We start from the raw sequence: 69,410 nt of genomic DNA, 5'->3' as shown, positions 1-69,410 counted from the left end.
GCTTTTAGGTACATATATCATTGCCAAAGATCCACACTTCGACCCTTTCTGCGTATGGGGCAATGAGATATACATGAACCAGCATCAAATGAGGAAACTGATAAAGATTGTTATTAAAATGGGTCAAAAGATGTCAATCAAACTATTTGTTTACACTTTATGCAAGAAAATAGTGAACTATTTTCGGTTGAACCATGTAGCCTTCTTTTTACTGCCCATAATGTGTTGGGGAACGTAGTAATTTCAAAAAATTTCCTACGCACACGCAAGATCATGGTGATGCATAGCAACGAGAGGGGAGAGTGTTGTCCACGTACCCTCGTAGACCGACAGCGGAAGCGTTATCACAACGCGGTTGATGTAGTCGTACGTCTTCACGATCCGACCGATCAAGTACCGAACGTACGGCACCTCCGAGTTCTACACACGTTCAGCTCGATGACGTCCCTCGAACTCCGATCCAGCCGAGTGTTGAGGGAGAGTTTCGTCAGCACGATGGCGTGGTGACGATGATGATGTTCCACCGACGCAGGGCTTCGCCTAAGCTCCGCAACGGTATTATCGAGGTGTAATTTGGTGGAGGGGGGCACCGCACACGGCTAAGAGATCTCAAGGATCAATTGTTGTGTCTCTCGGGTGCCCCCCTGCCCCCGTATATAAAGGAGCAAGGGAGGAGGAGGCCGGCCCTAGGAGGGGGCGCACCAAGTGTGGAGTCCTACTAGGACTCCCTAGTCCTAGTAGGATTCCACCTCCCATATGGAATAGGAAAAGAGGAAGGGAAAAAGAGAAGGAAGGAAGGGGGCGCCCCCCTTTCCCTAGTCCAATTCGCACCAGACCAAGGGGAGGGGTGCGGCCACCCTTGAAGCCCTTTCCTTCTTTCCCGTGTGGCCCAATAAGGCCCAATACGTATTCCCTTAACTCTCCGCTACTCCGAAAAATACCCAAATCACTCGGAACCTTTCCGAAGTCCGAATATAGTCGTCCAATATATCGATCTTTACGTGTCGACCATTTCGAGACTCCTCGTCATGTCCCCGATCTCATCCGGGACTCCGAACTCCTTCGGTACATCAACATACATAAACTCATAATAAAATTGTCATCGTAACTTTAAGCGTGCGGACCCTACGGGTTCGAGAACTATGTAGACATGACCGAGACACGTCTCCGGTCAATAACCAATAGCGGGACCTGGATGCCCATATTGGCTCCCACATATTCTACGAAGATCTTTATCGGTCAGACCGCATAACAACATACGTTGTTCCCTTTGTCATTGGTATGTTACTTGCCCGAGATTCGATCGTCGGTATCTCGATACCTAGTTCAATCTCGTTACCGGCAAGTCCCTTTACTCGTTCTGTAATACATCATCCCGCAACTAACTTATTAGTCACAATGCTTGTAAGGCTTATAGTGATGTGCATTACCGAGTGGGCCCAGAGATACCTCTCCGACAATCGGAGTGACAAATCCTAATCTCGAAATACGCCAACCCAGCAAGTACCTTTGGAGACACCTGTAGAGCACCTTTATAATCACCCAGTTATGTTGTGACGTTTGGTAGCACACAAAGTGTTCCTCCGGTAAACGGGAGTTGCATAATCTCATAGTCATAGGAACATGTATAAGTCATGAAGAAAGCAATAGCAACATACTAAACGATCGGGTGCTAAGCTAACGGAATGGGTCAAGTCAATCACGTCATTCTCCTAATGAGGTGATCTCGTTAATCAAATGACAACTCATGTCTATGGCTAGGAAACATAACCATCTTTGATTAACGAGCTAGTCAAGTAGAGGCATACTAGTGACTGTTTGTCTATGTATTCACACATGTATTATGTTTCCGGTTAATACAATTCTAGCATGAATAATAAACATTTATCATGATATAAGGAAATATATAATACTTTATTATTGCCTCTAGGGCATATTTCTTTCAGTCTCCCACTTGCACTAGAGTCAATAATCTAGTTCACATCGCCATGTGATTGAAAATCAATAATTCACATCACCATGTGATTAACACCCATAGTTCACATCTCTATGTGACCAACTCTCAATGGGTTTACTAGAGTCAATAATCTAGTTCACATCGCTATGTGATTAACACCCACAGAGTACTAAGGTGTGATCATGTTTTGATTGTGAGATAATTTTAGTCAACGGGTCTGTCACATTCAGATCCGTAAGTATTTTGCAAATATCTATGTCTACAATGCTCTTCACGGAGCTACTCTAGCTAATTGCTCCCACTTTCAATATGTATCTAGACCGAGACTTAGAGTCATCTAGATTTAGTGTCAAAACTTGCATCGACGTAACCCTTTACGATGAACCTTTTGTCACTTCCATAATCGAGAAACATTTCCTTATTCCACTAAGGATAATTTTGACCGTTGTCCAGTGATCTACTCCTAGATCACTATTGTACTCCCTTTCCAAAATCAGTGTAGGGTATACAATAGATCTGGTACACAGCATGGCATACTTTATAGAACCTATGGCCAAGGCATAGGGAATGACTTTCATTCTCTTTCTATCTTCTGCCGTGGTCGGGCTTTGAGTCTTACTCAATTTCACACCTTGTAACACAGGCAAGAACTCTTTCTTTGACTGTTCTATTTTGAACTACTTCAAAATCTTGTTAAGGTATGTACTCATTGAAAAAACTTATCAAGCGTCTTGATCTATCTCTATAGATCTTGATGCTCAATATGTAAGCAGCTTTACCGAGGTCTATCTTTGAAAAACTTCTTTCAAACACTCCTTTATGCTTTGCAGAATAATTCTACATTATTTCCGATCAACAATATGTCATTCACATATACTTATCAGAAATGTTGTAGTGCTCCCACCGCAAGTCTGTATAACACTATATTCTTTGATCAACTTATCAAAGTGTATATTCCAACTCCGAGATGCTTGCACCAGTCCATAGATGGATCGCTGGAGCTTGCATATTTTGTTAGCACCTTTAGGATTGACAAAACCTTCTGGTTGCATCATATACAACTCTTATTTAATAAATCCATTAAGGAATGCAGTTTTGTTTATCCATTTGCCATATTTCATAAAATGCGGCAATTGCTAACATGATTCGGACAGACTTAAGCATAGATACGAGTGAGAAACTCTCATCGTAGTCAACACTTTGAACTTGTCGAAAACCTTTTTCCGACAATTCTAGCTTTGTACATAGTAACACTACTATCAGCGTCCGTCTTCCTCTTGAAGATCCATTTATTCTCAATTGCTTGCCGATCATAGGGCAAGTCAACCAAAGTCCACACTTTGTTCTCATACATGGATCTCATCTCAGATTTCATGGCCTCAAGCCATTTCCCGGAATCTGGGCTCATCATCGCTTCCTCATAGTTCTTAGGTTCGTCATGGTAAAATAACATGACCTCCAGAACAGGATTACCGTACCACTCTGGTGTGGATCTCACTCTGGTTTACCTACGAGGTTTGGTAGTAACTTGATCTGAAGTTACATGATCATCATCATTAACTTCCTCACTAATTAGTGTAGGAGTCACAGGAACAAATTTCTGTGATGAACTACTTTCCAATAAGGGAGCAGGTACAGTTACCTCATCAAGTTCTACTTTCCTCCCACTCACTTCTTTCGAGAGAAACTCCTTCTCTAGAAAGGATCCATTCTTAGCAACGAATGTCTTGCCTTCAGATCTGTGATAGAAGGTGTACCAACTGTCTCCTTTGGGTATCCTATGAAGACACATTTCTCCGATTTGGGTTTGAGCTTATCAGGACGAAACATTTTCACATAAGCATCGCAACCCCAAACTTTTAAGAAACGACAACTTTGGTTTCTTGCTAAACCTCAGTTCATAAGGCGTCGTCTCAATGGATTTTGATGGTGCCCTATTTAATGTGAATGTAGCTGTCTCTAATGCATAACCCCAAAACGATAGTGGTAAATTGGTAAGAGACATCATAGATTGCACTATATCCAATAAAGTACGGTTATGACGTTCGGACACACCATTACACTGTGGTGTTCCAGGTGGCGTGAGTAGTGAAACTATTTCACATTGTTTTAACTGAAGGCCAAACTCGTAACTCAAATACTCTTCTCTACGATCAGATCATAGAAACTTTATTTTCTTGTCACAATGATTTTCCACTTCACTCTGAAATTCTTTGAACTTTTCAAATGTTTCAGACTTATGTTTCATCAAGCAGATATACCCATATCTGCTCAAATCATCTGTGAAGGTCAGAAAATAATGATACCTGCTATGAGCCTTAATATTCATCGGACCACATACATCTGTATGTATGATTTCCAACAAATCTGTTGCTCTCTCCATAGTTCCGGAGAACGGCGTTTTAGTCATCTTGCCCATGAGGCACAGTTCGCAAGCATCAAGTGATTCATAATCAAGTGATTCCAAAATCCCATCAGTATGGAGTTTCTTCATGCGCTTTACACCAATATGACCTAAACGGCAGTGCCACAAATAAGTTGCACTATCATTATTAACTTTGCATCTTTTGGCTTCATTATTATGAATATGTGTATCACTACGATCGAGATCCAACAAACCATTTTCGTTGGTGTGTATGACCATAAAAGGTTTTTATTCATGTAAACAGAACAACAATTGTTCTCTAACTTAAATGAATAACCGTATTGCAATAAACATGATTAGATCATATTCATGCTCAACGCAAACACCAAATAACACTTATTTAGTTTCAACACTAATCCCGAAAGTATAGGGAGTGTGCGATGATGATCATATCAATCTTGGAACTACTTCCAACACACATCGTCACCTCGCCTTTTACTAGTATCTGTTTATTCTGCAACTCCCGTTTTCGAGTTACTACTCTTTAGCAACTGAACCAGTATCAAATACTGAGGGGTTGCTATAAACACTAGTAAGTACACATCAATAACATGTATATCCAATATACTTTTGTTTACTTTGCCATCCTTCTTATCCACCAAATAGTTGGGGTAGTTCCGCTTCCAGTGACCAGTCCCTTTGCAGTAGAAGCACTTAGTCTCAGGCTTAGGACCAGACTTAGACTTCTTCACTTGAGCAGCAACTTGCTTGCTGTTCTTCTTGAAGTTCCCCTTCTATCCCTTTGCCCTTTTCTTGAAACTAGTGGTCTTGTTAACCATCAACACTTGATGCTCTTACTTGATTTCTACCTTCGTCGATTTCAGCATCGCGAAGAGCTCGGGAATTACTTTCGCCATCCCTTACATACTATAGTTCATCATGAAGTTCTACTAACTTAGTGATAAAGTAAAACTATTACATGGCGATTGCATCTCATACAATAAAGCGACAACCATATGGCTCCTGCCAGTTGCCGATAACTCGGTTACAAAACATGATCATCTCATACAACACATTATATCACATCATGTCTTGACCATATCACATCACAACATGCCCTGCAAAAACAAGTTAGACGTCCTCTACTTTGTTGTTTGCAAGTTTTACGTGGCTGCTACAGGCTTAGCAAGAACCGTTCTTACCTACGCATCAAAACCACAACGATAGTTTGTCAAGTTGGTGATGTTTTAACCTTCGCAAGGACCGGGCGTAGCCACACTCGGTTCAACTAAAGTGAGAGAGACAGACACCCGCCAGTCACCTTTAAGCAACGAGTGCTCTGAACGGTGAAACCAGTCTCGCGTAAGCGTACGCGTAATGTCGGTCCGGGCCGCTTCATCTCACAATACCGCTGAACCAAAGTATGACATGCTGGTAAGCAGTATGACTTATATCGCCCACAACTCACTTGTGTTCTACTCGTGCATATCATCAACGCATAAAACCAGGCTCGGGTGCCACTGTTGGGGAACGTAGTAATTTCAAAAAATTTCCTACGCACACGCAAGATCATGGTGATGCATAGCAACGAGAGGGGAGAGTGTTGTCCACGTACCCTCGTAGACCGACAGCGGAAGCGTTATCACAACGCGGTTGATGTAGTCGTACGTCTTCACGATCCGACCGATCAAGTACCGAACGTACGGCACCTCCGAGTTCTACACACGTTCAGCTCGATGACGTCCCTCGAACTCCGATCCAGCCGAGTGTTGAGGGAGAGTTTCGTCAGCACGACGGCGTGGTGACGATGATGATGTTCCACCGACGCAGTGCTTCGCCTAAGCTCCGCAACAGTATTATCGAGGTGTAATTTGGTGGAGGGGGGCACCGCACACGGCTAAGAGATCTCAAGGATCAATTGTTGTGTCTCTCGGGTGCCCCCCTGCCCCCGTATATAAAGGAGCAAGGGAGGAGGAGGCCGGCCCTAGGATAGGATTCCACCTCCCATATGGAATAGGAAAAGAGGAAGGGAAAAAGAGAAGGAAGGAAGGGGGCGCCCCCCTTTCCCTAGTCCAATTCGCACCAGACCAAGGGGAGGGGTGCGGCCACCCTTGAGGCCCTTTCCTTCTTTCCCGTGTGGCCCAATAAGGCCCAATACGTATTCCCTTAACTCTCCGCTACTCCGAAAAATACCCGAATCACTCGGAACCTTTCCGAAGTCCGAATATAGTCGTCCAATATATCGATCTTTACGTGTCGACCATTTCGAGACTCCTCGTCATGTCCCCGATCTCATCCGGGACTCCGAACTCCTTCGGTACATCAACATACATAAACTCATAATAAAACTGTCATCGTAACTTTAAGCGTGCGGACCCTACGGGTTCAAGAACTATGTAGACATGACCGAGACACGTCTCCGGTCAATAACCAATAGCGGGACCTGGATGCCCATATTGGCTCCCACATATTCTACGAAGATCTTTATCGGTCAGACCGCATAACAACATACGTTGTTCCCTTTGTCATTGGTATGTTACTTGCCCGAGATTCGATCGTCGGTATCTCGATACCTAGTTCAATCTCATTACCGGCAAGTCCCTTTACTCGTTCTGTAATACATCATCCCGCAACTAACTTATTAGTCACAATGCTTGCAAGGCTTATAGTGATGTGCATTACCGAGTGGGCCCAGAGATACCTCTCCGACAATCGGAGTGACAAATCCTAATCTCGAAATACGCCAACCCAGCAAGTACCTTTGGAGACACCTGTAGAGCACCTTTATAATCACCCAGTTATGTTGTGACATTTGGTAGCACACAAAGTGTTCCTCCGGTAAACAGGAGTTGCATAATCTCATAGTCATAGGAACATGTATAAGTCATGAAGAAAGCAATAGCAACATACTAAACGATCGGGTGCTAAGCTAACGGAATGGGTCAAGTCAATCATGTCATTCTCCTAATGAGGTGATCTCGTTAATCAAATGACAACTCATGTCTATGGCAAGGAAACATAACCATCTTTGATTAACGAGCTAGTCAAGTAGAGGCATACTAGTGACACTCTGTTTGTCTATGTATTCACACATGTATTATGTTTCCGGTTAATACAATTCTAGCATGAATAATAAACATTTATCATGATATAAGGAAATATATAATACTTTATTATTGCCTCTGGGGCATATTTCCTTCATAATGAGTTGTGTTAGATGACAATGTCTGAATCTTTTTTTTGTAGTGGATCCTGAAGCAGTTTACTCAAGATTACCTCTCAAACTACATGATTGGCGTCCGGCCATCACAAGGGGTTGGACTACAGTCCTGCATGCCTTCTGCATCCAGGAGAGCACAATAGGGCCATTCCGCTTCACCTTGTTCAGCAACCAGAATGTCTGTCGCCTCTTTCTTTACCATCTGTAATAGTACAAATATAGAACCCTGGTTCATCATTCTTTATTAGGTGCTTATGTAATTCTTAAACATATATATCTGTGAATCGAATAATGCATTGGTTGTCTGAACCTGATGGATATGAATAAAGCTATAGCCTACTTTCAAGTTTAAATTAGGTACAATTTTAAATAGCATCAATTAAATTAGGGCGAAATTGCGGTGCGCAGGTCATTACGGCACACACGGTTGGTAAAACACAAACGTTTGCGATATACACCATAATTCGAGATGGTTCACAGAGAGGAAACTTGTGCAAGCATGCACACAGTTGCCGTTTACAAAGCGTGTGTGATGTCAGACACTATCACATACGGCGCGGGAAAACTAAATGTGTGTGATTGTCTACCTACCGTACACGGTTTATAATCATGACTGTTTGTGATGTGCCAGGCATCGTAAAACTCCCGTGCCTAGAATCTACCTGGAAAGCTCCCGGGCCTGGAATCTGCCTGGTTTTAGGTAAAACCACAAAACTCCGACTATGATGGCAATGCGAGCACAAACGAGTAGCAAGTATGAAGCGTTTGGGATATTTGAGATATCGGAAACGGTTATGTAGGGACAACTATATGCATCAAGGCTCCCTATCCCCGACGGTTTCTGGGTCGTGCGGGAAGGACCCCCCTATCGCCCATATTCACTTGGCGACGGTTCCAAATGCCGTTGCGGAAAGGGGTTAAAAACCGTTTGTATAGCACCGACGCGTACCAGTGATCCTTCTTCAATATCATGACGCACGTCCTAGTTCATCTAGTCGACGAGATTGCCATTCCGGGCCATGTATTTCTACATAATATGTTCCCCCTTGAGAGGTTCATGGGAGTCTTAAAGAAATATGTATGTAACCGTCCTAGGCCAGAAGGAAGCATCTCCACGGGCCATCAAACAGAGGAGGTCATTGGGTTTTGTGTTGACTTCATTCCTGACCTTAAGCGGATTGGTCTCCCTTTGCGGTATGAGGGAAGACTGACTGGAAAGGCACGCTAGGAGCGGACTCAATAATTGTAGGGACGGGCATTCTTGGTCTCAAGCACACTACACAGTTCTATAGAATTCTACCTTGGTGACCACGTATGTCAATGAACACAAAAATATTCTGCGCTCCAAACACCCGGAGCAGTGTGATGACTGGATTACATGTGAACACATCAGGACTTTCGGCAGTTGGTTGCAAACACATCTCATGGGTAACACCACTGTTGCAGATGAGTTGTACTCGTTGGCCAAGGGACCATCTTCGACTATATTGACTTACAAAGGGTACGAGATAAATGGGAATACATTTTACACGATCGCCCAAGATCAAAAGAGCACCAACCAAAACAGTGGTGTCCGCTTTGATGCAACAACCAAGAGGGGAAAGGACACATATTATGGTTACATAGTGGACATATGGGAACTTGACTATGGACATGATTTTAAGGTCCCTTTGTTTAGGTGCAAATGGGTCAATTTGTCAGGAGGCGGGGTACATGTAGACCCGCAATACGAAATGACAACAGTGGATCTGAACAATCTTGGGTACACAGACGAACCATTCGTCGTAGCCAATGATGTGGCGCATATTTTCTATGTGAAGGACATGTCTACCAAACCGAGAAAAAAAAGATAAGGAAGCGAATACATCATACGATGAGCCAAAGCGCCACATAGTTCTTTCAGGGAAAAGAGACATCGTGGGAGTGGAGGGCAAGACAGACATGTCTGAAGATTATGAAAAGTTTCATGAAATTCCTCCCTTCAAAGTGAAGGCTGACCCAAGCACCCTATTAAACGATGAAGATTATCCATGGTTACGGCGCAATAAGCAAGGGACACAAGCGAAGAAAAAGTGAAGGAGGATACGATGATGGCTCTGATTACGCGAAGAAAAAACAAAATCCCTTTTGTAACAGATGAGTTTTCGTCCGAATCCGTGATACTTCGAAAGAGATTGTCCATTTTGTACACGAAGTGCATCCATCTTTTGTCGTAACCCTCTCAAATTTTTAGCACAAGCTATGGGTGAAATGATGATGCCATGCCAACTTTCAACCTTTTCAGAGTTCATTTGTAGTGATTTTCAATTTCAGGGTCATTTAGCTTAAAAATCAGTAAATGTATGAAAAATACCAAATGAAGTAAAAAAGGGTTCAAAACTGATGATATGGCTTTGAATGGTGCATGTTGAACGCACAAAAAGTTCGGAGTTGAAATAAGTTCAAAAAAATGAAATCTCTTGTAATAGACGAGTTTTCGTCCGAAACCGTGATACTTCGAAAGAAATTGTCCATTTTGTACACGAAGTGCATCCAGCTTTTGCTGTAACCCTCTCAACTTTTTAGCACATGCTATGTGGGTGAAATGATGATACCATGCCAACTTTTAACCTTTTTAGAGTTCATTTGTAGTGCTTTTTAATTTCAGGGTCATTTAGCTAAAAAAATCAATAAATGCATGAAAAATACCAAATGAAGTCAGAAAGGGTTCAAAAATACCAAATGAAGTAAAAATGGGTTGAAAATGCATGAAAATATTTTGTTATGATCAACTAAAACAAAACTATAATATTCTTCAGTAGCAAAAAAATCAACAAAAAAGCTTTTATAAACCTCTAGTTATTATCAAAATAATATTAACTTAAAATTATATAAAGTTTATGCAACTAAAATTATCAAAGTATTTTTTAAAAAAAACTTTAATAGCAAAAAGAATTTTCATAAAATATTTTATGTTCAAAACTTTAATAGCAAACTATAATGACATAAAAAATAAAAAATATTATCAAAATAATATTAAGTTAAAATTATATAAAATTTATGCAACTAAAATTATCAAAGTATTTTTTGTTAAAGACTTTAATAGCAAAAAGGATTTTCATAAAGTATTTTATGTTAGAAACTTTAATAGGAAACTAAAATGACATAAAAAATAAAAAATGCCGCCTACTGGGCCACCATGGCCTACATACGACTAGAAACCCATCTGTACATGGGCCAGGATGCAGGCCCGCGGGCCCAATAGGCCCAACATGGCAGTGACAAGGGTAGGCAAGTACTGCCTGCATTGGAGAGGAGCTTAATAGCTCAGCTGCAGCGCGCCTTATAAACCGGTGCTGCGCTCTCTCAACTAGCGAGGTGGGACTAAACTCCCACCACACCGCTGTGCCAGGCTATTGGTCCCGGTTGGTGGCTCGAACCGGGACGAAAGGGTGCCTTTGGTCCCGGTTCGAGCCACCAACCGGGACCAATGCCCCCCTTTAGTCCCGGTTTCATAGCATTTTGGAGCACTGTTTTTTCCGAAACATCAGGATATTTTTCTTCACGAAAATTTTCACATATGTAGATCGGCGGTGTTTGTTGCCATTTTTCTACTATCCATCGTGGGTGCACCTGATCGCGAGTAGAAGAACACTTTCATAACGTGCTGTGATGTGCTTGCCTTTCTCATGAGCGACCATCTTGTGAAGTGCGGTTGCTGCCGGGGGGGGCTGCCGACAACCTTCCCCTATCTGATTCTGGCCGGCTCGGCCATCCTTCCTACCAACGGGTGTGGTTTGGGGCAAAAGGAGCCGCCTTTTGCCCTTTACCGGTCGACGATTTCCATGTGCCGTGGTGGTGGAGGTGGAGTGGTCTTGGATGCCGGGGCGGCGACCCTGGAGGTGGGAGCTGCGGGGCTCGCGGGCGGAGCTCGCGGCTCTGGTGCGGGCTGTTGCCATGGCCATGTGGGCAGTGTGGTGGCCGATGCTTGGCGTTCGGTGAGGGTGGTGCGACAGGTGTCGGCTGGTCGTACCACATTCTGAAGGCGGAGAATTCTTGTCGGGGATCATTCCTTGCCTAGCTTTTGCCAGGCTGACGGCGGCCGCGTTCGTGGGCATCATACCCTTCTTGAAGGCGTCATCGCGACTTCTCTCTGTCCTTTGAGTGGCTCTGGGTGAAGTACTTGATCCTTTTGATCAGGCGGCAGTGACACTCTGGTGTCGTTCCCTTGTTGAAGGCTTCGTCTTGGAGTCCTCGGCCCGTCGAGCGCGGCTTCGTCTCTTTGTGATGTTAGGTCATGGTGGAGGACTCCGACTTCCTAGCGCGACTCTTGTCGTTGCTTGGAGTGGTTTGGAGTGTTGTAGCCGTTCTTTTACACCGTTGTGTCTTGCCTTGGGTGCATGTGGTGTGGCTTTGAGGTGTATGTGCTAGATTGTATGGTCGTGCTTTATCTATAAAGCGGGGCATAAGCCTTTTTCGATAAAAGTATATTGGGGGAGGTGGGATTGAAACCTAGCTCGCTTGGGTGTTTGGCGTAGCCAGACCTTGGCCCAATGAGCACCTCAGTTGTTCTCATTTGATGTCTATTAGGATTAATATTGCTTCTTTTAATTTTATACTAGCATATATTATTACACAATATATTTTTTATGATAAAAATAGAAAATTAATGAACAGTGAACTGGCGGTACGAACGGTGAAAACTTGAACCGAGGGGCTCACCAGTTTAGTCACCGCTCTGATTTTTTAAACTATGAATGGGGGAGTTGTTGTTCTCTTTTTCCTTGTACAAACCGGTCAAGTTATCAATATAAGGACATGTTAGGTGAATGATGGAAGATAAATCACACTCGAAATTCCTCTGAAAACACAGTTTCTTGCGTGCCTTCCAAATTGGCCCATGTTACTGAGGCCACTCCAGCGCCAGTGTTCTCCGGTAACTAGGAGAAAATCGTTCAAACAATGCAACACGTTGGTTTAGGTTAAAAGAGATTACAAGCAAATGAAAAGGCAAACCGGATAACATTGACCCTAGACAAACATATGCACTGAGCGTCCAAAAAAAAGATAAAAATTGAGAATAGATCTCTCAAAGCAAACATTTCTCCAAGTACCCCCCCCAAAGAGCCCCCCCCCCCTGAATCAAGACGATGACAATTACTCAAAATCACCACGGTGATGTTTTGGGAGAAGGTAATAGAGTATAACCATTAAGTTTGAGAGAAAGAGGCTGATCACTAATCTAGAAATCCTCTCAAAATCTAGTGATTTTCCCATAATGTACTTCTTTCCTACAAAAAGAACAGAAAATCCTTTTGATTTCCGTCAAAGAATTCCAGAATTGACACTGTCCAACTTTCTTATTAGCTTCTGAGAGAGTTTGCTTGCTCAAATATGTGTTATGCAACAATTCCTACCAAACCCCCACTTCATTTTCAAGATGCCAAAACCATTTTCCTACCAAGGAAATAGTCATAAAACTCTGGATTTAGACCACCCAAGCCCCCCATGTCTTTAGGGAACAATTTGTCTCCCAGTTAACTAGTTGGCACTCCTTACATCCTAGATCTTCTTGCCAAAGTAACCTTTCTCCAAACACAATCAACTCTTTTTTCACACCTTTTGGTAAAATCGTAGGAGGAGAGCACATCCAAGGGTTTACTATTCAAATAGGAGTTAGGCAATGCCGATCTGCCACCCATGGATAACAATTTCCTTTGCCATCACTCCAAACCCTCTTCTCCATATTGTTCCCAACAGGTTTCCAATCCTTTTTCAATGCCCAAGTATCCCTAAGAGATTTCATCCTCACCACCATGCCACCTCACCATACAATTATAAAAAGATAATGCCCACCTCAACATGCAATCATGCATGTAAAAAGACACACCACAACATTCAACCGTGCATGCATAATCAAATATAATAAGTCATATGTAAATTTTTTGGTTCCCATGTTATCAACCCAAAATTTCATCAACCAATTCCTGCAACAATATGCGGGCTATCCTCTAGTTTAATAGGAAGTTGACCAACCTGGCAAGTAAAAGTATTCTCATAATGATTTTGTTTTTGAACAAACTGCCCAAAGCAGAAGGCTTCACTTTTGTGGAAGTTTATTTTCAAATCAAAAGGCCGATCAAATAAACACAAAATGAATCACATATTTCTAACATTAACTTCTCTATCGTCCAACAAAAATAGGTGTCATATGCATATGTGCAAGATTGTATGCCCATTTTCCTTCCTAATGGTTAGAGGCCATCCCTTTGATCAAACAACCATTTATTCCTTTGTGGATAAGGTAAGAAGGAGCGTGAATACAATGTTAAAAGGTGGGGCGTGGGAGGAGTGAGTCCTCTTATCTCACAACTTTCAAGGTTTGAAGTAGGCCCCAACTCATTATTATGGATCACACACCTTACCGTTGACTATAACACCCACAATCATGTCAATAACTGAATTAGAGCCCTTTAAGCTTCATAATTTACAAAGAAAAGCCCACTCAATATTCATATGCTTTCTCAAAGTCAACTTATATAAAAAACACCCCATATTTTTTATTAATAGCCACATGGTGTACAACTTCATGCAAGGTGAGAATGCCATCCATGATATTTCCACCTATCATGAAAAGTAGTCCGTGATAGATCGATGATCTCCTCAGCACAAACATTTATTCTATTATTAACATATTTAGTAAGTAGCCTGGAACTAGAAATGAGGAGACATATAGGGCTATTTTTTTGCGGAACATATAGGGCTAAACTAAAGGATCTTATTAGCACCATGTAGTTTACGGATAAGAGAAATGATTCCATAAGGGATAGAACTCAATTAGAATCCATCAGGGATCCACAAAAAGAAAATGACTTTAATTTCTTTGAGAGAAAGTTCATCTGCAATGATGTTGTTTATATCATGATTAAACTAAAAGTTAGCATCAAAGCTACTCCTTTCTACGGGTCCAAATAATATTTTATAGAAAACAATTTTATGTTTCATAAGAATACGCTGCTGTGGCTGCATGCATCTCCCAAATGCAGAGGCCGATGATCATCCTTCTTTAAAAAAAAGGAATACACTTGTCTTCAACCATACCCAGCTCAATCACGGTAGAAGGTAGAAGACCACAATGAGAAGCCTCATATTGGTACCGACTCATCTCCCGTGGTGGGGGCGGCAACTCACGATGCACCTAGTGCCAACGGTTGTGGATCCGCTGCGTCGATGAGCTTTACCTCCATTTACCCAGCTGTGAGGAGATGGCGGATGCGAGGATGCTACCAGAGGAGAAATGCAATTCGAATTTTCATTTTGGGATAGTTTTGGGGTTGGATTAGAATGCAGTATCCTCTCAAAAGTCAACACCCAGAGTTTTTTTGGAGCAGGTTTTGGGACGTTAACAACGAGGAGATTGGTTAGTGGCGAGCACGACTGGGTCGAGCTCGGTCAAGTCTCGTCTCTCCCTCCTGTTCCTACTGCTAGACTAGATCAGCCGATGGCGACGGCGCGGGCCGAGAGCGGGCCGGCGAGATAGCGCACGCCTCCGCACTCTCCCCTCCCCGCGCCGCCCCTCGCCGCAGCCCATGGACGCTCTCGCGCCCGCCCCCACCCGCCGCCGCCTCCTCGCCGGCGCGGCCGCCGCCACCGCCTGCTACGGCCTCTACCGCCTCTACCTCCACCACCGCCGCCGCATCGCCGCGGCGCTCTCCCTCGCCGACGCGCTCTCGCAGGCCGGCTCCGACCTGGCCGACTTCCTCCGCTCCGACTCCGACCAGGTGCCCCGCAGCCTGCGCCAGCTCTCCAAGCTCGCCGCCTCCGACCACGTCTCCTCCGCCGCCTCCGCGCTCTCCGAGTCGCTCGCCTCGGGGGCCCTCCGCGCCTTCTCCTCCCACCGGGCCGCCCGGGGCACGGATCCCTCCTCCCCGCCGCTGCAAGACCGGATCTTGGACCGCCTCCTCTCCCCCGCCGGCGCCGGGTTCGCCTCCGCCGTCCTCGGGAGCTTCGCCAGGAACCTCGTGCTCTCCTGCCGTGATCCCGATGCCCGGCCCCGCGCCCCCGGCCAGCCGGACTGGCTCGCTGCGCTGTGCAGCGACAGGGGCAAGGAGGCCGCCGCGGAGCTCGTCCGGGTGTTCGTCAGCACCGCCGTCGCCGCCTACCTCGACAGGACCGCGGCCGTGCGCTCCTCCGACCAGGTGCTCGCCGGCGTCACTGACCCCAAGCACGACGCCAAGCTCAAGGACCTGCTCGTGTCCGTCTGCAACGGCGCCGTCGAGACGTTCGTCAGGACCTCCCGGCAGGTCACAAAGGAGGTCTCCATTTCTCGAGCTGAAGCAGCCGTGGCGGCGCGAGAGCTCTCCAATTCAGGTCCTAGCTGTGTAATGGAGAGAGTATCGACCACCTTGGCCATGCCAAGCAACCGGAGGTTTGTGCTGGATGTCACGGGCAGGGTCACCGCCGAGATGGTCCGGTCATTCCTCGAGTTCTCGACTCAGCGGGTGTCTGCTGGTGCACGAAAGAGCATTGTCGTTGCCCGGGACGAAATCACCGAAAGGGGTCTTGTCGCGGTCAAGTACCTGAGCGCCAAGTCCATGGCCATCTTCACCTTATGCCTCACAATGTGCATGCACATTTCGGTTGGAATGAGGTTCCCTTTGCCGGCCTAGGCATAGCCTGGTGTGGACTTCAAGGTGACATTGTTCCAGTTATCCTGATTGTAGTTGGAAAGTAAAGTATGTAGATTGCAAATTGATCGTTTGCTACTGCTAGCCTTTTTCTGTGTTGTTGACTAGCATTTGGAAGCAGAAATCTGTTGGATTTGTAGTTGTTGGTTTGTTGTTTGTGATAGTCTGATAGGGAGTATATAGGTCACGAATGGATAATTTTGCAATTTTAGTGTAAGGTTTCATATGTATTATGGTGTTGTATCCTAGTGTCTTTGCCATCTTTTCTGAAGGAATTAGGTGTCAGTATCTTATTGATGCTGACTAGTGATGTTCTTCAGCACTCTGTGTGTGGATAAGCTATTTCGGGCAACAATAGCATGAAACTTGTCCACTTATGTTTTTCATTCTCCTTTTGCCTTGATTTGGGGAAAAGCAAATATGAATTGATCAGAGATTTGTGCCTGGATATTTTGCGTTATGACTTCTTAGTAGTTAGTAGTGTTTTTATTCCAGTTCAGTTGTTCAATGTAATGTGTCATTTATAAGTTGGAAAAATAGATAATTGCATATGTCCTCTTGAATCAGTTCAACTGGATGATGTAATCATCGATATGGACATATGGTCTATTGTAGCTGTCTCTCGGCAGTTGACCTTTGATCACTAGGTAGTGATGTTCCTTTTCGAGCCATTCGACTGAAGTCATATGTGTCATCTCCATCCACTATTAGAGGAAAATACTTGATAGACTATATAGTGCAGTCAAACAGCTATTAGTCACTGAGGAGTACACTTCCGTGCTACAATAAAACCTTACAGGACTTCTCAGTTGGCACCACTATATATGCCGGTTTCTCGACTCCTCACTGTCCTTTACCATACCATCCAGATTGCTACTGAGAGAAAAAAAAACATCCAGATTCCAAAGCAGTAGGAAAGTCTGAGTTCTGGTCACAAGAGAAACATGGTTAGATTGATCAATTTGGGTAAAAAGAAGGTTTCACTGGGGTGTCTGATGCAATCTTAATTAGTGATATAACAAGATTAAGTATTGGGAATGACCATGGGTGGTATAGGGAATTGGTGAGGAACTGGTTGGTATTTCTCATGTGCAGTAGAATATGCATTCATATTAGATCTCTCGCCTCTGCCTGGAAGACTGGCGCCGCCGCCGACGCTGCGTCTGAGCTACCTATTCCGCTGCATATGTCAATGGGCCCACCGCTGGCCGATTGGCGGTGGCGTTGGGCGCGTTTCTGGTCTATGCATCGTACGTGCACTGCACGGTGGCCTGGCCACCTTCTCCACTGCACACTGGTGAGGGTTTCAAATCTGCCAGGCCCTCTCATTAGCAGTAGATAGCAATGCAAACATTTTTTTTCAGTTACTCGCTTATGAGGAGTACAACATACAGCTATTTGATGTTTACTTGGGAATACACTGCCCAGTTTCTCAAATCAATGTGGAGGATTGCTTCTGACCTCCGCCTTTGCTCTTCTGCTCACTAGAAATTAAGATTTACAGTCATATAATGATACACTGGTAGCAAAGCAGAATGCTTAGTAAGCCATCAGTTGACAGATCTTGGTACAGAGCTTTGCTCAAATTGCTAAACCTGGTATAACTATTGGCTGCAGATTATTTGGCACAAGGACGAAGCATTTCGGAGATCTGCTATGGGCTGGAAGTCATTTCTGAAATACTTGTAAGTTGCCATTACCTCAGAATGCTTTCATGTTGATGCACCTTTCCGTTGATTTTTGAATGGGCTTCTTCATTAGAATGATCTTACCCAGTATGTCCCAAAGAAGAATGTACTACTTGTGATTGCATTTTAATAGGGAATGTTTTTATCTATATACTGCTTTAGAAGGTCTGGTCCTGCAAACTAAGCTGAATTATATACACACAACAGGACAAAATTTCAGCATCATACATCATGATGATTTCTGGTTAAATTCCAATCATATAGCCGCCCCTACAATTTTAGTCCATTTAGGGGTCAAATCGGATGGGTCAGAATCAGCTGCCCCAGTTGAAAGTTGAACCAGGTACCACCCACAGCAAAATGCAGACGAGGAAACGCGGGTTGAATTAAGTGATCACATGATGTGCTGCAAATGCAAACTAGAATTCCAACTTGATCAGGGCCCCAAGGATAAGGCATGCCCAGAAACCATGGGTTCCACCAGCCATCAGCCCTTTCATGCCAAAACACATTTGAGACATGCTGGTATGGATGGCTCGTCATATAATTTTTTTAGCTTAATGCCTCTAACAGGTGAAGTAATCAGTCTACAGTACATCAGCAATCATGGAGCTGGAAGCATTGGCTCCACCCCACCTCTTACTGATAACCAAAAATCTGGTCCCAAAAAAATCTGATCAAATGATTTATCACATTGTCTGCGGCTGCATGGAGAGCACTCATGGCCTTGTCTCCTGTAGTCCTGCCCACCACCTTTTCTGGTAGCTACACATAACCCATCCCTTGAACTATAAATCCATGACCTGCTCAACACAACTTCTTCATCTGCAAACAACACCACAGTCTGTGCAAAGCTCCATCACACACCATCAGAGCAGAAGTGCAATTTAGCCAAGAACACATAACAGCCATGATCCATTCAAAGAAGCTTGCTCAACTTGCCAAGAAGTGGCAGAGGATGGTGGCAGTCGGTGGCCAGCAGACTGCAGCCGCCGACGGATGCTGCAGCACCACCTCTGTTGCAGACAGGGGCCATTGTGTCATGTACACTGCTGATGGGTCTCGGTTTGAGGTTCCGTTGGTGTACCTTGGCACAATGGTCTTCCGTGAGCTCCTGAGGATGTCTCAAGAGGAATTTGGCTTCTCCAGCGATGGCAAGATCACATTACCTTTTGACGCTTCTGTGATGGAGTATGTGATGTGTTTGATTAGGAGAGATGCCTCTGAAGAGGTTGAGAGGGCGTTCCTGAGCTCCATAGCAAGGCCTTGCCACAGTGCGAGTTGTGTAGCTTCAGTGAGACTTAATCAGCAATTTGCTGTTTGTAGCTAGTGATAAATGTTTATGTTCAGTTGAATGTAAATTGAAGAATTGTAGGGAATGAAAGGAATATACAGATTTTGTCTCGTCTTAGCAGACCAGTTGATAATTTCACTGAAAATTTTGATTTCCTCATTATTATTTATACCCACATCTTTGGTGTTGGTACTCGCCAAATGTTCTAGATAGGACTCATTCAGCTAGTAGACTGACCGACTTCATTGCTGAACTTTGAAAGACGTTTGCATGAGTTGAAAATTAGATGGTTAGACATTGTTGAGCAAGAGTTGTTCAGAAAGAAATATGAACCTCTCGCTTTCTGTTTTGTTTGTTTGTATTTCTTTTGTTGTGTAAGTTACTTTTTTGATCAATGAATTTAGCAGCTTTCCTGCTATTTTCCATTTAAGAGATATGATTGCTTCAGGTCTTAACCGAGATATATGGTCCAGTAGAACTGCTTACCACTCACCAATGATAATAAGCTAGTTGTAGTCCTGTAGGACCATATAGGAGAGTGTAAGAAGCAGCGACGAAATGGAGCTCACATGAGATGCTACTAATCAAACAGACAACCGGCAAAATATTTTATGAAATTGCCGGGCAAGCTGTTCACTTATTTGAACCACGAAACGCGTTAAAACTGGCTGTTCAGAAACAATGGGCATGGAAACCGTCAGACTATGTATTATATTTAAATAATTTATATCTCATCTCCCACAGAACTGTTCCTCACTGTTCACATGTTGGACCCAACTTACATGTAGCCCTCATGACTCAGAAGCATGCCCCTGATCCATTAAGCAGGTCAGTATGGCGGCACATTGTGATATCCAATTGCCCAAACACTACCACTGCTGTCTGTAACAAGTGCCAAAGGGGCCTCTAAACATTGCATGTTTGAAGCTCATGGCCTTGTCCCTTGCCAGCTTGCTTTGATAGCTCCACTTAAGCTGCATGCCTATCTTCCGCCCACCTATAAATACATCAGCTCTGAACCACCGGTTCCATCCACAAGCAAAGCACTACCACTAGCTTAGCACTCGACACAAAACTTTGAGCTTTCTGCCAAGAAAGAAGGTGATACAACCATGGTCAGTGCCAAGAGACTTTCTCAAATGATAAGGAAGTGGCAAAGAGTGGCAGCCATCGGGAGGAAGAAGCTCATGTGGACTTCAGCAAAAGAAGTCGATGAGCGCTGCATGTCAGTGTCAGTGAAGGGCCACTGCGCCATGTACACTGCTGATGGGAGGCGGTTTGAGGTGCCATTGGCGTACCTCAGCACAACGATCATCGGGGAGCTCCTGAGGATGTCTCAGGATGAGTTTGGCTTCACAAGCGATGGAAGGATAACCCTGCCTTGTGATGCAGCTGTGATGGACTATGTCATGTGCTTGCTCAGAAGGAACGCATCAGAAGAGGTAGAGAGAGCTTTCTTGAGCTCTGTGGTGAGACCTTGCCACTATGGAAATGGTTTGGAGCCATCTATTGGAGTTAGCCAGCAAGTAGCTGTTTCTGGCTTCTGAGGATTCAGTGTTCGTTTTACCTTCTTTTGTCTGTCCATCCTTTTGGATGATATAAATAGTTCTATGTAGGAGATAGGAAATGAAAGAATCATATGGCAAGTTGACCATTTGACTCTTGTCTTGACTTCTGTCTGCTTAGTTCCTCAACTCTGTTTGTCTGACGAATTAAGATAAGGCTCTATTGCGTAAGGCAGCAAAGTTCAGACTAAAGTTGATGCAAGCACACCAAACTTTGAACAGAGCTTGGTACTAGTTTAGCAAAATGGTATGCAATCATGGCCATGTAAAGTTATCTTTTGCAATAACTGTTACAAGTTACAACCTCTTGATCACCAATTTTATTCTAGGCGGTCAAAACTAAAAAAGAAGGCAAGAAAATCCTGTTCATAGGAAACTGTAAGAACAAAATGTGAAGTGGAGTTCACATATGAGATGCTGCTAATCAAACAGACCATCAACTAATTAAAGAAGTGATGTGAGATTATTGAGCAAGTTATTTGGACTACTGAAGACCTTGAATCTGGTGGTTCAGCAACAACTCTTTATGGTCATAGCCAACTTTGAGACTATAACTCACACCTCAGGGGCCACCCTATATATGTAACCAGGATATAAGCAAGCAGTCAAATAATTTGTATCATGATGCACAATCACAAGAGAGTATACATTGTCAGTGATCATGTGACAGATCCTTGCACAAACTGAATGCAAACTAAGAAATTATGAATAGATATGGCTAAATCTTGTATAACTATTGCCTGCAGGTTATTTGACATGGGGATGCAGCATTTCCAAGATCCGCCAAGGGCCAGAAGTTACTCTCACAATGCTTGTAAGCTCCCATTACCTCTGAATGTTTTCATTTTTTCACATGCATAAGTTGATTTCAGACTCTGCTTTTTCTATAGACTATACTGAAAACAAGGTCTCAAAGTAGGATGTAGTTGTGATTGCGTTTTATGGATTGTCCTGCTTGTGTACTGTTTCAGAGGATCCAATCCTGCATACACAGCTGAATGATATCCAACATTTTAACATCATACATCATGATGGCACCCAGGTTATGACTTGATTGAAATTAAGTGGATACAATAAAAAAAATAAGTTAAATTAGACTACTTACTATTTCAGTCTACTAATATATTCTGTGTATATGCAAAAATAATATAATAGAAAAACTCTAAGGTGCTGTAGAAAAATTATATGTAATTTCTTTTATTCTCTATATCGGAGGGGTTTGTTCGAAGAATATCAAATAGATGCACTAGAATTTTGGTCGATTTAGGTGCCCCTATAGATCCAGCAGTCTTGTTTTAAAGTTGAAACAAGACACAATATCCAGAGGAAAATGAAAACCAGGAAACATGGCTTGAACGAAGCAATCGCGTGACCCCACTGCGAATGCAAATTATATATTGAATGCTGACATGTTCAGGGCCAGAAGCATAGGTGGTACACATGAACCATGAGTTCTACCAGTCTTCTCACGCTGCAACACATTCGAGACATGGTGATATGGAGGGCTGATCCATGAAAAATATCTTAGCTTTTTTAACCATTGCGCGCGCCAGTACTACAGTACACTTTCATTTAACCAGTATTGGTTGCTGCATCACATGCCATACAGCTGGCCTCATCAAAATCTTATCAAATCAGACTGTCTCTTCAGCATTGCACATGCCATGTTTATAGCCTTGTCTCCTGTGGTCCTGTCCACACTTGTGCTCATAGCTACACCTAACCCTTCTACTGCTCTCTTCCTTCAAATATAAATTCACAGTTTGCTCACACAACCACTTCATCCACGAACAAGATAGCAATCTAAGCATCACACCTTCCTAAGAAAAAGAGCATTTTAGGAAGAACACCACAGAACCATGATTTCCAAAGAAGCTGGCTCAACTGGCTAAGAAGTTGCAGAGGCTGGTGGCAGTTGGTGGCCAGGAGACTGCAGACACTGACGGATGCTGCAGCACCGGTTCCGTTGCAGACAGGGGCCATTGTGTTGTGTACACCACCGATGGATCGCGGTTTGAGGTCCCATTGGCTTACGTTAGCACAATTGTCTTCAGAGAGCTCCTACGGATGTCTCGGGAGGAGTTTGGCTTCACCTGCAATGGCAAGATCACATTGCCCTGTGATGCCCCTATGATGGTATACAGTGCGAGTTGTTTGGCGCCATCAGCTGGATTTTATCAGCAACTTTCTGTTTGTAGCTAGTAGTACATGTTTTTGTTCAATTAGATGTCAATTGTCCGGACAATAGGAAATACAACAAAGATACCTATTTTCTCATCTTAGCGGACTGCTGTGAATTTTCTGGAAATGTCAGTTTCCTGTGATTATTCCATCAGCATCTTTTGTGTTACTACTCGCTCTTGATAAGATTCAGCAAGCTTTCTTGTGAAAAAGAAGTCAGCCTGCTAGTCAGTCAATTAGTTTCGTTGATGAATTTTGTAAGACGTTTGAATAACTTGAAAAAATAGTCAACGAAGAATTTGAAGCTGCACTTACGTTTGCCAAATTGTCAAGCGATGATGAAAGAAGAAAAAACTAAGGGCTTAAACCTTGATTACATAAGTGTCAAAAAGATGAACTTGAACTGGAACCAACCATGACATGAACCTCCTTTCTTTTGTTCCATTTGCTTGTTTCTCGTCTGATCGTGTTGTAAATTCCTGATCTGAGTAATGAACTTGGCAGCTCTCCTGCTATATTGGAAAAAGAGATACGATTGCCTTGAGTCTCAACTGAGAAATGTGGTCTACATCTGCAATGCTAGCTAGGTGTTGTTTTGTTAAGCAGCGCTTTGGTTGTTGCGAGACTAGCAACTTGCTGGACAGTTCATACGGTCTGCATGAGTTCTTAGTCCCTGCTACTTCCTTATAGGATCCTAATGAAAAGCACAATTTTGTACTGGATCGGGGCATTATATTAGTAATCCCATTTGGACGGATTTATCAGATTGGGGGATATTATTGCTTGGCAGTTTTGTAAATTCACTCAAATTACTAAACCTGGTATAACTATTGGCTGCAGATTATTTGGCACGAGGACAGCATTTGAGAGATCTGCCGAGGGCTGGAAGTCATTTCTGTAATACTTGTAAGTTCCCATTACCTCAGAATGCTTTCATGTTTACGCGCTTATTCATTAATTTCTGAATGTGCCTCTTCATTAGAATGATAATCTGACCCAGTATGTCCCAAAGAAGAACGTACTTGCGATTTTATTTTAGTTAAGGGATGTTTTCTCAAGCACTGCTTTAGAAGGTCTGGTCCTGCAACCTAAGCTGAAATATATATGCACAATGGGACAAAATTTCAACATCATGATATAGCCCTGGTTAAATTTCAATCGTATAGCTGCCCCTAGAATTTTAGTCCATTTAGGGGTCGAACCGGATGGGTCAGAATCAGCTGCCACAGTTGAAAGTTGGAACCAGGTACTGCCCACAGCAAAATACAGACCAGGAAATGCTGGTTGAATGAAGTGATCACATGGTGTGCTGCAAATGCAAACTAGAATATACCTCTTGATATTGCAGCAAGTTGCCTGAGATGAATACCAACTTGATCAGGGCCCCAAGGATAAGGCATGCCCACAAGCCATGGTCTCCATCAGGCATCAGCCTTCTCATGCGAGAACACACTTGAGACAGGGTGGTATGGATAGCTTAATGCCTCTAACAGTTGAAGGAATCAGTACCACAGTAGAGCAGCAATCACACAACCAGAAGTATTTTCTCCATCTCACTGATAACCAAAAATCTGATCCCCCAAAATATCTGATCAAATCATTTATCGCATTGTCTGCAGCTGCAACATTGCAAGCAGAGCACTCATGGCCTTGTCTCCTGCGGACCTGCCCACCATCTTTTCTGATAGCTACACATGATCCATTCCTTCAACTATAAATCCATGACCCGCCCAACACAACTTCTACATCTCCAAATGACACAGCAATCTGTGCAAAAGTGTATCACACCATCAGAGCCGAAGTGCATTTTAGCCAAGAACACATAGAAACCATGATCCATTCAAAGAAGCTTGCTCAGCTTTCCAAGAAGTGCCAGAGGCTGGTGGCCAGCAGACTGCAGACACCGACGGATGCTGCAGCACTGCTTCTGTTGCAGACCGGGGTCACGGTGTCATGTACACTGTTGATGGATCATGGTTCGAGGTCCCTTTGGTGTACCTTGGCACAATGGTCTTAGGTGAGCTCCTGAGGATGTCTCAAGAGGAATTTGGCTTCTCTAGCGATGGCAAGATCAAATTACCTTTTGATGCCTCTGTGATGGCGTATGTGGTGTGTTTGATTAGGAGGGAGGCCTCTGAAGAGGTTGAGAAGGCGTTCCTGAGCTCCATAGCAAGGCCTTGCCACAGTGTGAGTTGTGTGGCTTCAGTGAAACTTAATCAGCAATTTGCTGTTTGTAGCTAGTGATAAATGTTTTGTTCAGTTGAATGTAAATTATAAGAATTGTAGGAATGCAAGGAAGATATAGATTTTCTCATCTTAGCAGATCAGTGTGATAATTTCGCTGAAAATCTTGAATTCCTCATGATTATTTACGTCCACATCTTTGGTGTTGGTACTCGCTAAATGTTCTAGATAGGACTCAGGCAGCCAGTAGACTGACCGACTTCATTGCTGAACTTTGAAAGATGTTTGCATAAGGTCAAAGTTAGATGATTAGGCATTGTTAAGCAAGTGTCCAGAAAGAAGTACGGACCTCTCGTCTTCTGTTTTGTTTGTTTTGTCTTTCTTTTGTTGTTGTGTAAGTTTCTGCTTTGATCAATGAATTTAGCAGCTTTCCTGCTATTTTCCAGAAAGAGATACGACTGCTTCAAGTCTCAACTGAGAAATATTATCCCGTAGAACTGCTTACCACTCAATAATGACAATAAGTTTTCAGTCCAAAAATAAAATGACAGTAAGTTTTAGTCCAGTAGGTCTATTGGGGAGTGTAAGAAGCAGCGACGAAGTGGAGTTCACATGAGATGCTACTAATCAAACAGACAACCAGCAAAAGATTTTTTGAAATTACCAGGCAAGTTGTTCACTTGTTTGGACTTTGGACCACTAACACATTACAACTGGTTGTTCAGAAACAATGGGCGTGGAAAACCGTCAGACTATGTATCTCAATCTCAGGCTATATCCAGATCTTTGAATAATTGATATCTCATTTCCCACAGAACTGCCTCTCACTGTTCACATGTTGGACCCAACTTACATGTAGTCCTCATGAAGCATGCCCCTGGTCTTGAGCAGGCCAGTATGGCGGCACATTGTGATAACCAATCACCCAAACACTACCACTACTGGCTCCAACAGGTGCCAAAGAGCAAAGGGGTAGCCAAACATTGCATGTTCGAAGCTCATGGCCTTGTCCCCTGCCAGCTCGCTTTGATAGCTGCACTTAAGCTGCATGCATATCTCTCCGCACCTATAAATACATCAGCTCTGAACCGCCAGTTCCATCCACAAGCAAAGCACTACCACTAGCTTAGCACTCGACACAAAACTCTGAGCTTTCTGCCAAGAAAGAAGGTGATACAACCATGGTCAGTGCCAAGAGACTTTCTCAAATGATAAGGAAGTGGCAAAGAGTGGCGGCCATCGGGAGGAAGAGGCTCATGTGGTCAGCAAAAGAAGTCGATGAGTGCTGCACGTCTGTGGCAGTGAAGGGCCACTGCGCCATGTACACTGCTGACGGGAGGCGGTTTGAGGTGCCATTGGCGTACCTCGGCACGACGATCCTCGGGGAGCTCCTGAGGATGTCTCAGGATGAGTTTGGCTTCACAAGCAATGGAAGGATAACCCTGCCTTGTGATGCAGGTGTGATGGACTATGTCATGTGCTTGATCAGAAGGAACGCATCAGAAGAGGTAGAGAGAGCTTTCTTGAGCTCTGTGGTGAGACCTTGTAACTATGGAAATGGTTTGGAGCCATCTATGGGAGTTAGCCAGCAAGTAGCTGTTTCTGGCTTCTGAGGATTCAGTGTTCGTTTTACCTTCTTTTTACTGTCCATCCTTTTGGATGATGTAAATAGTTCTATGTAGGAGATAGGAAATGAAAGAATCATATGGCAAGTTGACCATTTGACTCTCGTCCTGACTCCTGACTGCTTAGTTCAATAACTCTTCTTTCTGCGCCGAACTAAGCTAAAAGGTCTATTGTTTAAGACAAGGAAGTTCAGACTAAAGTTGATGAGTCTGGCAAGCTGATTTGTGCAAGCACACCAAAAATTGAACAGAACTTGGTACTACTTTAGCAAGATGGCATGGAATCATGGTCATGTAAAGTTATATATTGCAATAACTGTTAGAACCTCTTGCAGATCACCAACCTTATTCTAGGCGGTCAAAACTAAAAAAAAGAAGGCTAAGAAATCCTGATAAAAGCTTACAGGAAACTGTAAGAACAACAAGCGAACTGGAGTTCACATATGAGATGCTGCTAATCAAACAGACCATCAACTGAAGAGGTGGTGGAGATTATTGAGCAAGTTGTTTGGACCACTGAAGACCTTGAATCTGGTGGTTCAGCAACAACTCATTATGGGCATAACCAACTGTCAGATTATATATCTCCATCTCAGGGTCCACCCTATGTATTTTATCAGGATGTACTCAAACACTCAAATAATTTGTATCATGATGCACAATCACAAGAGAGTATACATTGTTAGTGATCATGTGACAGATCCTTGCACAAACTGAATGCAAACTATGAATTATGACCAGATGGCTAAATTTTGTATAACTATTGCCTGCTGGTTTTTTGACATGGGGATTCGACATTTCCAAGATCCGTCGAGGGCCAGAAGTTACTCTCGCACTGCTTGTAAGCTGCCATTACCTCTGAAGCATGTTTCCGCATGTATCACTTGATTTCAGACTCTGGTTTTTCTATAGGCTATCCTGGAATACAATGTCTCAAAGTAGGATGTAGTTGTGATTGTGTTTTGATATGGATTGTCCTTCTTGTGTACTGTTTCAGAGGATCCGATCCTGCACACACAGCTGAATGATATCCAACATTTTAACATCATACATCATGATGGCACCCAAGTTATGACTTTATTGAAATTAAGTGGATGCAATGATTTGTTTTTGAATTAGACTAATTACTATTTTTTTTGAGACATGACTACTTACTATTTGAGTCTACTAATCTGTTCTATGTATATTCAAAGATAATATAATAGAAAGACTCTAAAGTGTCTTAGATTTTTTTTCTTTTATTCTCTATATATCAGAGGGGTTTGTTCTAAGAATACCAAATAGATGCACTAGAATTTGGGTCTATTTAGGTGCCCTCGTATGATGGTGAGGATCCAGCAGTCTTGTTTTAAAGTTGAAACAAGACGCAATATCCACAGGAAAATAAAAAACCAGAAAACATGGCTTGAATGAAGCAATCGTGTGACCGGCATGCTCAGCGCCAGAAGTAAACCATGGGCTGTATCAGTCTTCTCACGCGGCAACACATTTGAGACATGGTGATATGGAGGGCTGGTCCATGAAAAATATCTTAGCTTTTCTAACCATTGCACGCGCCAGTACCACAGTACATTTTCATCCAACCAGTATTGGTTGCTGCATCACATGTCATACAGCTGGTCTCATCAAATCTTATCAAATCACACTGTCTCTTCAGCATTGCACATGCCATGTTTATAGCCTTGTCTCCTGTGGTCCTGTCCACACTTGGGCTCATAGTTACACCTCACCCTTCTACCGTTCTCTCTTCCTTCAACTATAAATACATAGCTTGCTTAACACAGCCACTTCATCCACAAGCAAGATAGCAATCTAAGCATAGAGAGAGCATTTTAGCAAGAACACTACATAACCATGATTCATCCAAAGAAGCTGGCTCAACTGGCTAAGAAGTTGCAGAGGCTGGTGGCAGCCGGTGGCCAGGAGACTGCAGACACCGACGGATGCTGCAGCATTGCTTCTGTTGCAGACAAGGGCCATTGTGTCGTGTACACCGCTGATGGATCACGGTTCGAGGTCCCATTGGCTTACCTTGGCACAGTGGTCTTCAGAGAGCTCCTACGGATGTCTCAAGAGGAGTTTGGCTTCACCTGCGATGGCAAGATCACATTGCCCTGTGATGCCTCTGTGATGGAGTATGTGATGTGTTTGATTAGGAGAGAGGCCTCTGAAGAGGTCGAGAAGGCGTTCCTGAGCTCCATAGCGAGGCCTTGCTACAGTATGAGTTGTTTGCCGCCATCAGCTGGATTTTATCAGCAATTTTCTGTTTGTAGCTAGTGGTACATGTTTTTGTTCAGTTAGATATGTCAGTTTTCAGGACAATAGGAAATGCAACAAAGATACCTATTTTCTCATCTTAGCAGACCAGTGTGAATTTTCTGAAAATGTCAGTTTCCTGTGATTATTCACATCTGCATCTTTTGCGTTGCTACTTGCTAAATGTTCTTGATAAGATTAGCAAGCTTTCTTGTAAAAAAGAAGTCATCCTGCCAGTCAGTCAATTGGTTTTGTTGATGAATTTTGGAAGATGTTTGCAAAACTTGAAAAAATAGTCAACGAAGAATTTGAAGCTACACCTATATTTACCAAATTCTCAAGCACTGATGAAAGAAGATAAAACAGAGGGCTAACCTCGATTACATAATAGTGTCAAAAAGATGAACTTGAACTGGAACCAACCACTGTATGAACCTCCTTTCTTTTGTTCCATTTGCTTGTCTTTCGTCTGATCTTGTTGTAAATTCCTGCTCTGAGTAATGAACTTGGCAGCTCTCCTGATATATTGGAAAAAGAGATACGATTGCTGTGAGTCTCAACTGAGAATTGTGGTCTACATCTGCAATGCTAGTTAGGTATTGTTTTGTTAAGCAGCGCTTTGGTGGTTGCGAGTCTAGCAACTTGCTGGACAGTTCATACGGTCTGCATGATTTCTTAGTCCCAGCTACTACTCATAAAATCCTAATGAAACGCTCAATTTTGTACTGGATCGGGCATTCTGTTAGTAAACCCATTTGGACGGATTTATCAGATTAGGGGATATATTGTTTGGCAGTTTTTAAAGCTCATTCAGGAACATTTCTCCTGCCCACTTGAATGTTTCTTTGTAAATTTTTGGTCTGATGCCACGTAACTGAGCAGAGGAATTCTTTGACTTGTTCTGTTCAAGTCCTAAAAGCGACCAGTCATTTATGTCCGCAGAAATATATACACTGGAGGAACGATGTTTGTAACCGTTTTTCGATTGCTTAATCAGTTGCAGAACTAAAATTCTTTGCATAGAACATTCTCTTTCCTATTTCCTACATTGAACTACTTTACATGCAAAAGCACAAAACAGGATGACAATTAGCTACTGCAGACAATAACATGCTGGTTAACTCCAACAGGTGGAGCTGCATAGTAGCATGGCATCACCATCGAGCTAAGGAATGCTGCCTCCATCTCAGCAGAGGCACTTCTCCTGAGCAAGGACATGGCGTACTCCATCACCATGGCGTCGCAGGGCAGCTTGATCCCTCCTTCAGTGCCTGCGAAACCAAACACCTCTTCGGACATCCGCAGGAGCTCACTGAAGACCACCGTGCTGAGGTATGCCAATGGCACCTCAAACCTTCTTCCATCAGTGGTGTACATGACACAGTGGCCCTCTCCTGCCACTGCTGTTGAGCACTCTTCAACTTCTGTTGTTGCCGTCATGGTAAGCCGCTTCCTCCCGAGAGCTGCTACCCTCTGCCACCTCTTTGCTAGTTGAGCAATTCTCCTGGCGTTGATCATGGTTGGTTCTTTTTTGCTGGGAGTTGGAAACTCTAGTTGAGTTGCAAATGCTTTGTTTGTGGATGAAGTGATGCTGTTTTGAGGCCACTGGACCAAGAATTTATAGCTCAAGATACAAGCCCTGTCAAGTGCCGTTGATGATTGGGTAAGGGGACAAGGCCATAAGGTTCATTTGTGCAATGCCTCAAGCAGATCAAGGAAATGTTATTGGGATTATGTATTTCTATGGGGCCAAATGTTTGGTGCATGATGGGTACTGCCATAGTGGCACGTCTGGTGGATAAGTGGCACGAGGACCCCATGCAAACAAGGTTCCAGCATTGTGCAATGAGATATTGGCAGACAAGCCTTGTGCAGGCATCTTGGGTCCAGCCTTTTGATGGATGGGCTACATCTTATTTGGAATCTTCTGTTATGAGAGTGAAACTGTCAAGGATTTGGTACTTATGTTTAGTTGCAAGAGTAATGATTTCATAATGATCAGGGGATCCTAGTCTTGTACTTTGCAATTCATCAACACTGAGATTGCAATCAGTTGGAGGGCCAGTGTCATGGCCTCATGGGGCTAGCTAGCTGGCTAGCATGGTTTGCGCTTTGATGCAAATCATTAACATTTTGATTAGGTTTGATGGGGACTACATTAACTGATGCAACACGGGCAAGTTGCTGAACAGTTTCATAACTCATAATCAATGGCCTACCTGACTTCTACACGGCTGTGGCAAGTTGCTGAACAGTTTCATAACTCATAATCCATTTCTCAGCGCCTTCTCCGCACTTTCCTGCGGGTCTACAACCAGCTGCAAGCTTGGAAAACATGGGTCCCGTAAATTTAGCTGGAAGTCTTGTTTGACAGGTATGGACTAGTCTTATGTTGCACACTTCCCTTTGAGAATTTTCAGGCCTAGTGCCTTCTGTGAAGTCTTATTTTATTCTTTCAAGGCTGTTCAATTTATATGTAACAGTTAGACATGACCAATTACTTACTCAAAAAATAGCTCTGTAGTTTGTACTGCTAAATGAAAATTTGCTCTTCCACTTTTGGATTTTATGCAAAAATTATGATATAACAGCTGATATGTCCTGCCTGGCTGGTGAACATCTTTTAATGTATTTTAAATAAGAACACCCTCAGTAATTGTAGAAAATTGCTTCTGTAATACTCCCTCCGTCCCAAAATAAGTGACTCAACTTTGTACTAGTCACTTATTTTGGGATGGAGGGAGTATGTATTATCTGGGAGAGCTGCATATATTATAGATCATAGAACAGTGAAAGAGTTTGAGTTGCTGTTAATTTTCTTGAAATTATTTCTTCAATAAATATAATTCTTTGGTTTATTTAGCATATAATTGGATCACATATTTGCTTCTCTTAATGGTAGTGTTGCTTGTCAGGTGTTAGACATTGGTGGTCTGAAGCCTGAGGTTGGAGTATGGTCCAATTTTATATAGTTGTTGTTAAGGGGACTCCGTAAGATGCAACACGCTTGGTATGCTAATATGTAATTTCCATTCTCTAGTGTTCAACTATTTTCCATCATATTGGACAAGACATGCAAAATGGATATAATGAGGCAAAAACTCTGCATATATTCAGGAGCTACAAACTGCAAGCTGCTGGTGCAGCGCTACATGTGGTACTGTACAGCTTGGATATTGGCAAGGCATCACTACAGAGCTCAGGAATGCCCTCTCTACTTCCTCTGAAGCATTTCTTCTGAGCAAGCACATGACATACTCCATCACGACTGCATCGAAGGGCAGTGTGATCCTGCTGTCGCATGTGAACCCAAACTCTTCCCGGGACATCCTTAGCAGCTCGCCGAAGACTGTCGTGCCGAGGTATGCCAACGGGACCTCGAACCGCCTCCCGTCGGCCGTGTACATGGCACAGTGACCTTTATCTGCGACCGGCGATGTCGTGCAGCATGCTTCGTCATCCCTGGCCACCGTCTTGGCCCTTTGCCACTTCCTCACCAACTGAGCAAGCCTCTTGGGATGGATCATGGCCATTGCTGGGTGTTCTTGGTTCTCAGGTTTTTGGCTGAGAAATGTTTGGTCTGTGAGTTTGTTGATGAAGTGATGATGTCTTGGCCCCTGAATATGTAGGCACAGAGATACGGGGCTTACTAGCAGGTGAGAGGGGCAAGGTGCGTGGGCTGGTGGCTGTAAAGGGAGGTAGCCAGATTCAGATCAGATTTTGCCGGGTCATGGATTAGTGGGCTATGGCTAGGCAATCAGTGCATGCTACAGTCTGCTGCTAAATTGGGTAGGGGCATTATATGCAACCATCTGGGGTCCAGCTTTTATGGATGTGTTCCATTCGGTATGGTGTCCTGCATCATGAGATTGGGAGGTAAGCTAGTTAGTATCATTCAAAAGAAATCATTTCTGAATGGCTTGATGACCCTATCTTTGTACGTTTGCAGCAACCCGGCGATTTCAATCAGGTGAGGTGAAGAGCCAGTGTCACAGGGGACACTGCATATGATGGTCAGGAGTCTTTGCTGAGTAGATGCAGAGTATCCTTCACTGCTTTTGGGTGTACTTTGCACTTACAGCTGCAGCTGCATGCTGGGTGTTTGTTGGTTGCTTCAGCAGTGCTTTGATTGCTGCAAATCTAGCAAGTTGCCTGACAGCTCCATATCTCATGGTCTGCATGATTTCTAGCACCGCATGTGACGGCCATTTCCTGGCATCTTCGCTGCATTTTCCAAGGCCTACAACAGTTAGTAACCATCAGGTCGCCAACTTCGGCGGGAAAGTCTGCCCATGGCTTCAGGTAATGGCATTGAGTCCATTTCTACGGAGCTGTCATTAGTTCATTTCACTATTTTTTGGTGGGGACCAGGACTGCAATAATGCAAAATGCAACGCAGAGCTCATTTGTTAACTGATAGTTTACTTACATGTCCATGACAGATTGACAGGGTCATTGCTAGCAGTATCAAATTTTGTTTGCTAAACACAAGTCTTGATGAGATGTTGTGTCATAGAACTGATTTCTGTACATTCGCCGGTTTTCCGATCCCAATACAAATATCAACAGGTTTATCTTTGGGTGACCAAAACACACCAGCCTTTTCTCCAGAAGGTCAGTTTCCTTTCTGCTTCTGGGCAGATTACGTCATTCTTTGTAACATTTTGGGTCTGAGGTCATATAACCTCGCAGAACAAATTTGTCGTGCTTAACTGTGCCCAATCGTTTATCTCTGCAACAAAGTATATTCATTGAAAGAATAGTGGCCAGTACTGGTTATCTTCCTTGGCTGTTTGGTCCCCCCCCCCCCCCCCCCCCCCCCCTCCCGCCTTCCTTTTTTTCCTACATGTAACTGAGTAGAAAGCAGGTGGTAATCAAGAGCTGCAGAGAGCAACATGCTGGACCACTCCCATGGGTGGCGCCACACCGCTTGCATCGTAGTGGCATTGCAATGGCATCGTTATGGAGCCGAGGAACCCTGCCTCCATCTCCACGGAGGTGCTTCTGATCAAGCACATGTCATACTCCACCACTGCTGCATCAAAGGGAACTGTGATTCTTGCCGTCACCGCCTGTGAAGCCAAACTCCTCTTGGGACAACCCGAGGAGCTCGCCAAATACTGCCGTGCCTAGAAACTCACGATGTCTGCCGTGTACACGACACATCAGCCCTTGCCAGCCATTGCCGAGGCGTGTGCACGATCGTTCAGTTTCTTTCTCTAGCGCCGCCGCCGATCAGGTGAGCCTCATCCTCACGAGGACCACCATCCTCTGCCACTTGGCTAGCTGAGCAAGTCTCCTGGCACTTACCATGGTAGCTACTTGTCTTTCTGGAAACTGAAGAGATTCTTCTGTCAGCTCGAGCTTGGAATGCTTTGTCCTGTGGATGGAGCGATGGTGTTTGGAGACACTTAGCCATGGATTTATATCTCAGGGCTGCAACGGGGTAGCGACAAGGCCATGAGCAGCCACGATTGTGCTGGGGCAAGTGTTTGGCGTGTGCTGGAGCTTGGGTTGGACATTGCCTATGCTACCATACTGACCTGTCTAGCACGAAGACCCATGTTAATTGTGAATCCGCAATGCCCACTGCAAAATACAGCTACTTGCAAGTTGCCTGAGTTAGCACAATGGCTGATCACTCAGACACTCACTGATGACCCCAAATCTGGTTCCATGGAGATATCATAAAAATCATTCATCACATTGTCTGCAGCTACTTCCACCAACATTGCTCACAGAGCACTCATGGCATTGCCTCCTACCCACCGCTCTTGCTGATAGCTACACACGACCCACACACATATGCACTGCCCTGAGCCCTCTCTTCTTTCGACTATAAAACCATGGCCTGCTCAACACAAACTTCATCTCATCTGCAAGCAAGATCACCACACCTTCAGACTTTCAGAACCAAAGTGAAATTTAGCTAGCCAGGAGCACACCAGACTCAAACATGATCCATCCAAAGAAGCTTGCTCAGCTGGCCAAAAAGTGGCAGAAGAAGGTCGCAGCCAGGGCCGGTGGCCAGCAAGCTGACGAGTGCTGCAGCACAGTCGCTGACAAGGGCCATTGCGTGGTGTACACAGCCGATGGGGCGCGGTTCGAGGTCCCGCTGGCGTACCTCAACACAACAGTCTTCGCCGAACTCTTGAGGATGGCTGGGGAGGAGTTTGGCTTCGCGAGCAGCGAGGGTGGCAGGATCACGCTGCCCTGCAATGCCGCGGTTATGGACTATGTCTTGTGCCTGGTTAGGAGAGATGCGTCCGAGGAGGTCGAGAGAGCGTTCTTGAGCTCCATTGTTGGCCATTGCCATGGCCAAGATGCATCGATGGGACCCACCCATCAATTTGCTCTTTGCACGTAGCTTAGCTACTGAAAATCTGGATTTTTTTTGGTCAGATCTCAAGAAATTGTACAGTCCGATACAAGATTGTAGTATCATAGGAAATGAAACATGGCGAATATATCTTTTTCTCTCAGAGAAATCTAATACTTTGCCACTCTAAATCCAAGCACATTATTTGCTGTTGTTTGTACAGAGTACTGGGAAAATATAGAAACAAACCATAGCTTAGCTACTGAAAATCTGACATATTTTTGGTCGATTTTGAAGAAGTTTGTGCAGTATGATGTAAGATTGTATTATCATAGGAAATGATACAAAATTTATCTTTGTCTCAGAGAAATCTAATACTTTGCCACTCTAAAATCCAAGCACCTTATTTGCTGTATTGGAAGAAAGTAGAGACAAACGTGGGCTTAGAATTTGTGGACATGAAATTCATGAGGAGGGTGGGGATCTTCTGTTCTGTAGACATTACCCAAAATCTACATAAACCCTATTTTACATTGAGAGGTCTTTGACATGAGAATGCTACCTCTGCGATCTACCTAACTTGCTAATTGCCACTACCTTTGAAAGCGTACGCCCTTTTTGTATGCAGCTTATCACATTTTGTGATACATCAGCCCTTAAAGAGTTTTACCTTGAGGGTTCATCATTGAAATCATTCATGAAACATGTGCTGATATATCTTGCCCAACTAATAAGCTGACAGAAAATTGCTTCTGCAATATGTATTAATGAGAGAAGGGTATATGATAGATCATGGAACAACGAAAGAGTGGCTGTTGGCTTTCTTGAAATACTTCATTAATAAATACAATTTTTTTAATTTTTAATCATAGAAGAGAATCACATCTTTGGTAGTTTTACTGGTAGGGGTGCTTGTTAGGTGTTAGCTTCTACGAGCTAGACATTTTGTACGCTGAATCCTGAAGTTATAGTTAATCACTCTTCTGTGCCCTATGGCTTAATGCCATATAGTTGTAGTTAGTGGTACTTTGTATAATGCAACAAGCTGGTATACTAGTATATAATTTCCTATTCCCCAGTGTTGAACTATTTTAAATTACATTTCATAAGAGATGCAAAATTGAGAACAATGAGGGACAAAAAATCTGCATATATTCAGGAGCTACAAACTGCAAGCTGCTGGTGCAGCGCTACATGTGGCACTGTATAGCTTGGATATTGGCAAGGCATCACTACAGAGCTCAGGAACACCCTCTCTACTTCTTCCGATGCATTTCTTCTAAGCAAGCACATAACATAGTCCATCACCACCGCGTCGAAGGGCAGTGTGATCCTGCCGTCGCATGTGAACCCAAACTCTTCCTGGGACATCCTTAGCAGCTCGCCGAAGACCGTCGTGCCAAGATACGCCAACGGGACCTCAAAGCGCCTCCCATCGGTCGTGTACATGGCACAGTGACCTTTATCTGCGACTGGCGATGTCGTGCAGCATGCTTCGTCGGCTCTGGATGCTGTCTTGACACTTTGCCACTTCCTCACCAACTGAGCAAACCTTTTGGGGTGGATGATGGTCATGGCTGGGTGTTCTTGGTTCTCAGGTATTTGGGTCAGAAATGCTTGGTGTATGAGTTTCTTGATGAAGTGATGGTGTCTTATTCTTAGCCCATGAATATATAGGCACAGAGATGCGGGACTTAGTAGCAGCTGAGAGGGGACATGGTGCGTGGGCTGGTGGCTGTAAAGGGAGGCAGCCAGATTCAGATCAGATTTTGCTGGGCCATGGCTTGCTGTGTAGAGGCAAAGGTAGTGGACTAGTGGGCTGAGCAATCAGATGCATGCTACAGTCCTTGATGCTAAAGTGGGCAGGGGCATTATATGCAACCATCTGGGGTCCAGGTTTTATGGATGTGTTCCATTTGCTACGGTGTCACGAGATTGGGAGGTAAGCTAGTTAGTCTCGTTCAAAAGCAATCATTTCTGAATGGTTCGATGACCCTGTCTTTGTACGTTTGCAGCAACCCGGTGATTGCAATCAGGTGAGGTGAAGAGCCAGTGTCACAGGGGACACTGCATATGATGGTCAGGAGTCTTTGCAGAGTAGATGCAGAGTATGCTTCACTACTTTTGGGCGTGTACTTTGCACTTACAGCTGCAGCTCCATGCTAGGTGTTTGTTGGTTGGTTTAGCTGTGCTTTGATTGCTGCAAATCTAGCAAGTTGCCTGACAGCTCCATATCTCATGGTCTGCATGATTTCTAGCACAGCATGTGACTGCCATTTCCTGGTATCTCCACTGCATTTTCCAATGGGCCTATGATCAGTTGGTAACCATCAGGTCGCCACCTTCAGCGGGAAAGTCTGCCCTTGCCAGCCATTGCCGAATACGACGTGCCACATGGTCCTTTCGTTTCTTTCTCCAGCACCGTCGACGACCATGAGCAGCCACAATTGTGCTGAGGCAAGTGTTTGGTATGTGCCGTAGCTTGGCTTGGTGATTGCCTATGCTACCATACTGACCGGTCTGGCACGAGGACCCCATGTTAATTGTTTATCTGCAATGCCCACCGCAAAATACAGCAGCTTGCAAGTTGCCTGAGTTGGCACAATGGCTGATCATTCACCCAAAATCATTTATCACATTATCTGTAGCTTGCGGCAACAACATTGCATGCAGAGCACTCATGGCATTGTCTCCCGCCCACCGCTCTTGCTGATAGTTACACACAACCCACACATCTGACCTACCCTGAGCCCTCTCTTCCTTTCTACTATAAATCCATGGCCTGCTCATCACAAACTTCTTCATCTCATCTCCAAACAACATCATAGTTTACACCACACCTTCAGACTTTCAGAACTAAAGCGAAGTTTAGCTAGTCAGGAACACATCACTCAACCATGATCCATCCAAAGAAGCTTGCTCAGCTGGCCAAGAAGTGGCAGAGGAAGGTCGCAGCCGGGGCTGGTGGCCAGCAAGCCAGTGAGTGCTGCAGCACAGTCGCTGACAAGGGCCATTGTGTGGTGTACTCTGCCGACGGGGTGCGGTTCGAGGTCCCGCTGGCGTACCTCGGCACGACGGTCTTCGTCGAACTCCTGAGGATGGCTGGGGAGGAGTTTGGCTTCGCGAGCAGCGAGGGAGGCAGGATCACGCTGCCCTGCGATGCCACGGTTATAGAGTATGTCTTGTGCCTAGTCAGAAGAGACGCCTCCGAGGAGGTCGAGAGAGCATTCTTGAGCTCCATTGCTGGGCACTGCCATGGCCAAGATGCATCGATGGGACTCGCCCATCAATTTGCTCTTTGTACGTAGTTTAGCTACTGAAAATCTGAATTTTTTTGGTCGAATTGGTAGAAGTTTGTACAGCTCAATGTAAGATTCTATATCATAGGAAATGATACATAATGAGAGAAATCTGCTAATTTGCCGCTCCAAAGTCCAAACACATTATTTTCCGTATTCGTACAGAGTACTGAAGAAAGCAGTGACAAACTTCTGAGCCGTGGATGATCTGACTGCAACTCCTATCCTTGGAGAATCGTAGATTTATGACTGAGCGGTGCGGATTGCGGTGGGTTGAACGGTCTATATATAGGTTCTTGTAGAGCATGGCCTCCACTGAAACCTGCCTGGGAAATGGGCGCCTCTGCTACCGCCGCAGCCCGCCACCAGTAGTGGTTGCTTCCGGATCTTCGTTCCTTCTTGCCAGCGCTGTTTAGCCCTCGGTGTCATTCTGGGAGCCTGCTAGTCAGATGCGCAGCTAGTGTCTGTAGGCGTGGGCTGGGTGGCATCTTGTCGCCTTCTCCACACTCCGGTGAGATTTTTATCCATAGCCTGTGCTAGTCTGTAGCGAAGCATCAGATTTTCTCAAGTTCATGACCTGCTTGTTGTGACTCGAGAAGCGAAAATACGCTTCCTTATGTTCTATCTCAGTCTGAATTGGGTTGGGCACAATGTCCCCAGTTTCTGAAGAAACTAGGAACTGATAAATCTTTCTGAAACTTCTCTTGATCTTCTGTTTCACAGACATTACCCTAAATCTAGATTAAAACACTATTACTGCATTGAAAGGTTCTTTGACACGAGAGTACTGCCTCTGCGGTCGATGGTAACTTGCCAGTACCTCTGAAAGCATCGTCATTCTTGTATGCAATTTTAACACATTTTGTGATACATCAGCACTTCTAGAGCTTTACCCTGGGGGTTCATCATTGAAATCATGAATGTATCTCGTCTGACTAGTAAACTTGCAACAATTGCTTCTGCAATATCTATTCATGAGATGAGAGAAGTGTATATGATAGATCATGAAACAACGAAAGAGTGGCTGTTATTTTCTTGAAATAATTACTTAATTACCAAATATACTTTTGTGATTTATTATCATAGAATAGGAGCTAGACATTTGCACTCTGAATCCTGAGGTTAGAATAAATCGCTTTGCTGCACCCTATGGGCTTATGGTATATAGTTGAAGTTAATAGTACTTCGTATAATGCAACAAGCTGGTATGATAATATTTAATTTTCATTCCCGGTGTTGAACTATTTTCTGATGCAAAATGGAGAACAATGAGGGGGAAAATCTGAATATATTCAGGAGCTACAAACTGCAAGCTGCTGGTGCAGCGATGCAGGTGGCGCCGTACAGCTTGTATATTGGCAAGGCGTCACTACAGAGCTCAGGAACGCGCTCTCTACTTCCTCCGATGCATTTCTTCTGAGCAAGCACATGGCATATTCCATCACTGCCACATCGAAGGGCAGTGTGATCCTGCCGTCACATGCAAACCCAAACTCCTCCTGGGACATCCTTAGCAGCTCGCCGAAGAGCGTCGTGTCGAGGTACGTCAAGGGGACCTCGAACCGCCTTCCATCGGCTGTGTACATGGTGCAGTGCCCTTTGTCTGCAATCGGTGATGTTGTGCAGCATGCTTTGTCATCACTGGAGGGGTGCTTGACCTTTTGCCACTTCCTCACCAACTGAGCAAGTCTCCTGGGATGTATCATGGCCATGCTTGGGTGTTCTTGGTTCTGAGGTATGTATTAGCTCAGAAATTCTTGATCTGTGAGTTTGTTGATGAAGAGTGGTGTACTACTAGCTAGCCCATGAATATATACTTATATAGGCACAACCATATGACTAATTTGCATTTGGAAGGGGATAAGACCATGAGCTTGGTGAGTGCAATGGTGCCTGTAAAGGGAGGCATCCAGATTCAGATCAGATTTGCTGGGCCATGGCTTTCTGTATAGGCAAAGGTAGTGGACTACTGGCTAGGCACTCAGATGCACACTACAGTAGTCCAGTCCTTGATGCTAAACTTGGTAGATGCATTTTGCAACCATCCGGGGACCAGGATTTATGGACATTGCACATGATGGTCCAGGACATTGCAGAAGTTCACTTCATTGCTTTTGGCTGTGTACTTTGCACTTACAGCTGCAGCTGCATGTCAGGTGTTTGTTGGTTTAACAGTGCTTTGATTGCTTCAGATCTGGAGGGTTGCTGGGAAGTTCCATATCTCATTGTCCACCCATGGTCTGTATGGTTTCTAGCATAGCATGTATCAGCTATTTTCCAGTATCATCTAGCCGGGCAGTTGAGGGTTTGCAGGTCATAGCCTTGAATCTATCCAAGGATTTGTCATTAGTTTTGTTTTTGGTTTTCTCTTGGGTAAGTGAGCATGCTGTAATGTGATCGCAATGCAAGGCTTATTTGTTAATCTATTTTTGATAACGAACCTGGCCTTGCCTGATGATTTACTTGGATATCCATGACACAAACATAGCATGAATATTGTTTTACCAAGCACAAATCTTGATGAGCTTATTCTGTGTGACATACCCAATCATTTCTGAACGTTTGCAGGTTTGCTGGTCTTGACTCGAGTATAATTCGATGATCTTATCATCGGTTCAACAACTTGCAGTAGCCTTTGTCCAAAAGGTCACATCCCATCTCCGTCTGCAAATATTTAATCATCGGTTGTCGGTTGAACAACTTTCTTCGTAATATTTTGAGTCTGAGGCCATATAACTGCACAGAAAAAATTTGTCGACACAAACTGCTTAGGTCCTAAAAACTGTGATCAATCATTTATATTTGCAGCAAAGTATATGTATACATTGAAAGAACATTGTCTCTAACTACTGTCCATCTTCCTTGATTGCTTCTTTGCTAGTAAGATCAAAATGCTACACATAAACTGTTTTCCTTGGTCTTTTTTCCTATATCTCTGCAGATAGTAATCAGGAACTGCAGACACCGAAATGCTGGCTAACTCCCAGATGTGGCGCCACATGATAGTGGCATGACATCTCCATGGTATTGAGGAATGCGTCCGCTGTCTCTGCGGAGGCGCTTCTCCTGAGCAAGCACATGGCGTACTCCATCACCAGTGCGTCGCAGGGAAGCGTGATTCTCCCACCGTCAACGCCTGCGAAGCCGAACTCTTCTTGGGACATCCTCAAGAGCTCACTGAAGATGTTCGTGCCGAGTAACACAAGCGGCACCTCGAACCTCACACCGTCGTCTGTGTACACAATGCAGTGACCCTTGCCACCCACTGACGAGACCCTCCGGCTTCTTCTGCGGACGTTGATGATGACCAGGTGAGCCTCTTCCTTCCCATAGCCGCCACCCTCCGCCACTTCTTGGCAAGCCGAGCGAGTGTCTTGGCACTCATCATGGTAGTTTCTTGTGTTTTGAAACTGGAGAAATTCTTCTGCTAGTTGGATGTTGTAATGCCTTTGTCTGTGGATGAAGTGCAGAAGTGGTAGTGTTAGGAAGGCATTTAGCCATGAATTTATAGCCCATGGCGTGTGTGATGGTTGGGCAGGAGACAGTGCCATGAGTATGATACGTGTGCTGCTGCAGTTTTGGAGGTGCCGTGATGTAATCTGGATCAGGTTCTGCTGGGGCCAAGTGTTTGGCACAGCCGTGTGGTGATCGGTTTACTGGGGAAATATGGCACCAGCATGAGGACCCCATGGGCTTCTCTAGCCAGAAGCACATTTCAGACATGGATGGTGCTTGGAAATCTCATCAAAATCAGTCATCACGTTTGGTGTCTGCAGCTAGTTGCAACAACATTGCACGCAGAGCACTCATGGCATTGTCCCCGGCCCAACGCTCTGGCTGATAGCTACACACTAACCACACGCATATGCACTCCCCTGAGTCCTTTCTTCCTTCCTACTATAAATCCATGGCCTGCTCAGCACAAACTTCATCTCATCTCAATCAGCATCACAATCTACAACACACCTTCAGACTTCCAGAGCCAAAGTGAAATTTAGCCAGCCGGAAACACATCCGACTCAACCATGATCCATCCAAAGAAGCTTGCTCAGCTGGCCAAGAAGTGCCAGCGGATGTTGTCAGCCGGAGCCGGTGCCCACCGTCGGCATGCTTCAGACATGGCCGCCGACGAGTGCTGCAGCACAGTGTCATCTGTGGTTGCCGATGAGGGCCATTGCGTGATGTACACCGCCGATGGAACCCGGTTCGAGGTCCCTCTGGCGTACCTCGGGACGACGGTCTTCGCCGAGCTCTTAAGGATGTCTGAGGAGGAGTTTGGCTTCGCGAGCGGCAGTGACGGAGGCAGGATCATGCTGCCCTGTGATGCCAGTGTGATGGAATATGTCTTGTGCCTGGTCAGGAGAGAGGCTTCTGAGGAGGTCGAGAGGGCATTCTTGAGCTCCATTGTTGGGCACTGCCACAGCTACAATGCTAGCTGCATGGCACCATCAGTAGGACTCGGCCATCAATTTGCTCTTTGTTCTTAGCTACTAGCTTAGCTTCTGAAATATTTTTAGTTAGGACTAAGAGGAGCTCTTTAGAGCCTCATGTAAGATTCAATGATCACGGTAAATGATATAAAGAGACAATTTTCTGGGAGAAATTGGAGTATTTGACACATCCTTGAATATAGTTCATATATACTAGTGAAGAGAGTAGAAAGAAACCATGGACTTAAGTTTGTGGTCAGGTGGCTGAACTCGGTAATGGCGCTGCGAAGGGGGTTGGGGATGAGAGGATCAGATGGACAATGAACAAACTGCTGTTCCTTCACTACAAAAAGAACTGCTGTTCCTACCTCCAACTAGAAACGTTGGATTGAGAGTTGAGACTATGTGGGTTGAGCTCATAGGATCTGATTAGAGGTAGTAACAGCGGCTTTCACCATGTCACTGCCGGAAGTGGCTTATTCCTGATCTCCATTCCTCATGTACTGGAGACTGCTATGTGTTGGCTGCGCGGATTCTCGTCAGCTCACCACACTTTGGTGAAAGCTAGCATCATAGGGGACATGGCACATGATGGTCTTCATAGGCAGATGCGGAGTTCACTTCATTGCTTTTGGGTGTGTACTTTGCCCTTACAGCTGCAGCTGTATGTTAGGTGTTTGCTGGTTGGTTTAACAGTGCTTTGATTGCTGCAGATCTGACAAGTTGCTGGGCAGCTCCATATCTCATTGCCCACCCATGGTCTGCATGGTTTCTAGCATAGCATATGTCAGTCATTTTCCGGTATCTTCCTTGCATTTGGCTGGGCAGTTGAGGGTTTCTAGTTCACAGCCTTGAATCTATCCAAGCGCTTGTCATTAGTTCCATGTTGGTATTTCTTTTGGGGAAGTGAGCATCCTGTGATAAGAGTTGAATATGTGTTACTTTATTTTAGATAATGAACCCAGCCTTGCTTGATGATTTACACATGGACATCCATGACACAAACATAGCATGAAAACTTTATTTGCCAAGTAGTACAAATCTTGATGAGCTTATTCTGCATGACAGACCCGATTTCTGAACACTATTAGATTTGCTGATCCTGACTTGAGTATAATTTTCGACGAATTTGTCATCGGTTGAACAACTTGCAGTAGCCTTTGTCCAAAAGGTCAACCTCCCTAATCCATCTGCAATGACTTTTCTGCCCAACCTAATCTTTCTTTGTAATAATTTGTGTTTGAGGCCATTTAATTGCAAAGAAGAAATTTGTCGACGTTTACTGCTTAGGTCCTAAAAAAGCTGTGATCGATCATTTATCTTCGGAACAAAGTATATGCATACACTGAAAGAACAATGTCTCTAACTACTGTTCATCTTCCTTGATTGCTTTTTTGCTAGCAAGATCAAAATGCTACACATAAACTGTTCTCCTTAGTCTATTTTCCTATATCTCTGCAGATGGTAATCAGGAGCTGCAGACACCGAAATGCTGGCCAACTCCCAGATGTTGCGCCACATGATAGTGGCATGGCATCGCAAAGGTGTTGAGGAACGCGGCCTCCATCTCCGCGGAGGCGCTTCTCCTGAGCAAGCACATGGCATACTCCATCACCGATGCATCGCAGGGCAGCGTGATTCTGCCACCGTCAACGCCTGCGAAGCCGAACTCCTCTTGGGACATCCTCAAGAGCTCGCTGAAGACGGTCGTTCCGAGGAACGCAAGGGGAACCTCAAACCTTGCACCATCGGCAGTGTACACGACGCAGTGGCCCTTGCCGGCCACCGACGCGCACGACCCTCCTGCTTCTTCCGTGGATGTTGATGGCGACCAGGTGAGCCTCTTCTTCCCGATAGCCGCCACCCTCTGCCACTTCTTGGCCAGCCGAGCTAGTGTCTTGGCACTCATCATGGTAGTTTCTTGTGTTTCTGGAACTGGAGAAATTCTTCTGCTAGTGGGAGGTTGGAATGCCTTTGTGGATGAAGTGGTGGTGTTGGGTGGTCACTAGCCATGGATTTATAGCTCAAGGGTGAAGGAGCGCCCACATATGGTGTAGTGTGTGATTGTTGGGCAGGAGACAATGCCATGTGTATGGTACGTGCGGTGCTGCAATTTTGGTGGTGCCGTGATGTGATCTAGATCAGGTCTGCTGGGGCCAAGTGTTTGCCACTTGCCGGAGCTTGCGCCGGACGTCTCGCCTGCACAGCCATGGTGATCGGTTTGCTAGGGAAATGGCACGAGCCCGAGGACCCCATGGGGCTCTCTAGCCACAAGCATATTTCAGACATGGATGGTGGCATGGCGCTTGAAAATCTAATCAAAGTCATTCATCACATTTTCTGCAGCTACTTCCACCAACATTGCATACAGAGCACTTGTGGCATTGTCCCCTGCCCAACGCTCTCGCTGATAGTTACACACAACCTACACGCATATATGCACTGTGTGAGCCCTCACTTCTTTGTTCGTTCTACTATAAATCCATGGTCTGCTGAACACAAACTTCGTCATCTCATCTGCAAGCAACATCACAGTCTACAACACCCCTTCAGACTTTGAGAGCCAAATTAAGTGAAATTTAGCCAGCCAGGAATACATCAGACTCAACCATGATCCATCCAAAGAAGCTTGCTCAGCTGGCCAAGAAGTGCCAGCGGATGTTGGTGGCCGGAGCCGGTGCCCGTCGCCGGCAGGCTTCAGACACGGCCGATGATGAATGCCGCAGCACAACTTCATCTGTGGTCGCTGATGAGGGCTACTGCGTGGTGTATGCCGCCGACGGAGCACGGTTTGAGGTCCCTCTGGCGTACCTCGGGACGACGGTCTTCGCCGAGCTTCTGAGGATGTCAGAGGAGGAGTTTGGCTATGCAAGCGGTAGCGAGGGAGGCAGGATCATGCTGCCCTGCGACTCCACGGTGGTGGAGTACGTCTTGTGCCTTGTCAGGAGAGAGGCCTCTGAGGAGGTCGAGAAGGCATTCTTGAGCTCCATTTCTGGGCACTGCCACAACTACAATGCTTGCTGCATGGCTCCATCAGTGGGAATCAACCATCAATTTGCTCTTTGTACTTAGCTACTAGCTTAGCTTCTGGAACAGTTTCTTGGTTAGGATCAAGAGGAGCTCTATACAGTTTTATGTAAGATCGATTATCACAGGAAATGATACAAAAGGGCCTCAACTTTCTGGTAGAAATTGGATTATTTGACACATCCTTTATAATAGTTCATATAGAGTACTGAAGAAAGTAGAAGGAAACCACGAGTTTTCATGGTCGTGATTTGTGGGGTCAGGAAGCAGCAGCTAAAAGCAGAGGACAGAAATGGCCAGACGGTGGATGAATTGGGTGACAGTGCAGCGGAGGGTATGGAGATGGGGAGGTTTAGATGAACAATCGCCAATCTGCTGTTCCTACCTCTAACCAGAACCATCGGATTGAGATCGCGTGTCCTAGATGGAGGCGGGTTGAGCAGTTACTGTTCTGGTCAGAGGCTTAGAACCTTACAGCTAGGAATGGCGGTTTGTCACCTAGGAAATGAATGCACCGCTGGAAGTGTTCAATTCTCTTTCCTCCTTGGCTTGCCACACTTTGGTGAGAATCCCAGACTAGAACTAGGAGTAGGTAGCAAAGCAAGCGAATCTCTGAACAAATTAGAACATAATGCATCCCTCTGTTACATGCTTTTGTTGTTCTGTTCTGTAGACATTGCCCAGAAATTCAATGAGCCTTGTAGTTGAACATCATTACTGTTGCATGCAAATCCAAATGTATGAAAAAAACTGACAAAATTATGGCTGTAAATTCTGGGTTGCTAGGTTTCTGCTAGATCATTTTCTATAAAGGTTTCTGCTAGACTGATTACAACCTTGCAAGATTGAAAAGACTTTACATATCATTTTTTCAAGTGTTAACAAAAACAATGCGGAAGACTCCAATTGAAATATGAAGAGAGTGCCCAGTTTACACTGTTCTTCTATCTATGTCAAAATAATTTACATCAAGCACTAAACTGATAAGAATTAGGAGCGGCAAACAGCCATTTGTTGGTTAACACCCAGAGTTGGTGCCACACAGCTTGTGTAGTGGCATGGCATTGCCATGGAGCTCAAGAATGCCTTCTTCCAAGCAAGCACATAATGTATTCCATCACCATGCCATCATAGGGCAATGCGATTCTGCCATCACCGCTTACAAAACCAAACTTCTCCTGAGACATATGGAGGAGCTCTCTGAAGATCGCCGTGCCAAGGTACGCCAATGGCACCTCAAACCACCTCCCGTCAGTTGTGTACATGACACAGTGGCCCTTGCCTGCCACTGCCATTGGGCACCCTTCGGCTTCGGATGGGCCACTGAACCTAGAATTTATAGCTAGAGCCCGAGAAGAAGTAGGGCACTGTCAAGTGTCATTGATATTTGGTAAGGGGACAACGCCACGAGTCTGGCACGTGCAATGTCGCAAGCAGAGCAGGGCAACGTTATTGAGATTGGATATTGATTTGAGCCAACTGTTTGGTGCGTGCCGGGTACATCACCAGGCACCGCCACTGACATGTTTAGTGGATTAGCAGCACGAGGACCCCATGCAAACTGGGTTCGATGCATGAGCGTCAGTTTCTTAGCTATCGTGCAATGATATATTGGCAGACAAGACTTCTGATTGCGATGGGGAAATCTAGCCAGCATGTTCAGTTGCCAATAGCCTTCCTTTAGTTTAGCAGATGAGAAACTGACCTGGTTGGATTAGTAATTTAGCGTGTTCTTAACATTTTTACTAGGTGTGGAATGGACAGTGTAAATTGACGTAACACACACAGCTTTCTGAACATTGTCATAACTCAGTCCTGTTGATGGCCTACCTGACCTGTAGCATTGCATGTGCAAGCCATACCTTTGCTCCTTCTCTGCACTTTCCTTTGGGCCGGCCTTCAGTTAGATGCATGTGTGAACTGAATAACAGGCATCGACTATATCTTGCACCCACACTACCTTCTGTAAAATTTGTGGTTAGGACATTCAATTTTTCAGTAACAGTTACCATCACTTGCTTTTACCGCAATAATAAAAATGTCCCTTATCTCTCCCTAATCTTTCCCTAATAATAAAGCACGGATTGACTTTGTCGGGTTCACCGTCACAATACGCTTTCTTTCTGTAAATTTACGCTTTCACCAATTTAAAATATATAAGCGAGGTGGTACTAATTCGGGGAACCACGTCGTGTGCATCAAACGATCCAAACAATACCCGCCCGTGCGCTTCGGCCCAGTAAATCAGGCCCACATGCCCGTTTGCAGCCCAACAAATAATGGCGCAACCACCAGAGCTAGCTGTGTTTGTTGTTATGCTAAAAAAAAAGCTCTGTTTGTTGTAGGAAAGCACGGGCTCTCCCTCTCCTCCCGATCTCAGCCGCCACGAGGCGACCGACCCCGGCGACGCTCGATCCGGTGCTGCACTGGCCGCCGGTCGACGCCGACGAGGATTTGTGCCCTCTCCCGACCCACGTCTCTCTCTCGCGAAATAGGATTGGGCGCCGCCGCCGTTTTCCTAGTTGAAGGCGGCCAGAGCGCCGCACGGGAGGCCTTTGTCGAGCGAAGCCCTGGATCACGCACGGCGTTCCCGGGGAGGGACAGGGCGGCGGATTCGAGGATGGGCGCGGCAGGCGGAGCTCTGTCCTCCTTTGTCCTCTCCCATGGAGCGCTGGATCGAAGAAGCATCAGCTCATCCCACCTCCATCCCGTCTCCTTTCCTACATCGGCCACACCACGCCGCGCTCGTGGAGCGGAGTCGCAGAAGCACGACGCCGACTGCGGCGGAGTGAGGAGAGCTCGTCCGGTCGTCTTGTCCCTCCAAGGCAGGATCAGGCCCAACCTCCACGCCACCAGCTCCACCCCATATCTCTTGCCTTTCAGGTTAGTTTCAGGCCCGCTTAAAAGTTTCAGGTTAGCTCATCTAAAAAGCAGTTTCAGGTTAGTCCGCATAATTTAGTTACAAGTGTTATTTGGTTGACTGTCGTTGTTACTTATCCGATCTGAATCTAAAGGTTCCATGTTTCTGACAAAACAATGGCTGATTTGCTAGCTGTAGAGCGCAAGCTAAATGATACAGGCTCTGCTGTGAAAACCAACGGGTCTCTTCTTTTACAAGCTTTTGCTACAGTTGAATTACTCAATATGTGTGTGTTTTATATCATCTGGTGATCAAGTTTTAATGTATCTTGATGAAATGTAGACCTTTGTAACATATTTGCACCTTTGGAGTAACATATGATGTCCTTTATCAGTATGGCTGATCCTTCGCCCTTATTTCCTCTACTTGTTGATATGTGTCTACTGGAACAAGCTGGTTCAATGGTGCCTTCAGCAAAGTCGCCGAGGCTGGTCATGTTGCCGGCTCAAGAACAACAGAAAAGTTCCAGATAGTTGTGTCAAATATATCAGCCAAAGTAAGTCAATAATAAATTTTACTTGGTAAACTAATGACTAGAAAGATAATCAGTGCCATTAAAGACATGTAGAAACACTAAAGAGCTGCATTCTGCACTTATTGTGTAGTCCAAACTGCGACAAAGCAGAACTTTATTTGCATTATGGTCAATAGGCATGCCCAGTAAACATACCTTTGAAACATCCTCTTGTTGCTGCCAGTGCACACATGATTCTCAAGTTTGGGAGCTAACCGATCATAATTCTAGCGTTAGGTGCTACTCTCTTCCCCTGAACATTAGCAAGCCAACATCATATTCTTGCCTGCAGATAGTAGAGCCAGTCCTGATCCCTGATTAGAATTCAATCATTTAGATAAACTCCCAATTAAGAGATCACAAACACCCAGCAAGGGATATAGAGTCGAGTGCTGGAACAATTGGTCCATTCAGTCATAGTTTTTTTTTCTATTCACTCTAGGACGTATATGTTTTGAGATATTTGCAGAATATATGATGCTGTGATAACAATAGTGCCGTTGCTCGCTGCTTTTTTTAGCTTTTGGCAACATAAGTGGCATTTCGGAAGGTAATTTCTTTTTTGCATAGCTCCACGAGTAAATGTGCTTTTGAAAAGTCTTTCTTTAGCGAATCTACATGCACATTTTCTCATTCTTTGCGGTATATTATTTCTAATAGTGTGGTTTATTTGCAAGCTTACTGTGTCACAACATTGTTTGCTGCTTCTCATTGTCCAATTCCTCTTTTTTTCCTCTTGCTGTAATAGGGACCTGCCGTCGTTGCTTGAGCTTGTTGAGTTTGTTCTGGGAGCTCCTCTTCCTGGGGAAAATCTGTTGGAAACCTTGAGCAAGCATCTAATGTTGGCTGTGTCATCAAGCTTTGGCTTGTAACTGTGTATTTCTCTCCTCATCTTCTTCTTTGAGGAGGTTTATTTTCAGGGAGTCTTGACAGATTTGGTAGAGGATCTAAATTTTCTTTAGAATTTTAGAACCACTATCCTTTTTAGTGTCGGTGTTCAATTGATTATAGATGATAGTGACATTTTGGACCATGGTCCTGGTTCGGTGTGGTTTCATGATTGTCATACAGTACACTAAATTTTCTGAGTATTGCACAAGCCTGAGTAAATATGGGTCGAGGTAATCTAACCTTATCTCTCCCTAATAATAAAGCACGGATTGACTTTGTCGGGTTCACCGTCACAATGCGCTTCTTCCCGTGAATTTACGCTTTCAGTTTTTTCGCCTATATTATTTTCTACATCCGAGGTGGTACTATTTTATCTGCGTATACTACATATACACGCAGACGCACTTAACGCCCGACCCAATTACAAGTTGATTCCGACTCCACGTGCATATGGCGGACGCCATCACTTCGGGCTCGATCTCCAGCACCGCCACGATGCGGGCCTCGTTGCGGCCTGGTTCCTCTGGATCGAGCCTTGGCTCTCCCGAGGCGTGCTGTTGCAGGCTTGGATCGGGGGTGCTCTCCTGTCCCAACTAATCAACTACAGGTCAAGAACAAATCGGCGCTGGATCCGTTGACCTAGCCGCCGCCCAGCGCCTGCCGTCTCGCCCGAGCACGCGGCAAATCAATGGATGCCAAGGAGGAGCGAATAAGCGAAGCAAGGGCGAGTGTTCTGCCGCAGTCAAACATGGTCGATGGGACGCTCCAGGTCATAGAGCAAATACAAGGCTGCAGTTGAGCCTGTTCAACATGGTTCCTACTCATTGTGGAAATTTCGCATGCCGTGTCTGCCAGCCAAGGCACATCGAGAGAAAGGAGTTGGCGACTAGCAGGTGATATTTCTCATCTTCTTTACATTTTTTTGGCTCACCCTTCATTGGGGATTAGCAGAAATTTCAAGTTGTAGAACAATATAGCAGATATTCCTCACCTTAATCTCCAGCCCGTCTCCTTTCTTGCTTCAAGTTTATGTTTCACATGCATGTCACATGTTCCAATAAATAATGCCTGGGACAAGTACTAAACTACTAATGGCATGGAGACAGTAGAATAATCAATCTAAATAATTCGGTGATAGATTAGATGTATGTTCCAAATGTATACATAAACATATATTTCATAAGCAAAGAAATACAGGCATCTGAAACGCGGCTGGCATAGTGTCCGACTGTCAGCGTAGGATGTTCATTCAAGGATTCTTTGGTTGAACTTAGATCCGTTGCAATGGCTCTAGGAATGATGTGTTATCTGTTACATACTTACAATAAAGATATTTGGAGGAGGATTTGTAGCTAACTTGCATCGATCAATTTTACAAGTACGTGCACTATGTTTGTATACAAACAATCTGAAAGTGGGAGGTTTAACTTTTTAATTAGATTGCAAAAAATGGATCATGGTGTTTTTTTTCTGAATCATGAACGTTGGGCTAGAGCCCCACCTTGTTTGAGCGTTTTGGAATCCGATAATTAGATAAATGACCACCATCTCCATCACCAACCATCTCAGTGCTATCTCCGGTTTTCGAATTAATGTATGAAAAAAGGATCAATCAATTATTCCTTTCTCCTGTTGCAACGCACGGGTTAGGTTCGTGCCTTGGTGCTCCTCACCGGTGCAATTTCCCAACCATACTCTTTGTATCACCATGTTCTCCTTTTTGCTGAAGGAACTCTTCTTTCAGTGTTCGTTCTCAGAATATTTTGGAGAGATTGAAAACATGGGATCGTATGGTGGCTGAAGAAGGCGGACATCCTTGATTGCCTGTTGCCTTCTGGTTTAGAAGTAAATCAAAAGTACTCCTGCCTTACTTAAGGACGGATTAAATGTGAAATATTATTGTTTGTTCAATTTGTGTTCTATTTAGTGGATTCCGAAAAAATAAACCAGTACGGTGGTATCTACCAAACAGAACCGTGGCATGTCTTTCTCATGGAAGTGGTGCGTGAGGAAGAATGCAGCAATGAGGATTGCTATGTCAATTATGTTGTTGTAGCAAAGTATTGATCTGAGAGTCATATGTATATTATGTTATCACCTTACAAAGTAACCAGTGAGTTGAAGATCACAAAGTTATGTTTAACTATCTAGAGGTTAACTCCTTAATTGGTTTACTGAAGTGATTATCTAGAGCTTGTGAGGAAAAGGAGAAAAGCCAAGAAGCCTGGGCACATTGTAGTGACCTGATGTGTGATATGCCTGCATCTTTTTCCAAGAGATCATTAATGTGTCATAGCGATTGACAACTACACATGTTAGAAAAATTTCTGCACGCAATACAACTGAGCATGTTATTCTGAATAGTGATGATCGAACTCTTGCTTATACAAGTATCTTGTGGCGACTAGCCATGTATGGATTTCGCTTGGAGGCATACTAGCATAGTATAGAGGCTAACATAATTCTAGAAGGCTAATTTTAGTCTAAGCACATAGATGTAAAGATGATATCCTTCAATACCATGTACTCCGTATTTTTTTACTTATGTCTTCATCTTGCAACGAATCACAGGAAGATATAGTCCTCTGACCTCAAGTATGATTTCATAACTGTAGGTATTGCAGCAAATGTTATCAAGATTACTTGAGTCCATTGGTATAAAAATGTTTAATGAAGCATCTTTGCACAACAAAGGAAGATTAATGATGGAAAAATGGCACATAAGAATAAGGAGAACAAACTTTCTGCACTTTGAGACAACATGGATACATGCCCATCGTATTTACGGATTCTCCGTACTTGAGAATGTTTTGTTTTCATCAGGTTGATTTATCGCAATTGACATGCATATACTAGGAACCATTTCGCCTAAACCCGGTTATGACCGAGTTGTGCATTTGTTGTAGACTATTTGGTTGATCTCAACAATTCCCCTTATACCCGCTAATGACTATGTTTTTCCTTTCATGTACGTATGACATGCACCTTCATCGGCGAGAAGGGTCGACAAACCATCTCGATGAGCTTAGGAGCAACACATCATCAGCGGCAGGAGCTTCGCTGTACTGGAGAACCAAGAACAGATGCTTTGCCGTACTAGAGAACCAATAATAGGGAGTACAGAGGAGAAAAGAGCCTGAAGATGCGTGCGGTAAATTATAGATTTAATACAGAATATATTTTCTATTTGAGAATGGATATCATTTTAAATATGTTGAGTACTTTGAATATTGTTTTTCTACTTGCAAGGTTTTGCGGAATATTGTTTTTCTAGTTGCAAGGTTTTGTTGAATATTGTTTTTCTACTTGCAAGGTTTTGTTTCAGTGATAAATATTGTTTAGGTTTCTAATCATTTATTATTTTGTATCCGTTGCAACGCACGAGCCTTTTTGCTAGTTAATAATAAAGCACGGATTGACTTTGTCGGGTTCACCGTCACAATACGCTTTCTTCCTGTGAATATACGCTTTCAGTTTTTCACCTATATTATTTTCGCTATCCGAGGTGGTACTATTTATAAGCCTTTTCGTATGTGTAGTTAACGGTTCTTTTGTTGGGCGTCGTTTTTTTAGATCTGGCCCACCCGGATCTTGTGTGTGCGTGTGTTTGAATATAAAAAAACCGATAAAACAATTGGCCAACGCGTGGATTCGATCCTTGGTCTGCTGGGTGTGTGCAAACGCATCATACCGAACAGGCTAGACTCGTGAGTATGCTAACGTTGGCGTCTGGTGGCATCTGGCCTTTCAAGAATAGAAGACCACGCGTACTCGGGCCGAAACAATGGGCCCGGGCGTGCTAGGCCGGCCGACTGCTGCGGCCGACGGTACAGACATTGGGAAGCAGGCTACTGCTTCGGAAATTAGCAAAGAATATGGCATGAATAAGAATTGTCCTTAACGAAACAAATGAAGGGGAGAGCAATAGCTATTATGCATAATTAGGCCAGCAAGAAAGGAAATAGACATTAATTGCTAATTACATGAGAAATAAAGAAGGAAGAAGAAAGAAAAGAGAGAGATGAAGGAAATAGACGGTAATTATGTAGAGTCGGCAAGAAAGGAAATAGATATTTTTGCATGAGAAATAAAAAAGAAGGAGACAGGAAATAGACTGTAATTATTGTGAGCGCCATATTAGTCGCATGAGTAATTAATAGGCCGGCAATTTGGATTCCTCACATGCATGATATAAGGAAACAAAGATAAATAAAATAGACACTAATTGCATGATAAATAAAGAAGAAAAGAGAAAGAAAGTAAATAAATGGCAATTACAGATTTTTTTGAAGGAGGTGCGGATATCAATGGCAGGCGTGTAGTGCCCCATTCATATCTTATGAATAAAACGATGTGGCGTCTTTTTCGTGCTTGATACTCACTAAATTCATGCCATTTTTTCTTTCGTTGCAACAGAATGTGACATGTTTTTCTTACACTTATAATCCTTACTAAATTTGCGCCAAATTTATAACACATTGAACATTATATTTGCGCATACAATCCCCGCTAAATTTATGTCAATTGTTTCAACTGTTGTAACCCACGGGCATCTGTACTATTTTTTATATTTATATAAATGGAGGTATAATCTTATTGGTCCTCCCATTTCGTATGTCCATGGCATTTTTCATATTGAGCTAGGCTATTCTACCGATCATCTGTCCTGGGCCACTTGGCCTCTGCCCCGTTGGTCCGTGTAGCATTCCACCAATAGAAAACATAGTGCCCTGCCAACCTATCCGTGCAACCCGGCCCAACAAATCAAACCCGCCATCCCGTCTAGGATATGAGGCAAAAATCGTTGACCTCTAACTTGCAACCTGCACAGTTTTTTGTGTTGATCGTGTTAGCCCGCAAAAAAAGGTGTTGATCGTTTTAAACTAAAGTTAAATTTGGTGGTTGTTTGTGTCCTTCGCGGACTGGTACTTAACTATTACCATGTAAATCCGGATAACACAAACACAAGGCGCAAGCATTAGATTGTGCAGATGTGGCCGGGATCTCAAACGCGACCGTTCGCTGGTCTTTCCATGCAGACGATGAAATTTTGTATTGGTTCCAAGCTCAGGTGGAACGTTCGCTGTGTAGTGAACATCGTGACTGACATGATAATAAAGAAAAGAAGTGGCAACAAGGAGGGAAGCACTAGGGATGATAATTTGTTTCTCCCGTTGCAACACACGGGCACTTTTGCTAGTACAAATTAAAACCTGTGGAGTAAACCCTGCTTTCTATTCCATTTTCGTGTTTGTTGTCATACTTCATTTCTTATTGGATTGATGGCATTGCAATAATTTTCCATAGGATTCATCATTAGAATGGCCCCTGTATCACCTGGTCATTTCACTAATTCGTAACTTTTTTATCTTTTTAATGTTCTGGCTTATATTGAGTAGATTGCATGGAAACTTGTTGTGTATTCTCTGTGGAGCAAGATATGAAACGGAAATGTAATTAAGAGAAGAATGCATATCATACTGCTGGTGGCCATAATGCTGCTTTGTTGCATTGATGATCAGATTGCTATACATACAATTTTCCTGCTCCTATTATCTACTGTCTAACTATCTTACACTACCCAGGCAAAGTACTCAAAACAGAGGACATCATCAGGGCCTCTGCATGCATGTTCTTGAGAAGCTACAAACAGCAAATCTGCTGGCTGGCTCCGACAGTAGGCATCGCACAGCCAGTGTGGTGGCAAGGCGTCACCATGGAGCTCAGCAATGCACTCTCGACCTCGGCGGAGGCGTTTCTCCTGAGCAAGCACATGACATACTCCATCACTGCAGCATCACAAGGCAGTGTGATCTTGCCATCGCTTGCAAACCCAAACTCCTCCTGGGACATCCTGAGGAGCTCGCTAAAGACAGTCGTGCTGAGGTACTCCAAGGGTACCTCGAAACGCCTCCCGTCAGCCGTGTACATGACACAGTGGCCCTTGGCTGGTACAGAAGCGCAGCAATCTTGATCTTCTTTGGCTGATACCGTGAGCCTCTTCCTCCCGAGTGCTTCCACCCTCTGCCACTTCTTTGCCAATTGAGCAAGTCTCTTCGCACCGGCCATGGTTGGTTCTTGGTCCTTGTGAGAATTTCAAGGAATGAGCTATGGATGTTGCAATTCTCAGTTGACGGATGAGCTGATCAAGTGATGATATTGAGCCAGCAGCTTACTGAATTTATAGACAAGGTGGCGAGGGGAAGGACATCGTGATGCATGGTGAAGTGGAGCTGTCATTGAGAAGAGTTGGCAAGGGACAAGGCACCATGGGATCAGCACATGCAGTGTTGCAGCATATGATTAGTTTGGATTAGATTGTGATGGGGCAAAATGTTTGGTGCATGCCAGAGCCTGTAGTTGCTTTCTCATCATTTGCGGCTGCCATACCGTACCGCGTAGCGAACATGAGGCGTGTCGAGAACATGGCTATTGGCAGTGTGCAAGGAGTCGAGGGGACAGCGATGGGTTCCAGCTTGAGGGATTGAACAATTTCGGTGGACACCGATTGGTTCCACTCTCTAGGCGCTTCTTCTGACAGATACCTGAAATTGTGATGTGCGAGTCGTTCATGCACCCGTATCAGTTTGTTCTTTGTGAACATCGAGTCAAAAAAGCTCGTGCTCGGTCTATCTAGCACATGATCTGTTTGATCTCCGGCATCTCACATGAGTACATGACATCTCTTGGGTACAGTAGTACTACATGACAGGAAGCAAACTTGTTCTGAAGCCACCTTTTGTGTCCTCTGAAAGTGGCAGTTATATCACATTTCCAAGCTGACTAAGCAGATGTATGCATAACAATTTCGATGCGACGTTACCCGTTATGGTTGGGTTTCTCAGACACAAGTATTTGGACTCAGTTCTTCAGAATGATTCAGAAGAGGAAAACCGTAGTTCTCTAATTAAGAATGTCGTGGCACTCGTGGACATGCACGCCATTGAGTCGTTGTCCTGCCTTCTCCAATCCTTTTGGCTGAACTTGTAGACATTTTAGAGATGTGTTTGGGCTCTCTTTCCTTGGGACTTCAGTGCTTGGCTTAATTAGCTTGCGACAGATGGTGCACAACTGATGTGCTCCAATGTCTGAATTTGCAAGCTCTGGAAAAGTTGGGGTTAGAGGGGAGGCTGGTGAAGTGCATTGCACCTGTCAGTCGGTCAGTCATCAGCACGTAACGTGCAATGCTGCGTGCGTGGGGCGACCGGCTGCGCACATTTTCAGGGTGTTTTCAAGCGCCTCTCGTGTCGGCCTCGCGGGCCCGAAACGTATTTTTAGTCAATTTTTTCGGAGCCCCTGACCGACCAGTAGTGTAGCGTTTCTCCGGGTGTAAGCTGCAGAATGATAGTTTTTCAAGCCCAAAACGATGCTCCAACTTCAACTTCAATTTTATTAATAACTACTTATAAGATCTTTTTTGGCACATACCCGTTATCTCAAGTTTTTGATCATACGAATCCATCGACACAAACTGTTCATGGGCGAAAAGTGAGTTGTTTAGGTCTGTTTGAGTAATAGCAAGGAGATTTCCCAAAATCATACTAAGAATAGCTAGGATTTCCAGAAGAAGATGCCATTCGTTTGATGAGAAATAAAAAGGAATATCGAGAATTCGCGTGGCTAAAGCTGAAGTAGCTACTTCCGAAGTAACATAAAGAAAAGCAACGACTGGAGTGGGGGAGTCGGAGTTGAAATGAGGATTCCTCACTTCTACCTCTTGTAAAAGTTTTTTTTTTCTTAGATTCGTTTATTCAAAATATTTTATCTCTTAAACCGTGGTTTCAAATCGCGAATCATTTTCACCGTTAGATTTTTCGTGTCGACATCTTTGAAACCGGATCCCGTGTTAATTAACTTCGAGGAACCTTTTTTCACGAAAACATCTTGAAACGGGATGCCATGTTAATAAACTTCGACAAACTTTTTTTCACAAAAACATCTTCAAAACTGAATCCCATATTCATAAACTTTGACGATTTTTTTCACAAAAACACCCGGGAAAAACAGGATGAAAAAAGACCCCGAGCCAGAAGCATGATTTTCCTCCCATTTTTTTTCATGTGTGTCTCTCGCGGAAGCAAATCTGTGCTTCTCGTAGAAAAAAAACATGTTTTCCCTCCTTTTCGTGAGGCATAACGGTGTCTCTCGGAAGCAAATCTGTGCTTCTTGTAGAAAAAAAAACGTTTTCCCTCCTTTTCGTGAGGCATAACTGTGTCTCTTACGGAAGCAAACCTCCACGAGACGCAAATCTGTGCCCCTCGCAAAAGAAAAAAAATCCTTGTTTTTTTCCTTTCAGAGAGGTGTAGTTGTGCCTTTCTCGGAAATAAAACGTGTTTGCCCCCCCCCCCCCACCCAAAATGTTTTTTAATATATTTTTTTCTGTCCAAAACCTATGGAAAACCATGAAAAACGAAAAGGCAAGAAAACTCCGACAAAACCATCTGAAACCTGAAACGCACACAGAAAAAAAAATCTGAGGGCGCTCCCACACGACACATGGCGCCGGCTGAGAGTGCGACAAATGGCGCGCTCTCAACCAACCAAAAGTGACCCTTCAGGGGCTCGTGCAAGAGGCACCCTCAATTAGTTGTTGTCCCAACACGACCATCCAAGCGCAATTTGCGGTCTAGAGCAAAAAGAAAAACCAGAGATGTATTTTACAAGGGGTTTGGGCTCCAAACCGACAATCCAAACGCGGCCTTAGAGCATCTACAATCGAAGCCCCCATATCCACCACAAACGTTCGGGCGGCTTGCCCGGACAGCAAATTGTCATCCAACCGGACCCGCTAAGCCCAACCCAAACGCCCGGGATGACCGGCTCCCTGTGCCTAACCCATATGTGGGGCAGATATGGTTATGCCTGGACACATCAGCCACATCACTAACCGTTGGGCCCATGAAACACATCGGTCCGATGACATCTTCTTCGGTTTAAGTGAGTACTCATTCATATCGCCGCTCAGGTGCGTCACCCGAGAGACCAAGTCCGACTATTTAAATCAGACGCGGACGCAATCCTAGCCCTGACAAAGATGTGTGCTCCAAACAAGGAGTATATCTGAAGCAATCCCTCACATATGACTAAATCGTACTCTAGAATTTTCTACATATATGTTTTCCTACAACTGGACACAACTTTCCTCTTGCGTCGCACACGATCACTATCGACAACATGGACGACCGGTGTGGGCAAAACTTAAAAAAAAAGAACATAAAAGTCAGTAAAATATTATATTTTGTCACATAATCACACGTACGTAGCAACCAACCTAACGGAACGGATCGAGAAGAAGGCCCCGCACATCGAAGCGGAACAACACGTGGATGAGTAACCACCGAAGGACCACACAACCAATCAGAAAAATAGAAAGCACCACACGCAGCAGTAGCCTCCTCAGCACTGGGAACAAAATTATCTGCAAATACAAAAATTTGCCACAACCAAAATCAAAAAACACAGTCCAATTAACCCCTGCGTATCGAAAACACACACCATCGACGACAGCGCACACACATGCATGCGCCATGCACGCAAACGCGCGGGTACGCCACGGGGTGCACCTAACAGCACCAGGCTCACATGCATGCACCATACACGCAAACACGAGGGTACGCCACAGGGTGCACCAGCCTCGGCAGGGCTCAATAGACCGTATTCAGTGATGTCACCGGTCGGCCCAGTTCGGCCCAATAGAGGCAGGCCGCCACTCGTCCCCTTCCCCCGGCCCACGCCCCCTCCCCTCGCCCGCGCGGGGCAGCATCACTGTTTAGTCCCACCTCGGAGGGGGGGGGGGGGCGGGGGCGCAAGGAGCGACTTAAATAGCTGCCTCCGCCCCCCATTTCGAACTCCTCTGTTACTACTCCCTAGTGCCCCGTTGGACCCCGTTGCTGGGCCCGTTAGTGGGCTCGATCAGCCGCCCGAGTCGCCTTTGGGTTTGATTTGGGTACGTTCTGTAAGCTACTATGGGCCCAGCATCGGTGGTTGGGCATTCTTTTAACTTTCTACACGACGAGGTGCAACTAACACAAACAGCATTTTTTTTTGTAACTTTCTACACGACGAAGTACAACTAACGCAAACACACACACGTGCATGGCCCATGCACGTATCCACCCGTGTACACTATGGAGTACACATAGCAGCACCACTCGTACATGCGCCACACACGCAATACCACGAGGACACACTCGGCTAACATGCATGTCCCATGCAACCAACCGCATCGGCAAACCACGCACGGATCCCAACCCAATAAAATGATAACCCCAGCCGCACTTAAAAAAAAAAACGAGAGAATACCATAGTCTACAAAAGGCAAAGAGGCAGCAGCAGCAACAACATCACGTCCAGACGCCTCCGACCCGCAGAAAGATACATCTGTAAATACAAAATAAACCACATAATTAAGTAGCAACAAACAACAGCCAAAAATAAAATTTCATCGAGCCAAAAACACAAACCAAGAGCAGAATCAACAGGGCGCTTGCCCAAACGAATCTCCTCCCTGCGAGACGCAACAGAAGCATGACTATACCTGCTTGCAACAACAAATCACAACAATTAATCCACAAAAACAGCAACAACCAATCGGACGAAAAAAAAAGAGACAAACCAGATTGCATCGCAATATCCACCGAAACAGGAGACGGCACGGAGCAAGCACGCCAAGAAGGCGAACCACGCGCGGGACGACCAAGCCGACAAAACGGGCGACAATGAGGAAACGTAGGCCTGTCCGGCGAATCACCAGAAGCAGCACGACGCCCAGAACCACCGCGACGACCAACCGCAAGACCACGCGAGCCACGAGGCCGGCCAGGACGACGCAGACCATCACGAGTTCACGACTGGATGAAGGAGCAACCATCAAGTACTAAGATAGCAATGAGACCACGGACAACACCACAAGAGAAGAAGCAGCCTATTTATAGCCTGATAACACGCAGGATGACTCTAGAAAGAACAGGAAAATCGGCACCGACGAAAGAGTTAATTGCAAGGCACTACCACACTTTGGCACGTTGTGACGAATCAGTACCAGTAGTCATTTTTTTTGCCATGCAGTGCCAACTCTAAGCCTAAGTGTTGCAAAACGGTCTGACAGCCGTATAAGCTCGTATTGACCATGTATCTGACAAACCGGGCCCACTTGTCAGGTGCCACGGTGGCCTACCCGCGCGCGCCCGCTCGGTAACTATCGCCCCCGTCTCGGTCGCTCCATGTAGCCGGGTCCGGTCGAACCCAGCCGGAGCCAGCCGCACTCTGTCCCTCTCCTCGCCTCATCGCCCTCGTCTCTCCAGCCGCTGCCACCGCCGCTCGCCGCGCAGACCGCCGCGTCCGCCACCGCCGCCGCGCCATGGTCTTCGAGGATGAGAGCAGCGACAACTTGTCCGGCCTGCAGATCTCCTCCTCCTCCGACGGGATGCATTATCAGGTCAGTGGTAGAGCTAGGGTTAGGGTTAGGTGATTTGGGGATTTGCGGATTTGATGATCTGGTTTTCTGATTTGAGGATTTGCTCTCTGTAGATTCCTGCTAGCATTGAAGACCAAGACTACAATGGCTTGGAGAATGCACCAGAGGGGCTCTGCGTGGAGCATCGGCTGCCAACTGAGCGCCGTGTAGCTTTTGAATCATTTGAGACGGGCAGGAGGTTTCTAGTTTGTGCTCAGCCTGTAAGATTCATGCTCTCTTTATGCTCACTGTAATATAGTTGTAATATAGTTACTAGTACTAATGATGAAGCACATAGTTTACCACTTAGTAGTTTTGATGCTTCTAGTACTGATGCTCACTGTAATAGCTTAGTTGGCTATGTTCAATGTAATATATTTATGGTTTAGTTATTTATTAGTAGTTCTGATGATTATAGTTTTGATGCTTATGTTCACTGTAATATGTATATGGGCAGCAGCTTAGTTGGCTATGTTCACTAGTACTGATGATATGAAGCAAACTGTTAGTTGATTGAGGCAGTGTAGTTGCTAAATTTTAATTGAGGCAGTATAGGTTGCAGTTGAAGTAGCATTGTTTAGTTGGCCACATGTATAGGTTGTAGTTCTGCAGCTGTTAGTTCATTTTTTAAAAGTGCCTTTCATAATGGTAATTCTTCAGAGAGTAACAATATAAGTGTTTGCTATATTGCAGGAAGCTGTCAATTGTGGTTTCCTTGCTTGGGTTGACCCAGAGTGGCCTCCCACAATGCAAAATGCATTGTTGAAGCTTTGGGAAATGTTTGAAGACAGCAAGACTGCTAGGAGGAAGGATAACCTGGAAAGTTCACTTACTATCCACCACCTTAAAGAAGAGAAAAGGAATCTGGATGCCAACTATGACAAACTAGTTGAAGATGTCCATCAACTTCTCAGTGCCCAGGAGGACAGGGTGTTGGATTTCAGCTCTCTGCAAGCTAAGGAGAAGAGAGATGAGAGAGCCAGTGCATCAGTTGTGGCTGCCATGAAGAATGAGATGGAGAAGAAAGAGGCAGAGAACTTCAAGATGAAAGAGAAGTACAAAGTGCTGATGAACCTGGTAGAAGCTCAAGGCACTGTCATTAGAAACATGAAGATGAATCATTTGAAAGAGAAGGAAAAGCTAGCTGAAGGCAACAACAATTTAAAGATCCAGGTTGATGAGCTCACCAAGTCTTTGGAAAAAGTCACAGAAGAGAATGTGCAGTTGAACCTTCACATGTCTGATCTCAAGAGGGGACATGAGAATCTGATAAAACGCAGGGATGAGGTAAAGCTACAGCTTGCTGTTCAGTTGAAGTCACTGGAGAAGAGCAAAGAGAAGTTGAAGTTGATCCATGACATCTTGAAGGAATGAGGTAGATGAAGATGATCTGGGTAGATGAAGCAGAGCATACCTATCATGATATAAGTTGCTTTGATAGAAGGCTTTGCTAATCTTTTGTGAAGGGTGGTTTAGTTAAGTGTAATGTATGGATGTAGTAGTTGTGAACAATGTTGAACTCCACTATGCTATGGTCTTTAGCTAATGTTGTAAGAATCTAGTAATTATGGCTGTAAGAATCTATGGTTATGTTGAACTCCAGTATGTATGCTATGTGTTGGTGTGTTTGAAGATGACAGTGCAGTTGTGGCTCTGCCTGAAGCTCAAAGAGGAAGAGAGGTGGTGGCTTTGGAAGATCAGCTCAGGGAGAAAAATGCAGAGCTAGATGCACTGAAGGCCAAATATCAGAATGTTGTCTTTCTTTTTCTTGTCTTTGTGGTAGGTTTGGTGACAGCCAAGATGCTGCTGCAGAGCTAGATGCTGGTGCAGTAAGATGCTGCTGCAGTTAGTGTCAGTGGTTTAGACTCAAGCTTGTTTTGGCACTGAAGATGCTAGTAGTGGTCAGGTGATCCTTGTAAGTTAGTGTCAGGTTGATCCTTGTTAAGGAGAGATGCAAGTTAGTGTCAGTTGTGGTCAGGTTGATCTTTGCAAGTTAGTGTCAGGTGTTGCAAGTTAGTGTCAGGTGTTACTAGTTAGTGTTTTTGTAAACAATATTTGGTATGTTCATCTTAGTAATGAAGTATGTGGCCATTGTGGCAGTATCATCCAGTACATGCATGGTTTCTTGACACATGTGCATTGAGTTGTTCACAAAAGCCAAATGAGCATTGAGTTGTTTCAGAAATGCCAAGTGAACAACACAAAAAGCATTGAGTTGTTCACAAGTGCCAAATGACCAAATATTGCAGTTCACATAAGACTCAACTTAGTTCACATCAGACTCAACTTAGCAATCCATTAGAACATACATCAGTTTTGTAGCACCACTCAGACTAAAGTAGCAACATTCTATCACTCATAAGTTACCACTGGCAGTAAAGTATGACATCAAACGAGTATAATTCCCTGTGGCACTTGAAGGAGCACCAGAAGTAGAAGGACCAGAAGATGAAGCTCCTTCAGCAAATCTTGGGGCAGTGAAAGGCCTTGCAAATCTTGCACTTGCACTAGCTGACCCTCTAGCAGTTCTTGAAGCAGATCTAGCAGTAGCAGATCTAGCACTAGCAGATCTTGCAGTAGCAGATCTTGCACTAGCAGATCTTGTAGAAGTAGTTCTTGCAGAAGCAGACCTTGCTGGTGGCTGCTGTGATCCTGATGGAGTATCTTCATTCCTTGATCTTGCAGGTGCCTTGCAAACATACAAGGAAACATGATAGTTTAGGGTTTAGGTTTAGCACAAAAAACATAGAAGGAAAGAAGACCAAATAGCAAGTACAATTCACAAGGGTTTACCACATGCTTGTTTTTCCTCAAAGCCAACTCTGGTCTCAACTGTTGCTTGCAGTTGGTGTACCTATGGCCTTGGAGCCCACAGTTGATGCATGTTATAGTGGCCATTCTTGAACTGTCCTTGGGTTTTGGAACCTCAAATTTGCCCTTTATTCTCTTCTCTTTCCTTCTTCCCTTCTTCACATGAAATTTGGGTGGCTCTATGTCTGGTCCACTTGTCCTTGTCCAATCATGTTCACCAGGAACTGGATATATCATTGGTTCATATGCAGCAAGGTAAAAAGGTTTTTTGAAGAATTTGCAGACATAGTCCTCTGGAAATCTTTTTGCCTTGTTAATTGCTGATATTGCATGGTTGCATGGTATGCCAGACAGGTCCCACTTTCTGCAGCCACATGTAGAGAGTTCCAAGTTTACAGCATGTGTTTGCTGCCCACTGATCACTTGCCAAAGATTTACACCAGCTTGAATAGGTTTGCAGAATCTGGCCCTTTCCTTTTCCACCTCAAGCTTCTCAGCATAATGTGGTGTGATCTCCCACAAAGATGCCTTTCCCCTCTCTCTGTTATTATGCCACCTCACCATCTGCTTATCCTTGATACCATCAATCATAGTCCTAATAGGTTTTTTTCTAAAATCTAGGATGTACTTGTTGAACACCTCAGACAGGTTGTTAACAACCAAGTCTGTCTTGCAGTTAGTGTCAAAAGCATGCCTAGCCCATGTGTGCTTAGGTATTCCACTTAGCCACTTCCAAGCTTCCTCACTCTCATTTTTCAAGTTATTCATGGCAATGTTAAACTTGTGCTGGTTGTAAGCATAGCTGGCATTATCCATGCATTTCTTAAGATCTCCCCCCCTAAACCCAACATTCTGGAAATTTGCATAGAGGTGTCTAAGGCAAAATCTTTGATGACAGTTTGGAAAAACTTGGTTTACTGCATTTAGTAACCCCTGTTCACATAGCATGCTAGACTTAGCTGATGTACTATTACATCTAGAACATAACATGCTAATGCAGAAGAACACAAAAGCAATAACATAACAGACATGATAGTATAAGGCCCAAATTTGCCAACTTCTCCTCCTAGACATATCTTCAGTTGGTGTAGAAACCAACACCAGTTAACTGTGTCCTCTTGTCCAACAACAGCAAATGCAAGTGGAAAAATATTATTATTCCCATCTCTTCCAGTAGCAGCTAGGATTTGAGCACCAGTGGTGAGCTTAATAAAGCATCCATCAACACATGTTGTTGCAACCAAAGAACAATTTAAACTTCTACAAAGCATTACTAAACTATATATTTAAGTATTAAGAACTATAAAGCACCACTACATCCATTGAGAAAGAAGTATAAAGCATTACTAACCAATGAATGGTCTGCATCCATTGAGAAATCCCTCCCTTGCTCCATTTATGCAGAAGAACATAGCATGAAACCTTGGTCCTAGATGTGGTATTTTTGTAGTTGGTCTTGGAGTAACTGTTGCAACTATAACTCTACTACCAGGGTTTGTATCCATGATGGTCTGAGCATAATCCCTAAGTCTGGGATACTGAATCTTGTGCTCTCCTAGCACAGCTTCTACAGCAAGGTTTTTGGCCCTATAGGCCATGTGCCTTGGCACATCAACACCATACTTCTCATTGCAGTTGTCAATTAGAGTGTGTATGCTGGTGGTTGGATCAGACCTGAACAATGACTCATAGGTCTTTGCAAGCCACTTGGCACTGATCCTTGATGACTCAGTGCTGCTAGGGCAAGTGTGCTCCAGCCTCATTTTCTTAATAGCAAAAGTCTTCTCCCCTTTGATAACTGCAGCAACTATGCAAAACTGGCAGTGCTCTTCCTTACAACAGGCAGTGATCCTTTGGTCTGAATTCCTGTGATACCTGAAGTCTCTGGCCTGTGTGATGTGCAAGCTCAACAAAGCATCTCTGAATTGATGCTGATTCTTGAAGCACATGTACAGACATAACTGCTGATGTGGTTGCTCAAGTTTGTCATTGTACCAGATCCTTGGTTTCCTTTTCTTGGCCCTACTCTTCCTCCCTTTAGGTAGAACAAAGGACATTGGCTCATGTCCATCATCATCATCCTCAAACAGCAACCCATCATCTTCTTCATCTGATGAAGGAATGAAATCAGGTTGCACCTCCTCCAACACTGAATGTGTCCTAGTAGTAGGGCCTCTCCTAACTGCCAGCTTCTTCCTCTTTTTTGGAGGTTTTTGCATTGGTGCTTCTTCTGTTGCAACAACATTGACCTCATCCTCTTTCTCCTTCTCCTGCTCCTCCTCCTCCATCTCAAACAAGTCCTCAACCTCAGTGTCACCCTCATAATGTAATTGTTCCTCTTCTGAATCCTCATCATCTTCATCTTCATCTTCATCTTCAACTTCTTGCTCTGCTAGTCTATTCCCCTCAATTATCTCTGTGTCTTCAATTATCCTGTACTTCTCCATGCAGAAAGGATTGTTATCACTGTCATATGCAGCAGCCTCAGAGTCATCACTGTTATTATGTCCCTCCTCTAGCACTGCCTCTTCTTCCATTACAGCTTTGAGCTTCTCCTTACTGAAATTTATGCTCTCTTGTGTGCACTGACTATGAAAAACAACACCTTGTTAATCAACAGCAAGAACTGCAGGCTCACTAAGATCATACACAACAGGTGGTCTATACAATATAGTTGCTAAATTTTCTTCTCTCCTCTGACAGACATTGCTGTAGTTTGATCTCACTAAATCTGCTTCTATTTGACATACAAAAGGTGCTGTTGCCCTCACTAGCAAATTCAGAACTAAACTATGCTCATATTCCTTCTTAAATTGCTGCAGTTTGATGTTTGTGTCAATTAACTCTAACCCATGCTCTCTTTCCTCTCCTCTGCCTAAATTCTTCATGTGATACAGTTCATCAGAGAAAGAATAACCTTGTGTGTGCATCAGTGCATATAAGTTCAGAAATGTAACATCTGAACTGCATATCTTCCTATCCAGATTGTGTTGTGCATCAAAATGAATCCGAACATCCCAAACAGCGTCATCCAAACTACAATTGACAACACAAATTTATACTGTCATGAGCAACACTAACCTCAGCCCCCTGTTTTGGAATATACAGAAAGAAGCAGAAGCAGAGAAGAGAACGACTTACAGCACGCCGCCAGCAGCTCCACTGGTCCACTGATGGCTACTGGTAGGGTGGGCCACCCATATCTCTGCCAGCTTCACCCTGTCCTCCATGGACAGCGCGGCCTCCTCCTCCAAATCCTCATCGTCTGCGCTGGAGTAGTATGAACTGGAGCCGTCGACGTCGTCCAGACCTAAGTGGTCATTGGGGCCGAGGCCAGGAAGGTCCCCGTACCCGCCCGCGCCGTCGACGCCGCCGCCGCCATCGCCTGAGAGGGGAGAGGAAGACGAGGGCGGGGGGGGGGGGGGGGAGGAAACTAGGGTTCGTCGCGTACGGGTTCGACCGGACCGGACCAAGCTACTTGGTGCGACCGAGCAGGCTGGGACGAGTGACCGCGCGGGTGCGGGTGCGCGCGGGTAGGCCACCGTGGCACCTGACAAGTGGGCCCGGTCGGTCAGATACGTGGTCAATACGAGTTTATACGGCTGTCAGACCGTTTTGCAACACTTAGGCTTAGAGTTGGCACTGCATGGCAAAAAAAAAACTATTGATACTGATTCATCACAACGTGCCGAAGTGTAGTAGTGCCTTGCAATTAACTCCCGACGAAAGAAAAAAGGTGAGCACACTCTGGAAAACGCGACCAAAGCGGCACCGAGAATGACACAAGAAAACACCGACTGCACCAAGAGGCAACAGCGGCATCCATGCAAACCGATGACAAATAGAAACGACAGAACGACTGGCCAACAAAGTACATTAATCGAATTCCACCCGTGCACTGCATGCGACGGGGTATATTGATCGGGTTGCACCCGTGCACTGCATGCGACGGGGTATATTGGTCGGGTTGCACCCGTGCACTGCATGCAACGGAGTATATTGATCGGGTTGCATGGTTGCACTGCATGCAACGGTGTATATCCATCGAATTGCACGCGTACACTGCATGCGACAACGAATTCTCATCTGATTGCATGCGTACACTGCACGCATCAATGCATCTCCGTTGCAGTGCATGCGTGCACTGCATGCCCCCGTCTGCCTCCATTTGAGTATACAAGAGGCAACAGAGGAAAGCACGGGAAAATCAGCACCGACGGACAAAGACCCACATGCTCTGGAAAGAGCGACCAAAGCGGCACCGATAAGTTATACGGTGAAAACGATAGCGTGAAGACCACGCAAGGAAACCGGGCGACGCAGCACCACACCGCTTCGGCCGATTACCGTTGGCCAGTCATATCACCGATTCCACTGCATGACTCCGCCCATATCTCTTGTCGTTTTGCTTCTGGAGGCAAGTGCGAATCTCCTGGTCAGTTCCAATTGGTCGATCGTCTACCACGTACGCGGCATCGCTCAATTAGCCTGCATGCATGCAACACCTGAAGTGACCACGTACCTGCCGCCTTGCGTCTAGACGTACGCTCTGCTCATTTCTTCCCGCCGTACATGGTGCTCCTACAATGCAAACACGTACATATAGTCTGTGTGGCACATACTAACCAACGGTGGAAAGAAAGGAAAGCAAAATTTTAAAATCTGCACGGTAGAGCTAGAATGGCCAAGGGCACACGTTAAGGAAGCAATCACGTTCAAACAGCAGAAAGCGACGGCTCGACA

The 69,410-nt window shown here is 44.6% G+C and overlaps 13 protein-coding genes and 1 pseudogene across 14 annotated transcripts; 7 read left to right on the top strand and 7 right to left on the bottom strand.

The window, feature by feature from the left end:
- Positions 1-14,929: 14,929 nt before the first annotated feature.
- LOC123122486 (protein PHLOEM PROTEIN 2-LIKE A10) lies at positions 14,930-28,390 on the top strand. Of its 2 annotated transcripts, XR_006460236.1 has the most exons (5): positions 14,930-16,214; positions 17,826-17,893; positions 21,502-21,569; positions 23,777-23,842; positions 27,081-28,390. XR_006460236.1 is itself a non-coding variant. In XM_044542687.1 (2 exons), exon 1 carries the CDS (start codon positions 15,111-15,113, stop codon positions 16,188-16,190), a length of 1,080 nt encoding a protein of 359 aa, XP_044398622.1. In that variant the 5' UTR covers positions 14,930-15,110; the 3' UTR covers positions 16,191-16,214; positions 17,826-17,904. The 2 variants fall into 2 exon arrangements, 1 of the variants encoding a protein (XP_044398622.1); XM_044542687.1 differs by lacking the exons at positions 21,502-21,569; positions 23,777-23,842; positions 27,081-28,390 and having other exon boundaries at positions 17,826-17,904.
- On the top strand, positions 18,803-19,300 carry LOC123122495 (auxin-responsive protein SAUR36-like). Its single transcript, XM_044542694.1, has one exon. It carries the CDS (start codon positions 18,807-18,809, stop codon positions 19,224-19,226), a length of 420 nt encoding a protein of 139 aa, XP_044398629.1. The 5' UTR covers positions 18,803-18,806; the 3' UTR covers positions 19,227-19,300.
- LOC123122492 (auxin-responsive protein SAUR36-like) lies at positions 19,438-20,846 on the top strand. The gene has a single exon (XM_044542691.1). The coding sequence runs from the start codon at positions 20,303-20,305 to the stop codon at positions 20,735-20,737; it is 435 nt and encodes a 144-aa protein (XP_044398626.1). The 5' UTR covers positions 19,438-20,302; the 3' UTR covers positions 20,738-20,846.
- LOC123122493 (auxin-responsive protein SAUR36-like) lies at positions 25,202-26,849 on the top strand. Its single transcript, XM_044542692.1, has one exon. It carries the CDS (start codon positions 26,302-26,304, stop codon positions 26,731-26,733), a length of 432 nt encoding a protein of 143 aa, XP_044398627.1. The 5' UTR covers positions 25,202-26,301; the 3' UTR covers positions 26,734-26,849.
- Positions 28,391-29,968: 1,578 nt separating the features above from the next.
- On the bottom strand, positions 29,969-30,577 carry LOC123122494 (auxin-responsive protein SAUR36). The gene has a single exon (XM_044542693.1). It carries the CDS (start codon positions 30,517-30,519, stop codon positions 30,091-30,093), a length of 429 nt encoding a protein of 142 aa, XP_044398628.1. The 5' UTR covers positions 30,520-30,577; the 3' UTR covers positions 29,969-30,090.
- Positions 30,578-32,091: 1,514 nt separating this feature from the next.
- Positions 32,092-32,752, bottom strand: LOC123122496 (auxin-responsive protein SAUR36-like). The gene has a single exon (XM_044542695.1). The coding sequence runs from the start codon at positions 32,532-32,534 to the stop codon at positions 32,115-32,117; it is 420 nt and encodes a 139-aa protein (XP_044398630.1). The 5' UTR covers positions 32,535-32,752; the 3' UTR covers positions 32,092-32,114.
- Positions 32,753-33,792: 1,040 nt separating this feature from the next.
- On the top strand, positions 33,793-38,752 carry LOC123122500 (auxin-responsive protein SAUR36). Its single transcript, XM_044542698.1, has 2 exons — positions 33,793-37,262; positions 37,336-38,752. Exon 1 carries the CDS (start codon positions 34,958-34,960, stop codon positions 35,366-35,368), a length of 411 nt encoding a protein of 136 aa, XP_044398633.1. The 5' UTR covers positions 33,793-34,957; the 3' UTR covers positions 35,369-37,262; positions 37,336-38,752.
- LOC123122498 (auxin-responsive protein SAUR36-like) lies at positions 36,456-36,895 on the bottom strand. The gene has a single exon (XM_044542696.1). It carries the CDS (start codon positions 36,893-36,895, stop codon positions 36,476-36,478), a length of 420 nt encoding a protein of 139 aa, XP_044398631.1. The 3' UTR covers positions 36,456-36,475.
- A 1,159-nt stretch (positions 38,753-39,911) lies between the features above and the next one.
- Positions 39,912-40,636, bottom strand: LOC123122499 (auxin-responsive protein SAUR36-like). Its single transcript, XM_044542697.1, has one exon. It carries the CDS (start codon positions 40,329-40,331, stop codon positions 39,912-39,914), a length of 420 nt encoding a protein of 139 aa, XP_044398632.1. The 5' UTR covers positions 40,332-40,636.
- A 733-nt stretch (positions 40,637-41,369) lies between these two features.
- LOC123122491 (auxin-responsive protein SAUR36-like) lies at positions 41,370-42,104 on the bottom strand (annotated as a pseudogene).
- Positions 42,009-43,222, top strand: LOC123122488 (auxin-responsive protein SAUR36). Its single transcript, XM_044542689.1, has one exon. It carries the CDS (start codon positions 42,645-42,647, stop codon positions 43,104-43,106), a length of 462 nt encoding a protein of 153 aa, XP_044398624.1. The 5' UTR covers positions 42,009-42,644; the 3' UTR covers positions 43,107-43,222.
- Positions 43,223-44,335: 1,113 nt separating this feature from the next.
- LOC123122490 (auxin-responsive protein SAUR36) lies at positions 44,336-44,961 on the bottom strand. The gene has a single exon (XM_044542690.1). It carries the CDS (start codon positions 44,959-44,961, stop codon positions 44,518-44,520), a length of 444 nt encoding a protein of 147 aa, XP_044398625.1. The 3' UTR covers positions 44,336-44,517.
- Positions 44,962-45,086: 125 nt separating this feature from the next.
- LOC123122487 (auxin-responsive protein SAUR36-like) lies at positions 45,087-46,872 on the top strand. Its single transcript, XM_044542688.1, has one exon. The coding sequence runs from the start codon at positions 45,660-45,662 to the stop codon at positions 46,119-46,121; it is 462 nt and encodes a 153-aa protein (XP_044398623.1). The 5' UTR covers positions 45,087-45,659; the 3' UTR covers positions 46,122-46,872.
- Positions 46,873-55,888: 9,016 nt separating this feature from the next.
- LOC123125347 (auxin-responsive protein SAUR36-like) lies at positions 55,889-57,492 on the bottom strand. Its single transcript, XM_044545864.1, has one exon. The coding sequence runs from the start codon at positions 56,468-56,470 to the stop codon at positions 56,045-56,047; it is 426 nt and encodes a 141-aa protein (XP_044401799.1). The 5' UTR covers positions 56,471-57,492; the 3' UTR covers positions 55,889-56,044.
- Between the last annotated feature and the right edge of the window lie 11,918 nt (positions 57,493-69,410).

Source organism: Triticum aestivum, chromosome 5D (genome assembly GCF_018294505.1).
Source record: "Triticum aestivum cultivar Chinese Spring chromosome 5D, IWGSC CS RefSeq v2.1, whole genome shotgun sequence".
NCBI classification, from domain to species: Eukaryota; Viridiplantae; Streptophyta; class Magnoliopsida; order Poales; family Poaceae; genus Triticum; species Triticum aestivum.
Note: the sequence above shows the minus strand (reverse complement) of the source record. Positions and strands in the feature narration are given on the sequence as shown.

Coding starts and splice junctions, on each gene's coding strand:
- LOC123122498 (XM_044542696.1), bottom strand. CDS start 36,895: ATGACCATCATCCACCCCAAAAGGTTTGCTCAGTTGGTGAGGAAGTGG.
- LOC123125347 (XM_044545864.1), bottom strand. CDS start 56,470: ATGGCCGGTGCGAAGAGACTTGCTCAATTGGCAAAGAAGTGGCAGAGG.
- LOC123122490 (XM_044542690.1), bottom strand. CDS start 44,961: ATGATGAGTGCCAAGACACTAGCTCGGCTGGCCAAGAAGTGGCAGAGG.
- LOC123122492 (XM_044542691.1), top strand. CDS start 20,303: ATGGTCAGTGCCAAGAGACTTTCTCAAATGATAAGGAAGTGGCAAAGA.
- LOC123122495 (XM_044542694.1), top strand. CDS start 18,807: ATGATCCATTCAAAGAAGCTTGCTCAACTTGCCAAGAAGTGGCAGAGG.
- LOC123122486 (XM_044542687.1), top strand. CDS start 15,111: ATGGACGCTCTCGCGCCCGCCCCCACCCGCCGCCGCCTCCTCGCCGGC.
- LOC123122499 (XM_044542697.1), bottom strand. CDS start 40,331: ATGGCCATGATACATCCCAGGAGACTTGCTCAGTTGGTGAGGAAGTGG.
- LOC123122493 (XM_044542692.1), top strand. CDS start 26,302: ATGGTCAGTGCCAAGAGACTTTCTCAAATGATAAGGAAGTGGCAAAGA.
- LOC123122487 (XM_044542688.1), top strand. CDS start 45,660: ATGATCCATCCAAAGAAGCTTGCTCAGCTGGCCAAGAAGTGCCAGCGG.
- LOC123122500 (XM_044542698.1), top strand. CDS start 34,958: ATGATCCATCCAAAGAAGCTTGCTCAGCTGGCCAAAAAGTGGCAGAAG.
- LOC123122494 (XM_044542693.1), bottom strand. CDS start 30,519: ATGATCAACGCCAGGAGAATTGCTCAACTAGCAAAGAGGTGGCAGAGG.
- LOC123122488 (XM_044542689.1), top strand. CDS start 42,645: ATGATCCATCCAAAGAAGCTTGCTCAGCTGGCCAAGAAGTGCCAGCGG.
- LOC123122496 (XM_044542695.1), bottom strand. CDS start 32,534: ATGGCCATGATCCATCCCAAGAGGCTTGCTCAGTTGGTGAGGAAGTGG.